The sequence below is a fragment of the Bubalus kerabau genome, chromosome 1 (genome assembly GCF_029407905.1).
Source record: "Bubalus kerabau isolate K-KA32 ecotype Philippines breed swamp buffalo chromosome 1, PCC_UOA_SB_1v2, whole genome shotgun sequence".
NCBI classification, from domain to species: domain Eukaryota; kingdom Metazoa; phylum Chordata; class Mammalia; order Artiodactyla; family Bovidae; genus Bubalus; species Bubalus kerabau.
The window spans coordinates 33,710,822-33,779,028 of record NC_073624.1 but is presented as its reverse complement, the minus strand read 5'-3'; the positions used below and the strand labels follow the sequence as shown (position 1 = coordinate 33,779,028).

Below are 68,207 nucleotides of genomic sequence, written 5' to 3'. Positions count from 1 at the left end.
GAGAAGTTACCATGGACACTACAGAAATTAAAAGGATCATAAGAGACAATGAGTGCATGCTCAGTTGCTAAGTTATGCCTGACTCTTTGCAACCCCATGGACTGTAGTCTGCCAAGCTCCTCTGTTCATGGGATTCTCCAGGCAAGAATACTGGAGTGTGTTGCCATTTCCTCCTCCAGGAGATCTTCCTGACCCAGGATTGAGCCCACATCCCCTGCATTGGCAGGCAGATTATCACTGAGGCCCCTGGGAAGCTCTCATAAGAGAATTACTACAAGCAAATATATACCAATAAAATGGACAACCTGGAAGAAATGGACAAATTCCTAGAAAAGAAAAAGCCTGAACCAGGAAAAAATAGAAAATATGAACAGATGAAATTGAAACTTTGATTTAAAAATCCCATGCAACAAAAGTCCAGAAAGAGTTGGTTTCACAGGTGAATTCTATCAAACATTTAGAGACGAGTTAATACCTATTCTTCTGAACCTATTCCAAAAAGTTTCAGAGGAAGGAATACTCATTCTATGAAGCTACCATCACCCTGATACAAAAACCAGTCAAAGATACCACAAAAAGAAGACAATTACAGTCCAGTATAAGTGATGAACATTAGCACCCTGAATCCCAAAATACATTAAAAAGATCATACACAATGATCAAGTAGGATTTATCCCAAGGATGCAAGGATTTTTTAATATCCACAAATCAATCAGTATGATAACCACATCAACAAACTGAAGGATTAAAAACCATATGATCGTTTCAATAAAGCAGAAGAAAGCTTTAACAAAATTCAACATTCATTTAGTATTAAAAAATAAACTCTCCAGAAAGTGAACATAAAATAAAACTACCTTAATCTTAATAAAGGCCATATATGACAAACCTAGAGCTAACATGACACTCAACAGTGAAAAGCTGAAAGCATCTCCTTTAAGATCAGGAACAAGGCAAAGATGTCACTCTCATGATTTTTATTCAACATAGTTTTGGAAGTCCTAGCCACAACAATCAGAGAATAAAAAGAAATAAAAGGAATCCAAGTTGGAAAAGAAAAAAAAACTATCACTGTTTGCAGATGACATGATACCATACATAGAAAATGGTAAAGATGTTACCAGAAACCTACTAGAGCTCATTAATGAATCTGATAAAGTTGCAGAATATGAAATTAACACATAGAAATTTCTTGCATTTCTATACACTAAAAATTAACCATCATAAAGAGAAATTAAGGAGATAATAATTTATATATGATATATATATATATTTTTAAAGCTAGAACTGTGATGACACCTAGTGGCCAAATGTTGACTAGTGCGTGAAAGTCGCTCGGTCGTGTCCAACTCTGTGACTCCGTGGACTATACAGTCCATGGAATTCTCCAGGCCAGCATACTGGAGTAGGCAGCTTTTCCCTTCTTCAGGGGATCCTCCCAACCCAGGAAGTGAATTGAGGTCTCCTGCATAACAGGCAGATTCTTTTTTTTTAACATAAATTTATTTATTTTAATTGGAGGCTAATTACAATATTGTCTTGGTTTTGCCATACATCGCCGCGAATCTGCCACAGGTGTACACATGTTCCGCATCCTGAACCCCCCCTCCCACCTCCCTCCCCATACAATCCCTCTGGGTCATCCCAGTGCACCAGCCCCGAGCATCCTGGATCATGCATCGAACCTGGACTGGTGATTCATTTCACATATTATAATATAAATGTTTCAATGCCATTCTCCCAAATCATCCCACCCTAGCCCTCTCCCACAGAGTCCAAAAGACTGTTCTATACATCTGTGTCTCTTTTGCTGTCTCGCATATAGAGTTATCATTACCATCTTTCTAAATTCCATAAATATGCATTAGTATACTGTGTTGGTGTTTTTCCTTCTGGCTTACTTCACTCTGTATAATAGGCTCCAGTTTCATCCATCTCATTAGAACTGATTCAAATGTATTTCTTTTTAATGGCTGAATAATACTCCATTGTGTATATGTACCACAGCTTTCTTATCCATTTGTCTGCTGATGGACATCTAGGTTGCTTCCATGTCCTGGCTATTATAAACAGTGCTGCAATGAAGATTGGAGTACACGTGTTTCTTTCAATTCTGATTTCCTTGGTGTGTATGCCCAGCAGTGAGATTGCTGGGTTGTATGGCAGTTCTATTTCTAGTTTTTTAAGGACTCTCCACACTGTTCTCCATAGTGGCTGAACTAGTTTGCATTCCCTCCAACAGTGTAAGAGGGTTCCCGTTTCTCCACACCCTCTCCAGCATTTATTGCTTGTAGACTTTTGGATAGCAGCCATTCTGACTGGCGTGAAATGGTACCTCATTGTGGTTTTGATTTGCATTTCTCTGATAATGAGTGATGTTGAGCATATTTTCATGTGTTTGTTAGCCATCTGTATGTCTTCTTTGGAGAAATGTCTGTTTAGTTCTTTGGCCCATTTTTTGATTGGGATGTTTATTTTTCTGGAATTGAGCTGCAGGAGTTGCTTGTATATTTTTGAGATTAGTTGTTTGTCTGTTGCTTCATTTGCTATTATTTTCTCCCATTCTGAAGGCTGTTTTTTCACCTTGCTTATAGTTTCCTTTGTTGTGCAGAAGCTTTTAATTTTAATTAGGTCCCATTTGTTTCTTTTTGCTTTTATTTCCAATATTCTGGGAGGTGGGTCATAGAGGATCCTGCTGTGATGTATGTCAGAGAGTGTTTTGCCTATGTTCTCCTCTAGGAGTTTTACAGTTTCTGGTCTTACATTTAGATCTTTAATCCATTTTGAGTTTATTTTTGTGTATGGTGTTAGAAAGTGTTATAGTTTCATTCGTTTACAACTGGTTGACCGGTTTTCCCAGCACCACTTGTTAAAGAGATTGTCTTTTCTCCATTGTATATTCTTGCCTCCTTTGTCAAGATCAGGTGTTCATAGGTGCGTGGATTTATCTCTGGGCTTTCTATTTTGTTCCATTGATCTATATTTCTGTCTTTGTGCCAGTACCATACTGTCTTGGTGACTGGCTTTGTAGTAGAGCCTGAAATCAGGCAGGTTGATTCCTCCAGTTCCATTCTTCTTTTTCAAGATTGCTTTGGCTTTTCGAGGTTTTTTGTATTTCCATACAAATTGTGAAATTATTTGCTCTAGCTCTGTGAAAAATACTGTTGGTAGTTTGATAGGGATTGCATTGAATCTATAGATTGCTTTGGGTAGTATACTCATTTTCACTATATTGATTCTTCCAATCCATGAACATGGTATATTTCTCCATCTATTAGTGTCCTCTTTGATTTCTTTCACCAGTGCTTTATAGTTTTCTATAAATAGGTCTTTTGTTTCTTTAGGTAGATATATTCCTAAGTATTTTATTCTTTCCGTTGCAATGGTGAATGGAATTGTTTCCTTAATTTCTCTATTTTCTCATTATTAGTGTATAGGAATGCAAGGGATTTCCGTGTGTTGATTTTATATCCTGAAACTGTACTATATTCATTGATTAGCTCTAGTAATTTTCTGATGGAGTCTTTAGGGTTTTCTATGTAGAGGATCATGTCATCTGCAAACAGTGAGAGTTTTACTTCTTCTTTTCCAATTTGGATTCCTTTTATTTCTTTTTCTGCTCTGATTGTTGTTGCCAAAACTTCCAAAACTATGTTGAATAGTAGTGGTAAGAGTGGGCACCCTTGTCTTGTTCCTGACTTTAGGGGAAATGCTTTCAGTTTTTCACCATTGAGGATAATGTTTGCTGTGGGTTTGTCATATATAGCTTTTATTATGTTGAGGTATGTTCCTTCTATTCCTGCTTTCTGGAGAGTTTTTATCATAAATTGATGTTGAATTTTGTCAAAGGCTTTCTGTGCATCTATTGAGATAATTATATGGCTTTTATTTTTCAATTTGTTAATGTGGTGTATTACACTGATTGATTTGCGGATATTGAAGAATCCTTGCATCCCCGGGATAAAGCCCACTTGGTCATGATGTATGATCTTTTTAATGTGCTGTTGGATTCTGATTGCTAGAATTTTGTTAAGGATTTTTGCATCTATGTTCATCAGTGATATTAGCCTGTAGTTTTCTTTTCTTTTCTTTTCTTTTTTTTTTTTTTTTTTTTTTTTTGTGGCATCTTTGTCAGGTTTTGGTAGTAGGGTGATGGTGGCCTCATAGAATGAGTTTGGAAGTTTACCTTCCTCTGAAATTTTCTGGAAGACTTTGAGTAGGATAGGTGTTAGCTCTTCTCTAAATTTTTGGTAGAATTCAGCTGTGAAGCCGTCTGGACCTGAACTTTGGTTTGCTGGAAGATTTCTGATTACAGTTTCAATTTCCATGCTTGTGACGGGTCTGTTAAGATTTTCTATTTCTTGCTGGTTCAGTTTTGGAAAGTTGTACTTTTCTAAGAATTTGTCCATTTCTTCCAAGTTGTCCATTTTATTGGCATATAATTGCTGATAGTAATCTCTTATGATCCTTTGTATTTCTGTGTTGTCTGTTGTGATCTCTCCATTTTCATTTCTAATTTTATTGATTTGATTTTTCTCCCTTTGTTTCTTGATCAGCCTGGCTAATGGTTTGTCAATTTTATTTATCCTTTCAAAGAACCAGCTTTTGGCTTTGTTGATTTTTGCTGTGGTCACTTTTGTTTCTTTTGCATTTATTTCTGCTCTAATTTTTAAGATTTCTTTCCTTCTACTAACCTGGGGTTCTTCATTTCTTCCTTTTCTAGTTGCTTTAAGTGTAGAGTTAGGTTATTTATTTGACTTTTTTCTTGTTTCTTGAGGTATGCCTGTATTGCTATGAATCTTCCCCTTACCACTGCTTTTACAGTGTCCCGCAGGTTTTGGGTTGTTGTGTTTTCATTTTCATTCGTTTCTATGCAAATTTTGATTTCTTTTTTGATTTCTTCTGTGATTTGTTGGTTATTCAGCAGTGTGTTGTTCAGCCTTCATATGTTGGAATTTTTAATAGTTCTTCTCCTGTAATTGACATCTAATCTTACTGCATTGTGGTCAGAAAAGATGCTTGGAATGATTTGTTTTTTTGAATTTACCAAGGCTAGATTTATGGCCCAGGATGTGATCTATCCTGGAGAAGGTTCCGTGTGCACTTGAGAAAAAAGTGAAATGCATTGTTTTGCGGTGAAATGTCCTATAGATATCAATTAGGTCTAACTGATCTATTGTATTATTTAAAGTTTGTGTTTCCTTGTTAATTTCCTGTTTAGTTGATCTATCTATAGGTGTGAGTGGGGTATTAAAGTCTCCCACTATTATTGTGTTATTGTTAATTTCCCCTTTCATACTTGTTAGTATTTGTCTTACATATTGTGGTGCTCCTATGTTGGGTGCATATATACTTATAATTGCTATATCTTCTTGGATTGATCCTTTGATCATTATGTAGTGTCCATCTTTGTCTCTTTTCACAGCCTTTGTTTTGAAGTTTATTTTATCTGATATGAGTATTGCTACTCCTGCTTTCTTTTGGTCTCTATTTACGTGGAATATCTTTTTCCAGCCCTTCACTTTCAGTCTGTATGTGTCCCTTGTTTCGAGGTGGGTCTCTTGTAGACAACATATATAAGGGTCTTGTTTTTGTATCCAATCAATCAGTCTTTATCTTTTGGTTGGGGCATTCAACCCATTTACATTTAAGGTAATTATTGATAAGTATGATCCTGTTGTAATTTACTTTATTGTTCTGGTTTTGAGTTTATACACCATTTCTGTGTTTCCTGTCTAGAGAAGATCCTTTAGCATTTGTTGGAGAGCTGGTTTGGTGGTGCTGAATTGTCTCAGCTTTTGCTTGTCTGTAAAGCTTTTGATTTCACCTTCATATTTGAATGAGATCCTTGCTGGGTACAGTAATCTGGGCTGTAGGTTATTTTCTTTCATCACTTTAAGTATGCCCTGCCATTCCCTCCTGGCCTGAAGAGTTTCTATTGAAAGATCAGCTGTTATCCTTATGGGAATCCCCTTGTGTGTTGTTTGTTGTTTTTCCCTTGCTGCTTTTAATATTTGTTCTTTGTGTTTGATCTTTGTTAATTTGATTACTATGTGTCTTGGGGTGTTTCGCCTTGGGTTTATCCTGTTTGGGACTCTTTGGGTTTCTTGGACTTGGGTGATTATTTCCTTCCCCATTTTAGGGAAGTTTTCAACTATTATCTCCTCAAGTATTCTCTCATGGTCTTTCTTTTTGTCTTCTTCTGGGACTCCAATGATTCGAATGTTGGGGCATTTAACATTGTCCCAGAGGTCCCAGAGGTCTCATTTCTTGTAATTCATTATTCTTTTTTCCTCTCTGTTTCATTTATTTATACCATTCTATCTTGTACCTCACTTATCCTATCTTCTGCCTCCATTATTCTACTGTTGGTTCCCTCCAGCGTGTTTTTGATCTCATTTATTGCATTATTCACTATATATTGACTCTTTTTTATTTCTTTTAGGTCCTTGTTAAACCTTTCTTGCATCTTCTCAATCCTTGTCTCCAGGCTGTTTATCTGTAACTCCATTTTGTTTTTAAGATTTTGGATCATTTTCACTATCATTATTCAGTATTCTTTATCAGGTAGATTCCCTATCTCTTCCTCTTTTTTTGGTTTGGTGGACATTTATCCTGTTCCTTTACCTTCTGGGTATTCCTCTGACTCTTCATCTTGTTTTTATCGCTGTGTTTGGGGTGGCCTTTCTGTATTCTGGCAGTTTGAGGAGTTCTCTTTATTGTGGAGTTTCCTTGCTGTGGGTGAGGTTGGATGGGTGGCTTGTCAAGGTTTCCTGGTTAGGGAAGCTTGTGTTGGTGTTCTGGTGTGTGGATCTGGATTTCTTCTCTCTGGAGTGCAATGAAGGGTCCAATAATGAGTTATGAGATGTCAGTGAGTTTGGAGTGACTTTGGGCAGCCTGTATATTGAAGCTCAGGGCTATGTTCCTGTATTGCTGGAGAATTTGCGTGGTATGTCTTGCTCTGGAACTTGTTGGCCATTGGGTGATGCTTGGTTTCAGTGTAGGTATGGAGGCGTTTGATGAGCTCCTATTGATTAATGTTCCCTGGAGTCAGGAGTTCTCTGGTGTTCTCAGGATTTGGACTTAAGCCTCCTGACTCTGGTTTTCAGTCTTATTTTTACAATAGTCTCAAGACTTCATCTATACAGCACCATTGATAAAACATCTAGGTTAAAGATGAAAAGTTTCTCCACAGTGAGGGACACCCAGAGAGGTTCACAGAGTTACATGGAGAAGAGAAGAGACAGGAGGGAGATAGAGGTGACCAGGATGAGACCAGGGGGAATCAAAAGAGGACAGAGCAAGCTAGCCAGTAATCACTTCCTTATGTGCTCTCCACAGTCTGGACCACTCAGAGATGTCCACGGAGTTATACAGAGAAGAGAAGAGGGTGGAAGGAGACAGATGTGGCCAGGAGGATAAAGGGGGGAATCAAAAGGAGAGCACAGATCCAGCCAGTACTCAGTTTCCTAAGTGTTCTCCACAGTCCAGAACACACAAAGAGATTCACAGAGTTGGGTAGAGAAGAGAAGGGGGAGGGAGGAGATAGAGGCGACCTGGTGGAGAAAAAGGAGAGTCCAAAGGGGGAGAGAGTAGTCAAGCCAATAATCTCGCTCCCAAGTAAAAATGGGTACTGAAGATGGGGTTCTTAAAGGTACAAAATTGATAACAAATACCAAAAGCAAAGATTAAAAATCTAGAGTAGAGGTTGGATTTTCAAAAATACAATATTAAAGAAAAAAAAAACAAAGTCACAAAAATTAGAAAATATATATATATATATGAAGTTTGCTTTAAAAAATAGGGTCTTATTTTTGGCAAAGTAATAGTAGGTTATAACAATGAAAATTAAAGGAGTAATAGAGAACTTAAAATTTTAAAAAATTTAATTTAAAAAGTGATAATAGTAAAAATATATCTAGGACTTTCTCTGGTGTTGTTGTGGACAGTGTGGAGTCAGTTCATTTTCAGATAGTTCCTTGATCCGGCTTATACTTCTCAAGATCTATAGGCCCCTTCCTATGTAGTCGGTGCTAACTACAGGGTTTTAATCTATTGCACCTGTCATTTCCAAGGCGGTTCCCTCTGTTTTAGCTTCTTCTGTTTGCTGGTCTCTTCAGTGTCTAATTTCTGCCCTGACACAAGGGGGCAGTGGTGGACACTTTTTTAGGCTCATTTGTTCAGTTGTGCTGTGGGGAGGGAGGAACGCTGCAAACAAATATCACTGGCGTGTGTGGGGAGTGCTCGCAATGTTTCAGCTGCACTGGGTTTGCCCCTGCTCACGGCGTGTGTGCCCTCCCTATCTACACTGCTTAGGCTCTAGGTTGCTCTGCCGGGAACTGTCTGAGGTCAGCCCTGGGTTGTGTGCACTTCCCAGGTCTAAGCCGCTCAGGTTCAGGTACTCGGGTAGTCCTCAGAGGCGCAGGCTCGGTTGGGCCTGCGTTTTGTGCCCTTCCCAGGTCCGAGCAGCTCAGGTGATCAGGTATTTGGCGAGCACGGTCACTGCAACTTATCGCCTCCCCCATCCCTACCGCTCAGTTTTCTGGATGTGTAACTGGTGAACCTTCTCAAGTGGATGTTGACCATCCAGAATCCCAAGAAGTCTTGGTTAGCAACGAAGCCTGCTTGCAGTTTGGTAGATAATGCCTCTCTGGGGCTGCGATTGCCCCTTCCAGCTGTGGCTGCCCTCACCTGCCTGTCTCCGGTGGGGGATGGGCTGGTCTGCAGCAGGCTAGCTCTGCTCAGTCCTTTGTTCTGTGAGCGGGCCCGGCGGTATCTTAGGTTAGGGCTGTTCGTGTAGCTCTAGTCAGTCCTTTGTTCTGTGAGCAGGCCTGGCGGTGTCTTAGATTAGGGCTTTTCTCAGGGTAGCTATCCCACAGTTTGGTTTGCTATCTCAAGTTAATTCCCTCAAATTGCCCTCGGGGTATTCAGGCCCGGTCCTTACTCTAAGCAATGCAGCCCGCACCTCCCTGCCCAGCCCCCACTTGCTAGTGGCGGATGCAGGCGTCTGTGCTGCTTCTCCGCTGGGAGTTACTGTTGGGCACGTAATCTGTGGGGTTTAATTATTTATTTATTTTTCCTCCTGGTTATGTTGCCCTCTGTGGTTCCAAGGTTCACCACAGACTCACCAGTAAGAGTGTTTCCTGGTGTTTGGAAACTTCTCTCTTTTTTAAGACTCCCTTCCCAGGACGGATCTCCGTCTCTACCTCTTTTGTCTCTCTTTTCATCTTTTATATTTTTTCCTACCTCTTTTCGAAGACAATGGGCTGCTTTTCTGGGTGCCTGATGTCCTCTGCCAGCATTCAGAAGTTGTTTTGTGGAATTTACTCAGGGTTCAAATGTTCTTTTGATGAATTTGTGGGGGAGAAAGTGGTCGCCTTGTTCTATTCCTCTGCCATCTTAGGACCGCCTACAGGCAGATTCTTTACCAACTGAGCTATCACTGAGATTTTAAAAATACATACATTTTCCTCAGCATCAGTTCAGTTCAGTCACTCAGTCGTGTCCGACTCTTTGAGACCCCACGCACTGCAGCACACCAGGCTTCCCTGCCCATCGCCAACTCCTGGAGGTTGCTCAAACTCATGTGCATCGAATCAGTGATGCCATCCAACCATCTCATCCTCTGTCATTCCCTTCTCCTCCTGCCTTCAATCATTCCCAGCATCAGGGTCTTTTCCAATGAATCAGTTCTTCACATCAGGTGGCCAAAGTATTGGAGTTTCAGTTTCAGTACCAGTCATTCCAATGAATATTCAGGACTGATTTCCTTTAGGATGGACTGGTTGGATCTCCTTTCAGTCCAAGGGACTCTCAAGAGTCTTCTCCAACACCACAGTTCAAAAGCATCAATTCTTCAGTGCTCAGCTTTCTTTATGGTCCAACTCTCACATCCATACATGACCACTGGAAAAACCATAGCCTTGACTAGATGGACCTTTGTTGGCAAAGTAATGTCTCTGCTTTTTAATATGCTCTCTGGGTTGGTCATAACCTTCATTCCAAGGAGCAAGCGTCTTTTAAATTCATGGCTGCAGTCACCATCTGCAGTGTTTTGGAGCCCAAGAAAATAAAGTCTGTCACTGTTTCCATTGTTTCTCCATCTATTTGCCATGAAGTGATAGAACTGGGTTCCACGATCTTAGTTTTTTGAATGTTGAGTTTCCTCAGCATACAAATACTTAATATTGAATCTACTTAGTGTTTATATTTTGGGAGCAATTTAGTAATACAGCATTAAATAATCCTGAATTAAGTATATCATCAATAATATCACTTGTATGTGGAATCAAAAAAAAATGGTAAAAATAAACTTATTTATGAAACAGAAATAGAGTCACAGATATAGAAAGCAATCTTATACTTACCAGGGACAAGGGGTGTGGGGAAGTATAAATTGGAAGATTGGAATTGACATATACACACTACTATATATAAAAGAGATCACTAATAAGAACCTACTGTATAGCACAAAGAACTCTACTCAATACTCTGTAATGACCTATATAGGAAAAGAATTTTAAAAAGAGTGGATATATGTTTATGTGTGTCTTTCCCAGTGGCTCAAAAGTAAAGAATCCGTCTGCAATGCAGTAGGTGCGGATTCGATCCCTGGGTCTGGAATATCCCCTGGAGGAGAAAATGGCAACCCCCTCCAGTGTTCTTGCCTGGAAAATCCCATGGACAGAGGAGCCTGGTGGACTACAGTCCACAGGGTTGCAAAGAGTCGAATACTACTGAGTGACTGAACACACACAAATACGTATATGTATAAATGATTCACTTTACTGTACACCAGAAACTAACACAACATTATCAATCAGCTATACTCCTATAGTTGCATATCAAGCACAGATGCTCACACATGGCCAAAAAGAAGACAACAGGAACTCATGACCTTGTTTGTTGGGCACAGATTCCTAACAGAGTTCAGAGAGTCCAAGAGATAGAAACAAACTAAGGGAGTGGTGGATGGAGACAGGAAGGAGAATCTAGGGAATATGTCTTGCATTTTAATTTCCAAGAACATTTAAGGCAATGCCAAAGAATGCTCAAACTACTGCACAATTGCACTCATCTCACATGCTAGTAAAGTAATGCTCAAAATTCTCCAAGCAGGGCTTCAGCAATATGTGAACCATGAACTTCCTGATGTTCAAGCTGGTTTTAGAAAAGGCAGAGGAACCAGAGATCAAATTGCCAACATCCGCTGAATCATGGAAAAAGCAAGAGAGTTCCAGAAAAACATCTATTTCTGCTTTATTGACTATGCCAAAGCCTTTGACTGTGTGGATCACAATCAACTGTGGAAAATTCTGAAAGACATGGGAATACCAGACCACCTGACCTGCCTCTTGAGAAATCTGTATGCAGGTCAGGAAGCAACAGTTAGAACTGGACATGGAACAACAGACTGGTTCCAAATAGGAAAAGGAGTATGTCAAGGCTGTATATTGTCACCCTGCTTATTTAACTTCTATGCAAAGTACATCATGAGAAACGCTGGACTGGAAGAAACACAAGCTGGAATCAAGATTGCTGGGAGAAATATCAATAACCTCAGATATGCAGATGACACCACCCTTATGGCAGAAAGTGAAGAGGAACTCAAAAGCCTCTTGATGAAAGTGAAAGAGGAGAGTGAAATGTTGGCTTAAAGCTCAACATTCAGAAAACTAAGATCATGGCATCCGGTCCCATCACTTCATGGGAAATAGATGGGGAAACAGTGGAAACAGTGTCACACTTTATTTTGGGGGGCTCCAAAATCACTGCAGATGGTAACTGCAGCCATGAAATTAAAAGACACTTACTCCTTGGAAGGAAAGTTATGACCAACCTAGATAGCATATTCAAAAGCAGAGACATTACTTTGCCAACAAAGGTCCGTCTAGTCAAGGCTATGGTTTTTCCAGTGGTCATGTATGGATGTGAGAGTTGGACTGTGAAGAAGGCTGAGCACCGAAGAATTGATGCTTTTGAACTGTGGTGTTGGAGAAGACTCTTGAGAGTCCCTTGGACTGCAAGGAGATCCAACCAGTCCACTCTGAAGGAGATCAGCCCTGGGATTTCTTTGGAAGGAATGATGCTAAAGCTGAAACTCCAGTACTTTGGCCACCTCATGCGAAGAGTTGACTCATTGGAAAAGACTCTGATGCTGGGAGGGACTAGGGGCAGGAGGAGAAGGGGATGACAGAGGATGAGATGGCTGGATGGCATCACCGACTCGATGGACGTGAGTCTCAGTGAATTCCGGGAGTTGATGATGGACAGGGAGGCCTGGCGTGCTGGGATTCATGGGGTCGCGAAGAGTCGGACACAACTGAGCAACTGAACTGAACTGAACTGATACTCCTATTCAGGCAAACAAGAGCAGCAGGTTACCAAAGATGACATTCCTAATGAAAATTTTTCCACTTGGAGAAAGCAATTTGGGTCGGTATGTAGAAAAGAAACAAAAGACCAGACACCGGAGAGTTGTATCAGGGATTATTAAGACTTCACATTGTTGTTGTTGCTGTTGTTGTTCAGTCACTCAGTCGTGTGTGACTCTTTGGGACTCCATGGACTGCAGGACACCAGGCCTCCCTGTGCCTCATTATGTCCTGGAGTTTGCCCAAGTTCTTGTCCATTGAATTCACATCTAGCCCTTTAAATAATTAGGAAATATTTAACAATTCAGGTAACAGAAATCCCTCTATCTAGTTCCCCTCCCAAATTGGTATAGGATTTATCCTTCCGTGTATTCATTCATTTGCTCATTCAGGAAGTATTTCCCAATGTCCCAGTTGAGGAGCAGGCTCTGAGAGGGAGAGGAGTGTCCAGGAGGCTTACAGCGAAGTGATCTTGAAAGGATTGGGCAGAGGGAGAAGATGGACTGCTATGCAGTCTCAACAAAGACTTCCGCTTTCCCCACAGGGAGCTCTGAAGCTAGCATGGCCCATTAGTGTTGTCTCTTGTTGGAGAAAGGGGGGCGGGGGTAAGAGTAAAGCTGGAGAACTTTTATCCTCTGTGTCCATCCAGTCATTGGATGTGGGCTACCCTTTAGAAGAGGTGACCTTGGGTGAGGCAACTCTTTTTTAGCTGAAGAAGCACTTAAGAGGGCTGACAGCTGAGGTTCACCTGCTGACAATAATCCCAGCAAGAAGTCCTTCATTCTCAAGATGATCTGCTTGTCCTATCTCAACATCCTCTAAATTACCATGCTGATACCATACAATCCCCACAGAACAGATTGACCTTCTGACCTTAAACAAAGCTGTTAGTTGCTCAGTCCTGTCTGACTCTTTGTGACCCCATGGACTGTAGCCCACCAGGCTCCTCTGTTCATGGAATTCTCCAGGCAAGAATACTAGAGTGGGTAGCCATTTCCTTCCCCAGGGAATCTTTCTGATCCAGGAATCAAACCCAAGTCTCCTGCATTGTAGGCAGATTCTTTACCATCTGAGCCACCAGGGAAGCCCTGAATAATAAATACTCAGGGCTATGAAGGAAGAATGAACTTTAAGAGAATAATGGGCACAGGTGGAGTGAGGAGAGGGAGGTTAATTTTGGCTCTCTGCTGATTTCTGCATCAGAGTAGAAGAGCAGGAAGGATATAGAGAACTATCACACTTGGACTGGGAAGTGTTCCTGTGGGCAGTTTTGAGTCACTGTAAGCCTTTTTATTTTTGGCTGTGCTGTGTCTTCGTTGTTGTGCAGGCTTTCTCTAGTTGCTGGAAGTGGGGATACTCTGTAGTTGTGGTGCGTGGGCTTCTCATAGTGGTGGCTTCACTTGTTGCAAAGCACAGGCTCTAGGATGCATGGGCTTAGTATCTGCAGCTCATGGGCTCAGCAGCTGTGGCAAATGGGCTTAGTTGCCCCTCAGCATGTGGAATCTTCCTTGACTAGAGATAAAACCTGTGTCCCCTGCATTGGGAGGTGGATTCTTTACCACTGGACCACCAGGGAAGTCCATGAAGTCACTGTAAGTTTTTACAAAAAGAACCGCAAGCGCTAAGTAGACAAAAAAGTACAATAGATTGACTTGGGGAAGAACTTTGGGCATTTCCAAATCAACACAAGCCTTGACTATTTTCTTTTAAAGGTCACCCCCAATTTGATCCTAGATTTCTGGTCTCGTTTCTCACCATTTCCTTCTAGATTCTCTAGGTCATGTACACAGTGGGCCTCTTCTATTCTTTAAACATGTTAATCCCATTTCCTTCATATTATCCTTTGACATTTAATAAATTTCCATCATCTTTAAGGCCCAGGACAAATTGCACCTTCACCTGAAAAGCTTTTCCTACTTCAAGATCTTTAAGGACTTCTCTCTACCCTTAGTCTTAAAATAAAAATACAAATTCCTTAATGTAACTTAAAAGACTATGTATGATTTAGTTCTCTTTATTTACCACTCCAGACTCATCTTTCATCTCATTCCCCTATATCTATCAATCAGCCTAGGTGGTGAACTGGTGTCTTATTTATCTTCTTATCTTCAGGGACTATAGCAATATCTTTCATAGGATAAATGCTCCATTGTCGAATTGAAGAAAAGTAGATAGTCCTAACGGATTAAGTTACTTTGCTGATAGTTTCTCTCCCTCAAAGAACCACAGAATCTAATGAAGAGTATTTCTTTTCCAAGTTCTTTTTTGTAAAAGAAACTTAAAAGACTTCTGCACTGCAATTCTATGTCCAGTCATCCAAGAGCCCTAAATACCTACCATATATTTGGCATATATTTCTCCCATGTGAAACATTTCTTTTCAGTTAAACATCAGTACATTTGCAATTTGAAAAAGCAAGAGAGTTCAAGAAAAACATCTATTTCTGCTTTATTGACTATGCCAAAGCCTTTGACTGTGTGGATCACAATCAACTGTGGAAAATTCTGAAAGAGATGGGAATACCAGACCACCTGACCTGCCTCTTGAGAAACCTGTATGCAGGTCAGGAAGCAACAGTTAGAACTGGACGTGGAACATCAGACTGGTTCCAAATAGGAAAAGGAGTACGTCAAGACTGTATATTGTCACCCTGCTTATTTAACTTATACACAGAGTACATCATGAGGAATGCATGGCTGGATTAAGCACAAGCTGGAATCAAGATCACCGGGAGAAATATCAATAACCTCAGATATGCAGACAACACCACCCTTATGCTTATGGCAGAAAGTGAAGAAGGACTAAAGAGCCTCTTGATGAAAGTGAAAGAATAGAGTGAAAAAGTTGGCTTAAAGCTCAACATTCAGAAAACTAAGATCATGGTATCCGGTCCCATCACTTCATGGGAAATAGATGGGGAAACAGTGGAAACAGTGGCTGACTTTATTTTCCTGGGCTCCAAAATCACTGCATATGGAGATTGCAGCCATGAAATTAAAAGATGCTTACTCCTTGGAAGGAAAATTATGACCAACCTAGACAGCTTATTAAAGAGCAGAGACAGTACTTTGCCAACAAAGGTCCGTCTAGTCAAGGCTATGGTTTTTCCAGTAGTCATGTATGGATGTGAAAGTTGGACAATAAAGAAAGCTGAGCACAGAAGAATTGATGCTTTTGAACTGTGGTGTTGGAGAAGACTCTTGAGAGTCCCTGGAACTGCAAGGAGATCCAACCAGTCCATCCTAAAGGAGATCAGTCCTAGGTGTTCATTGGAAGGACTGATGTTACAGCTGAAGCTCCAATACTTTGGCCACCTGATGCGAAGAGCTGACTCATTGGAAAAGACCCTCATGCTGGGAAAGATTGAGGACAGGAGGAGAAGGGGACAACAGAGGATGAGATGGTTGGATGGCATCACTGACTCAATGGACATGGGTTTGGGTGGACTCCGGGAGTTGGTGATGGACAGGGAGGCCTGGCGTGCTGCAGTTCATGGGATTGCAGAGTCAGACATGACGGCACTGAACTGAACATTTGCAATTATAGAATGAGAAGGGATCGTAGAGGTAGTCTATTATATAAGCCCCTCAATTCATAGTCAAACTAACTTGAGAGTGTCAAATGATTAAAAAAAATGCCACCTAGCTAATTAGTAACAAAGTTGAATCTAGAATCCAGAAGTCACAATTGCTAAATCATTTCATCACTCACCATCATCATCATTATCACCATCAATGTTTAGGGGCCCTACATGAACCAGGTACTTCTGTAAAGATGCTACTAATATACTATCTCACTTAATCTTCACAATGTTATGAGGTGATACTATTCTAATGAGGAAGGTAGGGCACATAGAAATTGACTAAATTGGACAAAATGATCATTTGGGTTTTTCCTAACTTTTTGACCGACCCAATAATTATAATAAAAGCCCTTAAACATATCTCTTTTTCCAGCTTCTTTAATTCCCCAAACCTGAACATATCAGCATAGATAGTGGGCTAAAAATAAAACTTCTTCCATTGGGAAACAGGCTCTCTCCTCCTGACTTCTAGATCTGGACTGGGTAGTCAGCAACTTGCCTCATTTTCTCCTGTAGAACTGGGACTAAAGTGATATTGGATGACTTCTAAGGAAGCCCTTGAGAGGTGCTGTGGCTTTCAATTTCACCTTGCTGCTCTGGGATTGCCATGTTAAGAAGCCTAGTTAATCTCTTTGAAGCTGCAAGATTACAGAAAGAGAAAGACCTAGGCAACAGCCAGCATGTGAGTAAAACTAGCTTGGATCATTCAGTCATTCTAGCCACCAGGTGGTTGCAACCACAAGAGTGAGCCCAAGAGAGACCAGAAGCACAACCGTGCTGTGCTCTGCGCTAGCTGCTGACCCAAAGAACTGTGAGAAATTAAATGGTGGCTGTTTTAAGCAAATACAGTTTGAAGTAGTTCATAATATAGCAATGGACAAGTGGTACAGTATATGATATTATCATTCGATTAGTGTTAGCATGGCGTTTCTTTTCCATCTCATTACTTTCAGTTTTTCTGAGTCATATTTTAAGTGGGGGCTTCCTTGTAGCTCAGTTGGTAAAGAATTTGCCCACGGTGCAGGAGTCCACCTACAATGCAGGAGACCCGGATACAATTCCTGGGTTGGGAAGATACCCTGGAGAAGGAAATGGCAACCCACTCCAGTATTCTTGCCTGGGAAATCCCATGGACAGAGGAGCTTGGAGGGCTATAGTCTATGGGGTCGCAAGTGTTGGACATGGCTTAGCCCCTAAAAACCACATATTTAAACTATGTTTGTGGTAGACAGCATAAAGTTAGGTCTAGTTTTCTTTAATCCAGTCTGAAAGTCTCTGTCTTTTAACTAGCATGTGTGCTCAGTCATGGCCGACTCTTTGCAACCACATGGACTGTAACCTGCCAGGCCCCTTTGTCCACAGGATTCCCAGGCAAGAATACTGGAGTGGGTTGCCATTTTCTCCTCCAGAACTACTTCGTAGACCACTCATATTTAAAGTGATTATTGATATAGTTGGATTAAAATATATCATCTTTGTAACTGTATTCTCTTCATTACATTTGTTCATTGTTATCCCACCCATCTTTTTCTGATTTTCATGAGTTTGAGAATTTTGATTGATTCTATTTTATTTCCCCTTGATCTCAGTATTTAAAAAGCACATTTTCAGTTGTTACCCTAGGAGTTATAATATATATTTTAAAATAATCTAAGTCCACCTTCAAATAATACTATACTGCTCCACTTTATGAGTATATTCTCAAGTCAGCCTTCCTATCCCTTGTGATAATGCTGTCAGTCATTTAATTTATTCATATGTCATAATCACCCCAGAAAGATTAACCAGACAGAAAATCAATAAGGAAAGAGCAGACCTGAATAACACTGTAGACTAAATGGACCTAACAAAATATAGAATATTCCACCCAAGACCACCAAAATACACATTCTTCTCAAGCACACATGGAACATTCTCTAGCAGAGATCATATGTTGGGTCACAAAGCAAGCCTTAACAAATTTAAGAATGTTGAAATCATGTCAATTTTTTCTGTCCACAGTGGTATAAAACTAGAAGTTAATAGCAGGAGGAAAATGGGAAAAGTCACACATATGTGGAAATTAACACACCCCTGGACATAAAAAATATGTCAAGACAAATGAAAATGGAAACACAACTTACTGAAACTTATGGAACATAGCAAAAGCAGCTCTAAGAGGTAATTTTATAGTGATAAACATATATATTAAGAGAAAGATCTCAAACAACCTAATGTCAAAGAATTAGAAAAAGATCAAACTAAGCCCTAAGTTAACAGAAAGAAGGAAATAATAAAGATTAAAACAGAAATAAATGAAACAGAGACTAGAAAGACAGCAGGAAAAATATCAGTGAAACTAAGAGTTGATTTTTAAAAAAATAAGCAAAACTGGAAAACTTTAGACTAACCAAGAAAAAAAGAGAGTACTCAAATAAAATTATAAATGAAAGAGGAGGCATTACAACTGACACCACAAAAATATAAAGGACTGTAAGAAGCTGCTAAGAAAAGTCAGAGTCCAATCGATAGAATAGCCTAGAAGTGGATAAATTCCTAGAAACATATATCTTACCAAGATTGGACTCTAAAGCAGCAGCTGGTAAAGAAAGTAGTTTAGCTGCTTCCAGGGAGAAACTGTGAGAAGGCTGCTTTGCCAGCTTCCTCTGCACTGAGTCCTGAGGGAATAGAGTTGGCAAGTGCTCACTTGCCCATTAGCAATTTCTTCCCTGTTTGCTACAGTCTTTGGGTCTGAGGTATGCAAGCCTGATTGGCTCTCTGAGTTGGGTGTTTTGGGGGCTCATTTCTTGGGCGGGACTCTTAAAAGAGGGGGTGCTAAATGTGAAGTCCAAACCTTTCACTCTTCAGGAAGAAGCTGGTATTTGGGAGTTTCCTCTTGGTTGTTCGGTACTGTGATGGAGGTGGAGTTTATAGGGAGAGTGTGTCTCGGTCTTTGTGTCTCAGCCTTTCCTACCAGTTTCAGCATGTGTATTTTCCCACTTGTCTGATGTTTAGGAATCACTCAGCTAGTTTCTGAATTTCTTTTAAAGAAAATTGCTGTACATCTGTTGTGTCTGTGTGGAGTTCAGCAGTATCTTGTGTTACCATATTGGTTGATTCCATATCTTATGTGATGAGCTTCCCTGGTGGCTCAGTGATAAAGAATCCACCTGCAATGCAGGAGACACTGGAGATGCAGGTTTGATTACTGTGTTGGGAAGATCCCCTGGAGGAGGAAGTGACAACCCACTCTACTATTCTTGCTTGGAAAACCCCATAGACAGAAGAACCTGCTGAAGGACAGTCCATGGGGTTGCAAAAAGTTGGACAGGACTGAGCATGCACATGCATATCTATGTAATCCACTTTATAAATGTTAACTTGACAAATTCATAACTCATGTCCACAACCTGCCAATGATGAATGAAGAAAATGTTGAATATATATGTGTGTGTGTTTGTGTCACTAAGTTGTGTCTGATTCTTTTTCTACCCTATGGGCTGTCCATGGGATTTTCCAGGCAAGAATACTGGAGTGGGTTGTAATTCCTTCTTCAAGGGATCTTCCTGACCCAGGAATCAAACCCATAGCTCCTACTGTGTCTCTTACAATGCAGGCAGGTTCTTTACCGCTGAGCCACTGGGGAAGTCCTACATAGATATATACAGTGGAATATTATTCAGCCATAAGTGGGAAGAAATCCTGTCATTTGCAACCACATGAATGAAACTTAAGGGCATTATGCTAAGTGAAATACACTCAAGAGAAAAAGACAAATATCACATGATTTCACTTACATGTGGAATCTTAAATAAAATAAAACTAACCAAAAAAGATTAATAGAGAGTGTATTGATGGTTGCCAGGGGCTAGGGAGTAAAGCAAATAGATGATGTTGGTCAAAGGGTCCAAACTTTCAGTTATAAGATATGTAAATTTCTGGGAACTAATATATAACATGCTGACTGTAGTTAGCAATACTGTATTGTATTGAAATTGTATTGTACTGAAACTTGAAAGTTACTAAAAGAGTAAGTCTTAAATGTTCTTACCACACACACATTCATACCCACACACACTCCCCCACACACACACACATACACACATGGGATGCTAACGTATGAGGTAATGGATGTGCTGACTAACATTATTGTGGTAATCATACAATATATACGTATTTCAAGTCATCATGTTGAATACCTTAAACATACACAATGTTATATGTCAAGTATAGCTCAGGTCAAAGCTATGGTTTTTCTGGTAGTTGTGTTCAGATGTGAGAGCTGGAGCATAACGAAGGCTGAGCACTGAAAAATTGATGCTTTTGAACTGTGGTGTTGGAGAAGACTCTTGAGAATCCCTTGGACAGCAAGGAGAGCAAACCAGTCCATCCTAAAGGAGATCAGTCCTGAATATTCATTGGAAGGACTGATGCTGTAACTGAAGCTCCAATAATTTGGTCACCTGATATGAAGCGCCGACTCATTGGAAAATACCCTGATGCTGGGAAAGATTGAGGCAGGAGGAGAAGGGGATAACAGAGGATGAGATGGTTGGATGGCATCATTGACTCAATGGACATGAGTTTGAGCAAGCTCTGGGAGATGGTGGACAGGGAAGCCTAGCGTGCTGCAGTCCATGGGATCGCAAAGAGTGGGACACAACTGAGTGACTGAACATCAAGGAAATCTCAATAAAGCTGGAAAATCATAAAACATAATAAAATAAACATGTAATTCAGGTGTATAGAGAAAAATAAAATTGGCTAACAGAGAGTTCACCCATTTTTTCCTGAGCTGTTTCAAGCATACTCACCCACTCTCAAAGACATTCTTCATTTCTGTTACTATGTCTGATTTCTAGCATTTCTTTCTGATTCCCTCATCGTTTCCATTTTTCTACTGATATTACCTAGTCGTTTATGTTGTGTACTTTGCCCATTGCAGCCTTTCATATTAATCATAGCTATTTAAATTGCCTGTCTGATAATACTAACAACATCTGTGTCATATCTGAGTCTGTATCTGATGATTGCTTTGTCTCTTCAGATCCTGCTTTTTCTCATCTTTTGGTATGCCTTGTAAAGCTAGATATGTTATTGAGTAATAGGTGCTGATACATACAGGTTTTCAGTGCGAAGATTCACGTTAATCTTGCTAGGAGTTGGGCTGTTTCTTGTAGCAAGAAGTACCAGAGACCTCAAATTTATCCAATGTCCTTGTTTTTAGTTTGGGGACTTCCTTTTGTATTGGTCCTCAGAGAACATGTGTGTCTTGTACCTTTTAAAGGTGTAATCCACCGTTATTATGCTTGCAATATGTTGGTGTGTGGCATAGGGTATGAAAGACAGAGAACATTGTAAAATCTTCAAAGTCTTGATCTTTTAGTTGGCTCTTTGGAATATTGGCTCTCTCTCTTGGCTTTCACAAGTGTTTGTCTCTCCTACGAGGTATATAGCTTTCTTCCTCCTGCTTTTACTTTCTTTCTGCCTGCAGCATTCACTATGTTTCCTTGATGTTATCTCCCCTGTTGACTAAGGGAGAGTTTACCCACCTCAAGTGAGACAGAAAAGTTGGAGTGGAGCAAAGTTCCCTTCTCCCTTCACAGTGGCTATCAGGGCCACATGGGGATTCTTCCTGAATCCTCAGACCCGGTCTGTGATTTCCACAGGGAAAGTGTGCCCTACACACTTCCACCCATCATGACTACACTCTCCATGACTACTACCTCACACTGGTTCACACAACCTCCAACAGCTTTCAAAATTAGTAGTTAATTGTTCATTTATGGCATCCAGCAGCTTTTGCTCCAGGCAAACCGCTATCAGGTGTATATCTCTTCCGATTCTGGATGTTTGTCCTATCTCAGTTCTCTTGAGAGGCCTAAGAAAAGGCATTGATTTGGTTTGGCCAGTTTGTCTTATAAGGAAAGTGAAAGTGTTAGTGGCTCAGTCGTGTCTGACTGGGACCCCATGGGCTATAGCCCGCCAGGCTTCTCTGTCCATGGAATTCTCCAGGCAAGAATAGCCATTTCCTTCTCCAGGGGATCTTCCTGACCCAAGGATGGAACCCAGGTCACTCGCATTGGAGGCAGATTCTTTACCGTCTGAGCCACCAGGGAAGTCCATCTTATAAGGAAGGGGTTGGCAACTTCTAAGTCTTTTAACATGTCAGTGCTGAAATATATTTTCTTGACTAAGATTCCCTACAACCGGGCACATGGAAAGTAGGAGTCACGATGAGGACTGAAGGTCTCCTGGTATTTGGCTTTGGGTAATGGAAATGACGGAGAAGGCAATGGCACCCCACTCCAGTACTCTTGCCTGGAAAATCCCATGGACGGAGGAGCCTGGTGGGCTGCAGTCCATGGGTCGCCAGGAGTCGGACACGACTGAGCGACTTCACTTTCACTTTTCACTTTCATGCATTGGAGAAGGAAATGGCAACCCACTCCAGTGTTCTTGCCTGGAGAATCCCAGGGACAGGGTAGTCTGGTGGGCTGCTGTCAATGGGGTCGCACAGAGTCGGACACGACTGAAGCGACTTAGCAGCAATGGAAATGAAGCGAGGACTCCAGTATAATCTATACTCACACATGGTATTTATGGGAGATATTTTGGCAGGAGTTTTTGTAGGAACGAGTAACTCATTTGGTGAATAGAAAGTAGGGTTTGGGAATAGGCTAATAGAGGCATTGTTGGAGAATTACATAGAATAGCTTGATTGGGGTGGAGGGAATAGGAACCAAAGCTGGAAATATTACGTGTCCAGAGTACATTTGGACCAGGACATGTGTGATCACATTCTGTGGTATCCATTTTGTAAAAGGTAACGGCAAATATATAATCAATCTAGCAATAGTATTAGCTAAACTGAAAGGACACTGGGCTATAAGGTCAAGCTCAAGATTTAGTGTCTGACTAGAAATGGAGAAACTGAGGAAGGCTGTGATGTCCCTGATAAAATGAGGCCTTTGGGAGATGAGGTACAGGTGTCTGGCCTGTAATATGAAGAATTTGAAATGCAACCAGAACTCACAATGGACATTAGACTTTAGAGTCATTAGATTTCGGAGTCATCTGCAAGGAGTCTATAGCTGAAATTTTGAATAGAGGTGTGGTCTTTGGGAAGAACAAGAATAGGGGTAAGAACCTTTGGGAATGTGCAAATTTAAGGGGACTGGAGAAAAGAAGTTGCTGTGGGAAAGCAAGAAAGATGGGAGTAAAGCCAGGACAAAATGTAATGGAAATTAACATAGAAGAGGATCCTTTTTTCTTCTAACTTATGTCTGGCCTATAGGGGCAGTCTTTAAACTGAAGATTCACTCAGCCCTGACAGAAAAAACAACTTCCTATATAGCACAGTATGAGTGGCCTGCTTCTTGCTAGAGTTTTACATGAACTCTTTTTATAGTGGAAATAGATGAAAATGTTCCACAGGAAATGGTTAGTGTTTATTAGGTAAGGGTCCACATTTATGAGCTAATGCCCCATTCTTGGAATCTAACCAGGAAGGAGAGTGATTTGTGGTGGCTGTAAAATTGTAATAACAGCCAAATATAGTATACAAAATCACCATGACCTCAGAGGTAATGGCAAATGATTTACTACAAATCAATATATAACCTTCACAATATGCAAATTTATGCAGACATCTCTGTATGTGTATGCTATATGTATCCATATATGAAGTACAACAGGATGCTCTACAGCTGCTATTTGGTGGCTTGTTTCTTAGGCCAATTGCACTGTCAGTGTTTAAAGGAAATGGGGCAATGTTGGGTAAATCTCTTCTAAAACAACAAGGCAGTTTTCATCAAGTTTGTGAAATGTAATTTTATTAATAGAAGGGCATGTCTTACCAGACAAACTATCCCCAAATAAATAAAGTTTCAGCATCATTAAAAGCACACAAATGCACAACTTTACAGAGTACAATACAAAGTCAATTTTGATGATGTTCTTACTTGCATTGACTAAAAATCTGAGAAAGACTGTAATCAACCTCTAAATAATGATTCTGCATAAAGAGGAAAAGTAGAGCACAGTTATTTCATAGAAGGTTTCAGAGTGAGAGTTTGAGTGCTTTAAAAGATATCAGATAGATCACAAATTAAATCACACTGTTAACATTACAGCATGGAATTGTAGTTCATCAAAAATAAAAGTTAAAATGGCTGACGAAGGCTGCATATGTTCTTTTCCAACATAACACTACTTTCTATTTTTGGCATGAATTGATAACCTTTTCCATGAGTAGGAAAATGTGCTCTGCAAACTCTCGGAGGGCACCTCGGCCTCCACTACTTTTGCAAATATATCCAACAGCCTTCTGGGCAGCGGCACAGGCGTCAGCAGGCACGCCGCTGAGGCCCACTTTCTTCAAGCACTCCTCATCAGACACTTCATTTCCTATCAAGTTGAAGAAACACTGGTTGAATATTTAAAGAGATAAGGAATATTCTTTCTAAATAATGCAAAGAGCAGTCAATAAACAGTTCTGGCAACTTCAGACACTGCATATAAGAATGCTACAGATTGGATGGAACAAAATGAGTTCAAGTATTTCTATGAAGAGTAAATACTTAAGGTCTAGTGTTTTTTCTTAAGCAATTCAACATAAATGCTTATCAATTAGAGGAGAATGGAGTATCCTCTCTGTGTGCCATGCCTATTACAGGCACTAGAAATTCTACATATAAATTATAATTATTTAAACTTTTTTATGAAGGAAAATTTCCAATAAGCAAGAACCCCAAATTTATGTGGAATAATTATTAATGTTTTGCCTTATGTATCAATATTTTTATCCATTCCCTGCCAAGTTTTTTGAAGGAAAGGGAGAAGGAATTCCCAAACATACTTAAGCCATAAACACTTCACCATTTCCCTATAATAAATACATTTTTAAGAAAGTGACACAATGTCATCCAACTAACAAAATCAACAGTAATTCCTTACTATCATCTAATAACCTAGTACATGTTCAAATATCCTCAGCTGTCTCAAAACTGTCTTTTTATAGTTGATTTATTTGAATCAGAAATCAAAAAAGGTCCACATATTGCATTTTGTTGATTTACATCTTAAGTCTCCCTTTAACAGTTCTGATTTGTACGCTGCTTGATAAATAATTATCATCACACTGACCTAACTATATCCCTCTCCCTGCCTTGTTTTTACTCTTTCTACCTCCCTCTCTTTTCTTTCCTTTGATTGGATAAATTTCAGAAACTCTCAGGACTTAACATTCACCATTCTGAATACAACTACTACTATAATATAAACCAAATACTACAAATAAAATGTTGGTTAAGAGTTTATTTTAAATTTGTTCTACCTGTACCTCCTGAAATTTTTAATTATTAAATGTATGGAAATTTGAATTGTTTTCAGTGAAAGATAATAAATATTAAAGTATCTCTTTGCATAATTATGGCTTTCCATTATTATGGCTGAAAAGAAGGATACCAACCAAGATATGCCACTTCTTTCCAGCACAGGCCCATTTCTTTTCTCCATTCATCTACAACTGCAAGTTTATCTGGCACATTGACTTCCATTTTGCAATCCAGTTTTAAGGACGAGAGGGTCTGCTTTGAACAGGCCCTTTCTGAGATTAACCTCACCTAAAAAATAAAAGGGCAAAGTGAGAAAACAGACATCACTCACAATAAAATAATACCTTTTAAATAATACAAATCACGAGTAGTCCTTTGAAGGACTAATTAAGAAAAATCAACTAACTTATTTTAAAATGATGAAGCTTTAGCAGATTTTATTTCTAAGTAGTCCAATAAAGGTGTTTTCCACAGTGAAAAGTAATCTATTTACAGGTAAAAAAATAAAACATATATTGTCTGTTAGCAATCTAAGATTCCCCTATAATTCATTTTATTCAGAGGAAAGTCTGTAACTTGTCTTTCGACCTGCTCAGGAACACATATTTAAGATCTCTAATGAACTATAATAAATCATCTTAAACTTCATTTTTGAAAATACAAATAAGTATTGTTACTTTGAATTAAAATATTCAATCATAAGAATCAGTTCAGTTCAGTTCACTCAGTCGTGTCTGACTCTTTACGACCCCATGGACTGCAGCACCCCAGGCCTCCCTGTCCATCACCAAATCCCTGAATTTACTCAAGCTCATGTACATTGAGTTGGTGATGCCATCCAACCATCTCATCCTCTGTCATCCCCTTCTCCTCCGGCCTTCAATCCCTCCCAGCATCAGGGTGTTTTCCAATGAGTCGGCTCTTCGCATCAGGTGGCCAAAGTATTGAAGTTTCAGCTTCAGCATCAGTCCTTCCAATGAATATTCAGGACTGATTTCCTTTAGGATAGACTGGTTGGATCTCCTTGCAGTCCAAGGGATCACAAGAATAAGCTACATTTTTTTTAAAAAAAAATCCATCTGACAGTTTCTTTCTTCTAAATGCTGACACCTATTTTCTATTAAATCTTTCTGGTGAAATCTTTCTGGTTGCAAGATCCTATGGGAAATATTAGGTAGCAACTATTTAAAATAATATATTCACATTCATTAAATAAACAAAGAAATCTATTTGTTGATAGTTTCCTAATTCTACTCACCTAAAAGTAAAAACAGAATAATTTTCTAGGCATGTCAAAGCTAAATTTGAGATGCTTTAACTGATAATACTAAAAATGTAAATCTCTTATTTCAGTCACATGTACCTTGACCCTATATCACAATCTTGAAAAACATTGCTATGTTCAGGGGGCACATACCTCAATACCACTTTTCTTTAATAAACTTATCCCAATAGCATCTTTTACATCATAAGATATTATTTCTTTTTGGTCTCCTGATACATAAATGTGGCCATTGGTGAGACATCCATCAATATTGCAAACAAAAAGTTTTATCTCCTTCAGTTTCTCTTTGCCAAAATAACCGTATCTAAAAGAAACCAAAACAGACCTTTGAATCCAAGTGTGAAACTAATCACTCCCTCTCATCTGGCTAACACCAATAAACTTGATAGTTCATTCCCATCCAATTATTCAAACATTACCTTTTCAAGTTACTTCACACACTTCAGCTTATACTGCAAGAACTTTAAGTGTGGTCCAACCAAACTATGTGGTTCTGAAGTTACTGAATAAGCCATCTATAGGCATATTTTATGTATATGTCTTTCTCACGTAAGCAAGATATTACAAAAGATTCTAAGATGTTTGGAAGATCAGAAATCTGTGTCTAAAAGTGAATTTAAATGGATCTACTAAAAATAATTTGTTATGATCTAGTGCAAAGGCTATGAAATCTTGTTTTCACCTTAATACTCTTTGTTCTGCAATAGGCCAATCAATGTCCACATCGATGTCCACACTGTGCTCGGCTCTCATCTCGTAGTACGCCATCTTCCCACCCTAAACATATTACGAGTGCCATGAGGACTGTTGTCAACACGCATTCACGCTTATCAACAAATTTATTAAAATACAGAACAATGAATTCACTGCTACAGTACTAAGAAAAATGAACAACCCAGCAATATCAGACATACAACAAGTAATTTCTTTTGGAGGGGAGAGCTTCATATATTCCAACCATGTAAAACAAGTAAATTTAACCCTTTTCAAATTCTACCTACATAGTGCAAGTTCCCATTTTTCAGAATTCTATTTTAACATTGAACAAGGGTAGAAATAATACATATCCTCCAGGATTCTGACCACAAGGAATTTTCTGAGAATCCCTAGTTGTATTCCCTTTGTTCTGGTAGTCTCTCCCATCAACATCCAAAAGCAGTAGTATAAGTATTTTTGGAACTTCTGTTCCTATTTGCAATAGGGGTCAGAGTGGGAAGGAAAAGGAACTGTAATATCTATTGCACAGAACTGATCCCTGAGGTACAGACAGGAGTCAACAACAACTGAATGGATCACGTGTGGGCAAAAGTAAGAACAATGAGCGTCATGATCCTGGGGTATGCACAGGGCAAGAGGGTTGCGGCGCTTCTTATGATTGTAATCATTGCAAGGTCAAGATCAATTACTAGAAATTTACATTTTTCACAGTTGTCAGTCTCTTTACAAATCTTGTTACAATGAGGAACTTCTATTTTTCCCCACACTTAGGAAAGGGTCAAATTACAGTCCCTCTTAGCAAAGAGCATAGGGAGAGTTGTACCTATAGATGTCAAATCTAATTTTCCTGAATGCTCAAACTTAACTGAACAGTTAGCCTATGGTATACCTACTGACCAGAAGACTGGAAAATTTCTTCCCCTTAGAGTATGAGTCACATTCGAATTTTTACTATAAACAGTAGAGTTTTGGGGTTTTAAAATGCTATTTTTTGAGTAACATAAGGATCTGAATTAAAATCCTAACAATGCCATTTACAACTTGTTTTTGCTTTGAGCCAATGACTTCATTTTTCAGAGCTGCTATTTCCTCCTCTGAAACAAAACTAGGAACATGCACTTTATTTCATTATGAGATAACCTATGTAGTATTTCATATAATCAACAGTAGGTGTTGAATCAACAATACCATAACTAAAATGAATCAATAGTATATAACCATGTAAGCTCTAAAGCTGAGAGAGGCATCCAACCCACTTATTTTAAAGTGAGAGCACTTATTGTAAAAGGAGAGCACCAAGATTCAGAACAGATAAAATGATATATTCAAGGTTAAATGGTTACAGATAGAGATATTACTATAATCTGGTTTTCCTGATGCCTGGGTTGGTGCTCTTTTACCTCTACTATACTGCTGCTTTTTTTTTTGTCTCTTTTAAAAGCAGTAAAGATCATTCAACTGTACAACCACAACTTGACAATAATACAACCATGGATTAAAAACAGAGTTTGGAATGAAATAATATGAATACCACAACATATGTAGAATACTCAATAGTTGATTTCTTATCTGAATGTTAGAATTGTAGCAGAATCCCTTGCATATTTACTGAATGTATCCCAGATCAGTTTGGGGTTTAAGTGTGCCAAATAAACATCTCGGATGATAAATCTTGTCAGGTACTCCTTTTCCTCTAGGGGTTGATACTTTCCTTTATGAACTGTGCCATACTTTTTTCTTAGAACTCAAAGCACATACACAAAAGGGTTTAAAAGATTTTTTGCAAAACAAGAGCACAAACCTGTAAGTAACCCATCTCTATCAAATGTCTTTTAGCAAAATAAAATGAGCCATTTTCATATAATTCTCCATCCCAGTCTTGTCGGCGAGGTCGTTTAGCTGGATTCAAATTCAGAGGCTCAGTCATTTCACGAACTAAAGGCAAAAGGCTACAATAAATCCCAGGTGCTCTGAACACTGAAATAGTTCATTCAGTAATTTTTTTAAAAAGCAAACAAAAATAAACTCAGAACGTAGAATATTTCTGTTTCTAAATAAACAATTTAGAAGATTTTTTTAAAGGAACAAAACCTCTGATAACAACTCTCAGATGATGTATCTGATAATAATTCTGATGATTTATCTTTGCTCTTCAATAATAATAATAATAAGAGGAAAATAAAGTATCTTATGGAGAAATCCTGAATAAGGTTTTAAGGGATTCATACATATATAACGCTTTGGGAGGACATAAAAGCAACCTTAGTTGCCAAAGAACTGAACTTGTCATAAAATACTATATTCAATATATGAGCCCTTAAAATCTATTGCACACTATGTGCTTCTATAGAAATACAATGTGTGTGTTATTTATCTAATGTGGTTGAGAAACTACATTTATGGAATTACTGAAAAATGACTATTTCCTCATTAAATTATTGAACCTTACATATTGATGGGAAATGCTTATATAATGTATGATACATTCTTACCAGTAATTTAAAAAATACTAATATAAAATATATATAACAATAAATTATGTTTATTATCATTAGTAATAATGAAGGCCAAACAACACCAACATTAATTACACCATGATATAATAAATGAAGCCTTTCTATTAAAGGTCCTATAGTGTTTTTCTCCACTGAATCTTCACATGGGATTCAAAGGCTGTTCCTGAATTCCCCGGAACACACGCTCCCATAGTATCCTTATACTTTTCTCTTTAGGCCCGAACTGTCCTAGTAAATTTGTATCTCGTACACAGTTTATAGTTATTATGTATTTAATAACATTTCATTACTGATACTTAAAATGCTGACATCATTAGACCATACACTCTGTAAGCAATAAGTCCCAGCAGTCAGATCCAAGCATGCACAGAGGAGACACCTGACAAATACATTAATATTTGCTTAATTCTAAAGTGAAAAACTTGTGACATCTGACTATGTCAGAGAGTATATATTACAGTACTGTTCTTAATGGTTGTAAAGTATTTGATTTTATAGATAATCAAGTTTTGCAGGGTATTTAAGTGGATTTTTTCTCTCCATTATTGGCATATTTCTCTATAATTTCTTTCCTAGAAATGCAACCTGGGTGGGGGGGTGGGGGCGACAGGGTCAAACCTATGTACATTTTATTAATAGCATAGTATAGTACATATTGGAATTCCCTTGCCTTTTCACTAAACTTCGCAAATTTGTATTTGTCGATATGTATAGATATTTTCTAACCCTTTTTAACTTTAATAATATAAAACTTTATCATATAAAGCTCAACATTCAGTTTAACATTGGGTTTCCTTAACTTATTCAAAAGTGTGCTTTTCAAGCTTTAATTCTTCTTATATTTTATTTTTGATATTTAGTGGTGGTGGTTTAGTCGCTAAGCTGTGTATGACTCTTGCGACCCCACGGACTGCAGCCTGCCAGGCTCCTCTGTCCATGGTATTCTCCAAGCAAGAATACTGGAGTGGGTTGCCATTTCCTTCTCTAGGGGATCTTCCTGACCCAGGAATTGAACCTGGGTCTCCTGCATTGCTGGCAGATTCTTCACCAACTGAGCTACAAGGGAAGCCCCTTGATATTTAGTGAATAAGTTCAAAATATTATATATATAAAACAATGAATTTTCTACAGAGAAGATACTCAATAATTGTTTATTGAATGACATCAATAAACTAGTCATTGATATATTTTGTTAGTTTTGATGACATTCACATTTAGAGACTGAAAATCATTTTCTGCCTATAACTTTATCTTCTTATCTTAATCGCTCTTTTGTGGACCATCTCCATTTTTACTGCATCTTCCTTACTATCTCCTTTAAATCAAACATAGGTTAGAGACAATTGGCCCAGTTTTCCTACACTCAACAAATGTCAGGACTGAACAGAAATCATACTGCCTTTCTTCATGTATGTTTCATTTACCTATTTGTTGGTAATTCTATTCTTTTGTGACATATTTTGCTAGTTTGTCTGGAGAGAAATAAGGCTCTAACTAAATGTTACGGTACTCTTTTGCTATAAGAAGTTGTGAACTTTGCGAAGCAATTCTAGATTCATTCTTGAGGTTCTCCAGAACTTTTTGGTGGAAGACTTCTATTCCCACCATTCTATATGATTCATAGGTAGAACAACATGAAAGTATCTGCTCTAGAAAAATGGCATATTTGCTCAAAATACAAATAGAGGATTAAAATAATCCTTTGTAAAAAGAAAGATAGAGAATTAATTTGGTTTCCATTGTTTTGTCTCAACAATCCCAAGATTTAGAACTGATTATGTTATTATCTACTACAGTGATAAAAGTCCCACGTTCTGTTTTACTGCTTCCTTTTTAACTCTCCCACTCCTAAAGACTTTTTACATAAGAAAAATTAATTCTCCATAAGATGAGCTAAAATAAAAATCAATACAACAGATTACCTCCTTTCTGAATTTCACCCCATCGAAACTGATGCCGTCTCACAACAGAGAAAACAGAATCGTATCCTTCTTCTCGAATCATTTCTGCAACTTTTTGAAGATCAGTAGGATGTAAACACGGAGAAGTAGCTTGAATATTTCCTACAATGTCAACCTCTTAAAAAGACAAGACAAATGAAAAGATCATCAAGATGAAGTTCTTTGCAAGCAAATAATACTAAGATCTAAATTCAAATGTTAAACAAGTCTTGTGAAATGAGTAACAAGTTGGAAATTACATAAAATTTTGAATAAACTATTAGTCAAATTCATACCATTGTGATAATTAAGAAATTCTATGATGGCGTCTAGTGAGGTAGAACTGTCTTTTGAAGCTTCAGAACTTCTTCGATGAACTTGGGCACCAAACTGTTTGGCCACATTCTCAATTTCATCATGGTCTGTTGAAACCCATATACTGTAGAGATATTAAAAAAAAAAAAAATTAAAGATAAAAAGGAGCTCTGCAACCCCCAAACTACAGCTTACGTGTTAGAATAGTTTTTGTACCATCAAAACAATGTTACAGATTCAAAGCAATATAAAATTTAAAGAAAAATAAAGAATTTTCTATGTAAACCACATTTTTAAATGCTTGAATTATAAATGTGGTCCCAGATGTAATATTTATATTATATACAACATTTATATACATATTGTTTACACAGCCCTAGATATCATTTATAAAATTAGAAAAAATTGGTATTTTTAAGGCTAATGGTTTATTAAAAATACTAGGAACACTGGAAGTTCAAATCTAAAGGAAATAAAGAAGATACTATTTCTTTTTTCCCATCAAAATCCAAAACATTGTATAGTTAATATGTCTGCTGAGGAAAAAAAATGGGTGTGGCATAGCCAAATCACAAGGCTGAGTTTCAAGCTTAGTAAAGACTTATATGCCCAAAACAGTCAGACAAGCCAAATCTTTTTTGGCTGGGACAGGGGCAACTAACAATGGGTACATAAATATATGAACACAGAATCAACTGGGTGAAGCCACCAATAACAATCAAAGTCGTGGAAAACATGACTTGACTGGCTCAGGAGAGCTTAGTGTAACAGCTCTATTAACCACACCTTACATAGCTGACCTTTTGCACTTTATAAGATGATGACTCACAGTAAAATATAAAAGATTATTTGGGGGATACATACTAGTCTCTACTGAAGTTTTTTAACCTTTATAAATTTCCATTGCTAGAAACAGAATGTTTTACTCTAGCCACAATACTTTTAGACTGACATTCCACAAAGACATCTGAATGACTTCTTCGGTATATGCACATGCAGTTGATCCTTAACCAACACAGGTTTGAACTCGTGAATTTTTTTCAATAAATGTATGGGAAAAATTTAAGGAGATTTGCTAACAGTGTGAACAAAATTGCAAACTGTGCAGCCTACTACTATCAGAAAAAATAAGTTAGGTATGCCATGAATACATAAAACGTATGTAGATAATCGGTTTCCCTGGTGGCTCAGATAGTAAAGAATGTGCCCACAATGCAGGAGACCTGGGTTTGATCCCTGGGTCAGGAAGATCCCCTGAAGTAGGAAATGGCAACCCACTCTAGTATGCTTAACTGGAGAATTCTGTGGACAGAGAAGCCTGGCAGGCTACAGTCCATGGGGTCGCAAAGAGTAGACACAACTGAGTCTTTCACTTTACTTTCATGTAGATAATACATGACAATACAACACTTTCACTTTACTTTCATGTAGATAATAGTCTACCCTCACATAGGTATAAGATGACTGATACTTAATATAAAGTTAATAATGATGCACTTTTGGCTTTTAAAAAATGGAACAATGTTTCTGACACTGCATTATGAATATGACTGTAATACTGTATACCATAAAATTTTTATAATGATTCATTCATTAGTGTGTGTGGGCTAGGCTACCATGAAGCAATCACAGTGATTAAACTAGACCACCATTATTGTTGTTTACTTGCTAAGTCCTGTCCAACTCTTTGTGACCCCATGGACTGTCACCTGCCAGACAATTCTGTCCACAGGATTTCCCAGGCAAGAATATTGGAGCGGGTTGCCATTTCCTTCTCCAAGGATCTTTCTGACCCAGGGACTGAACCCTAGTCTCCAGCATTAGCAGCTGGGTTCTTTACCACTGAGCCATCAGTGAAGCCCTAGACCACCACAAAGCAATCAGATAGCTCTTTCTTTATTATCAATGCCTGAATCATTATACCTGTAGATAAATATGAATTTCTTTTTCACAATATCTTTTCATTTTTGATGTTCAATGTTAGTAATATATATAACATCTATAGTGTTTTGTATAAGACAATATTGATGTAGGTACTGACAGATGATTCATCTTGTAAACAAAGTAAAATTATGATATCTATATAGCTAAGTACAGTAAATGTATTTTGTCTTCCTTATGATTTCCTTGATAACATTTTTTCTCTAGCTTACTGTACTGTAACATATTATATAATAAATATATAAAATGTGTTAATAAATAATGAAAATAAATAAAACTAAATATGGCATAATGTGTCTCAGATATAGAGAACTAGTGGTTACCAGTGGGGAGAGAGAAAGGGGGGGGTCCACTATAGGGGTGAGTGAGTGAGTGAGTGAGTGAACTCAGTCGTGTCCGACTCTTTGCGACCCCATGGACTATAGCCTAACCAGGTTCCTCTGTCCATGGGATTTTCCAGGTAAGAATACTGGACTGGGTTGCCATTTCCTTCTCCAGGAGATCTTCCCAACCCAGGGATTGAACCCAGGTCTCCCGCATTGCAGGCAGACGCTTTACCGTCTAAGCCACCAGGGAATATAGGGGTAGAGGGAAAAAAATGAGATTACATGAAATCATGTGTGTAAAACTTTTGAAAAATGTAAAGCACTACAGAATTTAAAGAATTTTTCCTTAAATTAAAAAAAAAAATTTTTTAAAGTAGGATGCTCAGTTGTGTCTGACTCTTTAAAACCCCGTGAACTGTAGCCTGCCAGGCTCCTCTATCCGTGGAATTCTCCAGGCAAGAATACTGGAGTGGGTAGCCATTCCCTTCTCCAGGAGATATTCCCTTCTCCGGGGGATCTTCCCAACCCTGGGATCAAACCCAGGTCTCCTCCACTGCTGGCAGATTCTTTATCATCTGAGTCATCAGGAAAGCCCTAAATTAAAAAAAAAAAAAAGTGTTTATGATATTAGGAAGGCTTTGGTCAACCGTAGGCTACTAGTAGTTAAGTTCTGGGAGATCAAAAGCTGATCTGGGGCTTCTGACTGCCCTGGCTGAGGAGGGGAGTTGGCACCCCAATTCTCATATTTTTTAAGGGTCAACTGTATTTCTTTCACCCCTTTCATTCAACATCTACTGAATGAAAGAGAAACTTCATGTTTCAAACATCTACACTCAATTGTCAAGAGTGAAAAGAAAGAAACTAAAGAAAAATTTCTAACAGCTCCAGATTTAAGAAATTCCCTTTACTATTGGCAGAAGGAAGATTTAAATCTAGAGATAAAGACAATAAACCCCCACCCTGCCCCCTAATTTTTTTCAGAGGAAGCCTAATAAACAAGATGAGCTACTGGCTAGAAGTCAAGTGTGTCATATCTACTCGTGTCATTCTGCAAAAGGCAGAACACAGAAGCCCTCATTTCCCTCCACTGCAAAATATGAAAGTTTTGGGATAAGTTTTTTACTGGAAAATGTCACAAAGGTATACAACAAACTGAAGTACCAATGAAAACTCAGTAAATTTTTTAAAGAGAGGATAAAAGGAGGGTGGTGATGGTAATAAAGTAAAAAGTAAACGGTAAAAGAGAGCAGTCTTTTGACATCTAGTTAAATCACTAACTGAAATAGATTACTGAAGCCGTTTACTTTAATATCCTGATCTTTACTGTAATAAACATTCAACACCTCAGGATTCAGTGATCTTTTGGAAATGCTTAAACAGTAAATAAAAACAGAGGTTTGCCTATGTTTCTTTTTTCATTATTCATTCATTCCTTCTTTCATGATATGGAAATGACTCTTGACTGCGTAGTCTGTTTCAGGCCCTTCTCTGGACACCAGGGATACAAAATCCATTGACAAGAGAAATTCTCAACCTATTAGTAGAAATAGAGAATGGCCCGGAAGCAATAACTGACCTTTCTATAATGCTTTACTTTTTACAAAGTATTTTTATAATGCCTGCTACATAACAGGTGCTCAATATATACTTGCTGAATGAATGAAACAGTAAATGGTTAAGAGCATGGACTCTGAAGGAAGGGCTTCAAGTCTTGGCTCTACCACAAGCTAGTTATATGACCCAAGGCCAAATCTCCCTAAGCCTAAATTTTCACTAAAACAGAGGTGACAATGACAGCAATTACCAAATACGGATGTTATAACAAATCAATATAAACCACAATATAGAATAAATGTTTAGTAAGTAATAGCTATTGAAAATAATAGGAATGGTGATAAAGGAACAGTTGACAGTCTCATTTAATCCTTACACTAGCTCTGTTTGAAGGAAAACTGAAGTTTTGCTTTCAGACCTTCAAAGGTCCAAACGTTTAATTTATATGTATTATGTAAGGCAATGGCACTATGAATATGAAAATAGCATCCTACATGTACACTTAAAATACAATGGTCATTATTTATTACATCATCATAAGGAAGTCAATCATTTCCACTCTAAGGGGCACCATTACATTAGCAAGTGCAAGAGAAAAGGATGAGCAAATGAACAAACAGGCTTTTTTAATAAAATTTAAAATCAAGTATAAAGTAAACATCAAAGTGGAATGCCAATGGCTTTAGCCTCAAATGAAGTCATACTCCATCTAACAGGATGAACAGGAGTATCAACCATGATCCCTGTAACAGACACTTCAATTCATAAACTGCCATTTCTGGGACAACACAGCCCAGGCCTTTCATTAATCATAAACCCACACCCTAAAAGTGAAACCAACATTTATATTTACTTTTCACAAGTATATTAGGCAACATGTAAAAAAATCGATGTACTCTAAGATTTACTTACACAGCATTCAACTACTGTTGAAAACCAAGCTCTTACAAACTCAACTCTCACAATGACTTTTTACTAAATGAAAATAATATCTCAGCATTTTTTCTTAACTGTTAACTATGTAAGTTAATGGGCAAAGTTAGCAACCTTGAAAGTATTGTTAGCTTTGATTCTAAGCAGGCTAGAAACTCAATTAAGTCAAAATGATTTTGGACAAAGTAATCTCCAGGCCTGAAAAACAAATCGGGGGAGCTACAGTTTTCTCCAATTCCTTCACAGGGTAGACAGATTTTTTTTTTGAAGAAAGTAGGTGAGAAGCAGGAAGTCTGCTCCATCCACACTGACTGCAGCTTCAGAATAAGTCAATTAAATTCAAACCTACCTCTTTGGGGTGGTAGATTAGACCTCAAAGGGAAGCGAATGAATAGATAATTACAAGCTTCCTAACTTAACTGTTGAAGGAGGGTGTATAGGGGCTATCTGCCAGAAAGAAGGTAAATCCTCCTGGCAGCATTGAGCACTCCTTTTATGGGGCTGGAATCATCCTAAGAACTAGGCCTTTAAGCCATTAGAAACCATGATGGAGTTTGGTTGACCACAGAGGCTTGGACAGAGTTGTTATGTGTAGAAAGTTTTGCAGTTTTCAGCAAAACCACCCCCATACCATAAAAGGGAGAGCCTTTTTGGCTCTTTCCTTTCTAGAGGAACCAAGAAATAGAGGATTATGGTGATCAAATGCACCATCGCCTTACTTTCTTTTTCTTAAAAATATGAATTACTACCTGATACAGTACACTATATATTAATCTTCTCCCTATGGTTAAGGACACATAACAGTGCCTGTCACATAGTAGGTAGTCAATAAATATTTGCAGAATGAATGAATCATTTTTGCTCTTAAATTTGTATCTCAAACACGCCCTACCTTTTTTTAGGTTAAGCCAGTTTGAAAGGGTCTCCTGACATATGCAATAGGAGTTGTAAAGGAGTTCTGTTTTCAATCTATTAAGAATGTGATTTTGATCTCTGGTTTATATCAGAGAAATAGGGTTTTACTACCTCACTACTAACTTGGATGCACCTTCTCTCTGTCCTTTTTTGTTTTCCAGTGTGTACCTTTTGTGAGGAGGTAAAAATGTCCCAAAGTCTGTGAGTCTCACAGGGAAAGAACCATGTCACATTCATCTTGTAATACCCTTGGATGTGTATGGCAGAATCAGACTCAGTGTTTACCGAATTGAACTAAATCCCCAACTCTTTCCCTATCTCTCCTCTGCACACTTCCTGTTACATTACTGTTATTAATATCTTCTGTGTGCAGGCACCTATTCACCCAGCACCACCCAAGACTTCCTTTGGATAAAAACATCAAGAAAATTAGTAAATTTATACTATTTTGGTATCTCCTTTGTAAACATGTTCGGTTAAATGAAAATCATTTATCCATATATTAATGTATGTAATTAATATGCTCCAGAGACAGCCATCTCTTTAAAAACCAAAACTCGACAATCAAAAGGTGAAGATAATTTACTTTTCACGGGGAACAAATTCAAGCACAATTAGGCTGAAATAACCATGTGTAAATTCATTCTTGGCACAGAGTGCCTCCTCCCTTTTATGAATGACATAACTCCTGACTAACATGGCATATGGCCATGTCTCTTAAATGATGCACAATTAAAACCGTCCTTAGGGCAAACGAGGTTCCAAAGGTATGATCAAATCATTTAGAAAGCATTTCATCGAACAGCCCCGCGGTACGCTGTTCCACTATCTCGCACCCAGGTACAAATGTGGGCAGCTTTCTAGATTGTGCTGACTCACAACAGGCTTAGAGTATTTTCCAAAGGTCAGGAAAGGATCTCCAAGCTGGGCTGGAAATGAGAAAAGCCTTGACACCCCACTCTATTTATGAACCTGACGCCTCCTTAATCGATCAGCACCAGGTGGGTAGCAGACGCTGAGCAACAGGGGAAAGCTAGTCGCCTCCGTCTAAAGGAGTTAATTATCGCAGATGTTTCACAAGGGTGGCCTCCTTGCCTTTACCCTGTGAGGTCAACCTGGGCAGCGCAGACTTGTGAAAAGAGGAAATCTCCCCTTTTACGGGTGTCATTCTCAAGGGCTGGGGCAGGAACAGTCCCAAGTTCATGGCTATTAGCAGTTACGGAACAAGGAAGAAACTGGAGCCCTGCCTCCCCCGCGGGCAGCCGGGGCCCAGGCACCCCGGATCTTGTGCACCCCTTCCGGGGGCCGCTACCACGGGGCCCTGGCCCCTCCGGCGGCCCGGCTCCCCCTCTCGACCCCCGCCCAGGCCGCGCCGCCCACTCTCGCACATGCGCACCTCTGGAAGACCCCCGAGTCCAGGGCCGCACGCAGGACCCAGCCAATGAGCGGGACCCCCGCCAGGTGCTTAATGTTCTTCAGGGGGATGCCCTTGCTGCCGCCCCGGGCCAGGATGAGGGCCGCCATATGCGGGGGCTTCTCCACCCCTCGGCCCTGGCCGCCTCGGGAGTTGCGCTGTAGCTTCGGCGGCCGGCCCCGAGAGGGTCGCCCCCGCGGGTTGGAGACGGAGGTGGCGGCCCCCTTCTCCACCGAGTCCATCTTCCTCCCACGCCTTCTCCCCAGCTTCTCCACATCCGGGAGCTCTTGTCTCGCCACCTCAGCTCGGCGCCGCCCGATCTCCCCGCCCGACTGCCCGCGGGGGTGGCTGTTCTCGGCCCCGCCCACCTCCGATTCCGCACCCTCGCGGGGCACGCCGGGAGTTGTAGTCCGTGGGTCGCTCGCAGGGCCAGTAGGCTCCGCCTGCGGGACCCCCAAGCCAAAGTCCGGCACGGAGAGCCCGGTCCTGACTGGAAGGAAGTGCGGCTTCTGCGGAGCTTGATGTTGTATGGAGATTAATAAAATAGGCAACACGGGCAACAAATAGTTCTTCTGCTGAAGAATTTCCCCATTAGAAATTGTAGTGGGTTTCCCACATCACACCCTGATGCACCCTAACTCGAAACAATTTTCATTTAAAAATTTAAGTGTCCGTTTTTCGGCTGTGCTACCTACTCCTTGTTTATAAGAGATGACCTCATTCGAATGTCCTCCAGGCCCTTTAAATTCAACATTTTAAAAACAGCTCTCCCTATGGGCTCAAACTGCTTCCATCTTTGCATTTTCTTTTTCTTTCTTTTTTTCCAATTGGGATATAATTGACATGTAACGTGTTCGTTTCAGGTGTCCAATGTAGTGATTCTGTGTTTGTGTATAGTGAGATATGATCACTACAATGTGAAAATGTCTGTCTGCATATTCTATCATCACCATCCACCTAGGTGGAAAAACTTGGAAGTCAACTTTGCTTAGTCCCTTCTAAGCCCAACAGACATCTGTGTGGTTTTGTTTGTTTGTTTGTTTTTGGACTACTGAAATCTTTTCCTTTCGGGTATTGTTAGCTGTCTTACCTGGTGGGCATTTAACACAAATCTTCAGCAGTGTTGCAGTGAATGTATGACCCAGGCTGATCAAAGTACCTCATCTTCCTGAGAACAGTTGTGGCCCGGAGACAGGAAAATGATCAAGCAGATCCCCCTCAAGTCCTTTCCAGAGACTCTGGGAAAGAAAGGATCTTTTTCTTGCTGAATATTTGGGTGCTAAGGACCCTCTAAACCTGAATCCTCAGGGAAGGATGAGGGAAGGGGGATGAGGAGAGTTTCTGATCTGAAATTGGGAGGCTTTTGTTCACATGGAACAAAGCAAGGTCAAGCCACACAGGGAGAAGGGAAAAGCTCTTGAGCCAGCCAAAAGATTCAAAGGTGCATACAGACACACACACACATACACACATACTCATGTACACACACACATATATCTTTTTTGTGTGATTTTTTTAGAAAGAAATCTCCAACTAACATACATTTTGCATTTTACCACTTTTGCAAGCCTGTATCTGGAAGTAGAGAGTCTGCTTGTCTGTCCTAGGTGGAGGCTAGTCCAACCCAGAATGAACGAAAGGTGGTGGTATTGCCTTTCCTTCTCCAGGAGTGACAGAAGGTCTGTGTGCTTCCCAGGTCTTGGCCCTTTCTGAAGGAGACAGAGGACACCTATAGTGTTTTGAGTCCCAGACAGTCACTGGAAACTTCACATCTCATCTTTTTCCCTGTGAAGTAGCCCAGCCCTTCTAGGGTCTGGTTCTGGGAGAAGGTGCTGGATATGGGGAAGGATGACTATAAACAGATATCTATGCAGGGCCTGGAGAAGGGGCCAGGCCCCAGGAACCTTCCTAGCACTACAGGCCACATGGTCATTTTGCCCTCAATGCACTGTCTCTTTGAATGGGACCTTCCCGGTTATTATGCTGAGAAACGGCAACACTGATTTTTTTGGCAACCATGTGAGGTTACCACGTGAGGTTACTACTGCTTCTGACACACAAAACCTCTTTTTCCTTCTCCACTCCAATAATTACCTTAGTTCCCACTGATAAGAAAGTTGCCATGCTCCATGGTCATTTCCTAGAGGCCTGTAAACCCTAGTGGACCATGGACATCTGAGTAGTTTAACTCCTCTGGCACACTGGTGTCCTCCACACAGTGGCACCATTGTTTCTCATCAAAGGAGATTACTGCAATTTGCGTTAAAGCTATGAGACTGTGGACTCCTCCAGGAAAGGGACAGTTCCTTCTTTGTAATTGCATCTGGAACAGCGTGTGGTTTGCAGTATCTGCTTGGTATAGGCAGTGAACTCCATCTCATGTTACTTTTCCAGTCTTTGCCCACACATACTTTTGTATCCCTTTGCAGTCTTACAATAATAAAGCACCTTGTATTCTTTGCATTTTTACAGGGAGGTTTTGGTTAGACCTGACAGCTAGTTGATTCCCAATCTTGAGAAAGAAAGAGAGAAGTTCAGGAGGGGGTAGTCAAAGTGGAAGGTGATTATCTAGTTCACTAGATGACAGTTTGATAATTTTTTTTTCAATAAAATTAAGACCATATCATTTAATATATTTTTCTTGTGTATGGTCTATGGGCATAAAGTTTTGGGATCCCCTGGAGAAGGAAATGGCAACTCACTCCAGTATTCTTGCCTGGAAAATTCCATGGTCGGAGGAGCCTGGTGGGCTACAGTTCGTGGTGTCACAGAGTCAGTTAAGACTGAGCACACACGCAAACAAGATTGATAAATTCTAGCAATCTGCTGTACAACTTTGTATAACCTGTAGTCAACAATCATGTATTGCACACTTAAAATTTAAGATGGCAGATGTATTCATAACACAATAAATGGAATTTTGAAAAAAGAGAAGGATAATGATTGTGCCAAGAAGAGGAAATGTTAGCTTGTCTTTGGGTTACTCTGAAGGAGTTAAAAATAAACTGCTCTCAAATCGAATATTCAGACTCGTCCTTTCTTTAAAGATGACTGTGAAGTATATTGCTGCCAAAGAATAATTCATTTGTATTTATAGTGAAAGAACATATCTTTGTAGTGCCTCTTGTTTTGTGATTCTGTATGTGAACAAACTCAACACACAGAGAAGTCATTTAATTCATTGATTTGCTGGCATTTATTGCATTCCAGAAGCCAGGCCTTGTGTGACACTTCAGGAATGCCAAAGCAAGATGGCCAAGACACAGAACTTAGTGTTTTGATGGGGAAATAGGCAGACCTCAGTAGAGTGCAGTTTGTGCTTTGATAGAAATGCATGTGCTGGGGTAGGCAAAGAACAAGGGAGAAGTATTTAAACTAGAGTGAGTTTTTGTTGGCTAAGATGACTCGTGCAATACTGTTTAAGTGTAAGAATCTCTTCTAGGCTGAAGGAATAGTATTGGAGAAGTCACAGAAGAGCAAAACAGCTTCCCAATGAGAAACTGGGAAACTAGAAGTAGTTCACTATAATTTGAGCATATGACACGGGTGGGTTTGTGATAAAAGATGATAAGCTGCTGCTGCTGCTAAGTCACTTCAGTCATGTCTGACTCTGTGTGACCCCATAGACGGTAGCCCACCAGGCTCCCCCGTCCCTGGGATTCTCCAGGCAAGAACACTGCAGTGGGTTGCCATTTCCTGAGGGGATCATATGGGCCAGATAACAGCACAAAAGGCTGTTAGGGTCCAGACCTTGTGGACATTATGAACATAAGACTCACTCCATTCTTTCAACAAATCATTACTGCATAACTACTGTGTGCCAGGCACTTCGCCAGGCCCTGGAAATAGATGGAAGGTGCTGGAAAGTGCTCAATTTCTTGTATTGAGTGTATCCTAGAAGTATAGTGAATAGGATTTGTGTATCCTAGAAGTATAGTGTATCCTAGAAGTATAGTGAATAGGATTTGCTGACAGGTCAAATGAGGGGCGTGAGAGAAGAAGGAAGACAAAAGTGGTGGCAGGGTCTTTGGCCTCTGAGCATTAGCATTCTTTAATGTTGGTGAATCTCACCATCAAGTGGGTAGGAATGAAGTCACACCAAAGTCTGAATCTAGGGATCAGTCAGTCTCTGGTGATGTAAGAGTCCCAGCTCTGCAGAAAGTGCCCTACCCTTAGTATTTCTGGGAGTCCTCAAGAGCGTCTTACATGTGCCCATGAAAATGAAAGTCCTGGCTGCGACTTATAGTGACTGCAGTTGCTAGAGACCCACAGACTTACTTCTCTCTCTGGAGCTACAGCTAAGACTTTCTTACTGGTTTTTTAACACATGGATTTTTTTTTTTTTTTGGAGTTGTACTATATGTCTCTGTGTATGTGTATGCTGTTGTTTAGTTGCTCAGTCCAGCTCTTTGTAACCCTATGTACTGAAGCCCTCTGGGCTCCTCTGTCCATGGGATTGTGCAGACAAGAATACTGGAGTGGGTTGCCATTTCCTTCTCCAGGGCATCTTCCCGACCCAGGGATTGAACCTGCATCTTCTACATTGGCAGGCAGATTCCTTACTGCTGGGCTACCAGGGAAGCTGGGACATAAATATAACAATATAAAATTGTATTGTATATAAAATTTTATATTCTTTTGTTGTTTGTATCATTACAGTATAAAGTCTTTAAACTTTCTGTTAGAAGTTATTTAAAATTACTTTCAATGAACAGACCATACTTTATTTAGCAATTCCTTATTGCTGGACATTTTTATGTAAGGTAATAATCCCTAATAAATTTGTGTATAAATTTGTAATGATGTAGGCAATAGTTTCTGGAATAGATTTCTATAAAAGAAATTACCCAATTAAAATGTATCTTCGTTTGAATCCAAATTAAGATTCAGTGCTTTATCTGGGTAGGTTGGCCACATTACTATTCATGTATAAGTTATCTCTTGCCACACAATAAATTACCTTAAAACTTAGCAGCTTAAATGAACAGACATTTCTATTTCACAGTTTCTGAGGCTCAGTTCAGTTCAGTTCAGTCACTCATTCGTGTCCTACTCTTTGCGACCCCATGAATCACAGCATGCCAGGCCTCCCTGTCCATCACCAACTCCCGGAGTTCACCCAGACTCACGTCCATCAAGTCAGTGATGCCATCCAGCCATCTCATCCTCTGTCGTCCCCTTCTCCTCCTGCCCCCAATCCCTCCCAGCATCAGAGTCTTTTCCAATGAGTCAACTCTTCGCATGAGGTGGCCAAAGTACTGGAGTTTCAGCTTCAGCATCATTCCTTCCAAAGAAATCCTAGGGCTGATCTCCTTCAGAATGGACTGGTTGGATCTCCTTGCAGTCCAAGGGACTCTCAAGAGTCTTCTCCAACACCACAGTTCAAAAGCATCAATTCTTCGGCGCTCAGCCTTCCTCACAGTCCAACTCTCACATCCATACATGACCACAGGAAAAACCATAGCCTTGACTAGACGGACCTTTGTTGGCAAAGTAATGTCTCTGCTTTTGAATATGCTATCTAGGTTGGTCATAACTTTCCTTCCAAGGAGTAAGCGTCTTTTCATTTCATGGCTGCAGTCACCATCTGCAGTGATTTTGGAGCCCAAAAAAATAAAGTCTGCCACTGTTTCCCCATCTATTTCCCATGAAGTGATGGGACCGGATACCATGATCTTCGTTTTCTGAATGTTGAGCTTTAAGCCAACTTTTTCACTCTCCTCTTTCACTTTCATCAAGAGGCTTTTTAGTTCCTCTTCACTTTCTGCCATAAGGGTGGTGTCATCTGCATATCTGCTGCTGCTGCTGCTGCTGCTGCTAAGTCGCTTCAGTCGTGTCCAACTCTGTGCAACCCCATAGACGGCAGCCCACCAGGCTCCCCCATCCCTGGGATTCTCCAGGCAAGAATACTGGAGTGGGTTGCCATTGCCTTCTCCAATGTGTGAAAGTGAAAGTCGCTCAGTCGTGTCCGACTCTTCCCGACTACCAGGCTCCTCTGCCCATGGGATTTTCCAGGCAAGAGTACTGGAGTGGGTTGCCATTGCCTTCTCTGCTGCATATCTGAGGTTATTGATATTTCTCCCAGCAATCTTGATTCCAGCTTGTGTTTCTTCCAGTCCAGCGTTTCTCATGATGTACTCTGCATATAAGTTAAATAAGCAGGGTGACACTATATAGCCTTGATATACTCCTTTTCCTATCTGGAACCAGTCTGTTGTTCCACGCCAAAGCCTTTGACTGTGTGGATCATAATAAACTGTGGAAAATTCTGAAAGAGATGGGAATACCAGACCACCTGACCTGCCTCTTGAGAAATCTGTATGCAGGTCAGGAAGTAAAAGTTAGAACTGGACATGGAACAACAGACTGAGGCTCAGAGAGAGATTTAAATGTCTAGTTCTAGCTACAGGTTTCTCATGAGGTTTCAATCAAGTTCTCAACTGGGACCACGATTATCTCAGGGCCTGACCGAGCTAGAGAATCTGCTTGTAATGTGGCTCATCCACCTGGCTGTTGGCAAACCTCTGTTCCTTGCTGGCTGGCTGTGTGTCCAAAGGCCTTGCTCAGCTCCTAGCCACATGGGCCCCTCCACAGGGCAGCTCACAGTATAGCAGCTGCATTCCCAGAGCAAGTGATTCAAGAGAGAGTGAAAACCAGTACAATCAAGGGCATCCCAGATGACACTAGGGGTAAGGAGCCCACCTGCCATTGCGGGAGACTTAAGGGAGACATAAGAGAGGCTGGTTCGATTCCTGGGTTGGGACCCTATGGATTGTGTCCCAGCAAACTCCTCTGTCCATGGGATTCTCCAGTAAGAATATTGGAGTCAGTTGCCATGCCCTCCTCTGGGGATCTTCCCACCCAGGGATCGAACCCACATTTCTTATGTCTCCTGCATTGGCAGGCAGGTTCTTTACCATTAGTGCCACCTAAGAAGCCCGAATACTCTGTCCATGGGATTCTCCAGGCAAGAATGCTGGGGTGGGTTGCCATTTCCTTCTCCCGGGGATCTTCCCAACCCAGGGATCGAACCCAGGTCTCCTGCATTGCAGGCAGCTTCTTTACCAACTGAGATATGAGGGAAGCCCAAAGACTAGATTGATAGCCCCAGATAGACAATAGATCTGGTAGAATTTTTTTTACAGCCCATGAGAGAGTCCTACATGGTCACCAAATCATAGGTTTTCCTGGAAGATGTGACGACAATACCTGTGGGGGAGAAATTTCAACTTGGCCAGACTCTTTGCTGGGATGTAACCCAAGATGCTGAAGGACTGATGTTGAAGCTGAAGCTCCAATACTTTGGCCACCTGATGCGAAGAGCTGACTCATTGGAAAATCTCCTGATGCTGGGAAAGATTGAGGGCAGGAGGAGAAGGGGGCGACAGAGGATGAAATTGTTGGATGGCAAAACTGACTCTAGGACATGAGTTTGAGCACGCTCCAGGAGATGGAAGCCTGGCGGGCTGCACTCCATGAGGTCACAAAGAGTCAGACATGACTGAGCAACTGAACAACAACAACCCAAGATACACCTCTGTCAAACAGAAGTAGTAAGTAATAAACAGAGTGAAAAATCCTGACCAAGGGGACTTCCACTGATACAAAATTGTTCATGGTTTGGTGTTTGCTGCTACTGCTAAGTCGCTTCAGTCGTGTCCAACTCTGTGCGACCCCATAGACGGCAGCCCACTAGGCTCCTCTGTCCCTGGGATTCTCCAGGCAAGAATACTGGAGTGGGTTGCCATTTCCTTCTCCAATGCATGAAAGTGAAAAGTGAAAGTGAAGTTGCTCAGTCGTGCCTGACTCTTTGCGACCCCATGGACTGGAGCCTACCAGGCTCCTCCGTTCATGGGATTTTCCAGGCAAGAGTACTGGAGTGGGGTGCCATTGCCTTCTCCGGTTTGGTGTTTGAGACCTTATATTTCTTTAAATTTGAACTGGCATATAACACCTGGAATGAACAGATGAATTTTTCAATCTATAAAAAGACAAATGTTTTTTAAAAACATGGATATATTAATGCTAAGGAAATGATCTCAAATAGTAGGTTGGAAAGAAGCTGTAGAAAACAAACTTGAAAACTTTCATGAAACAAGTAAAAGAAGCATTCATCTGTAAAGAAATGTTACTGTGGAAGCTCAGATTATTTAGTGGACTTGAAGGACTTCCTAGATCCTTATCTGTTAAGAATTTTAGGAGAAGGAAAAGGAGGTGCCTTAGAACTCCTGATCTCAGAACCAGTCAGGCCTCCAGCTATTAGAGACTGTGAACTCTATGGGAGGAAGAAGTCGATAAGAGTGAGGCCAGAGGGTGGGAGAGCTGCCTGTGGTATTCAAAACATCTGATAAGAACTGTCTGCTAAGCAATGTATCAGCTTTTTACAGGCAAACAAAACCATGGTTCTGTGACTTGTTTGGAGGGAAGCAGGTAAATTGTAACTGCCAAGGGAGCCATCCACTGTTACTGAGGATGCCAAGGCAGGGGCACGAGAAGGGTCGGAAAGATACCAAGATTTTATGTTCCACGAAGCTATGGACCCAACCCCTCAAAGACTAGATTCAAGGCAAGAACAACAACAGCAACCAGAGAAGATCCTGAACGGAGAATGTTTCTGGAACAATACTGTGCAATGTGGTGAATGAAAAATTCCCACCACTTTTTTTATGTTAATAGAGAATGACTGTTTTTTAGAAGGACAGTGGTAAAGAACCAGCCTGCCAGTGCAAGAGACATAAGAGACGTGGGTTCAATCCCTGGGTTGGGAAGATGCCCTTAAGGAGGGCATGACAACTCACTCCAGTATTCCTGCATGGAGAATTCCATGGACAGAGGAGCCTGGTGGGTATAGTCCATGGAGTCACAAAGAATCAGACATAGCTGATGCGACTTAGCACAGCACAGAAGGATGTATTCATAATTGTAGTTATTAATAAGTATAGTTATTTTTGGAGAACTTGGTGCCAGGCAGACTGCTGAGTATTTACATGTGTTATCTCATTTCAGGTTCTTGACAACCCTTCAGTTCAGTTCAGTCACTAAGTCGTGTCTGACTCTTTGAGACCCCATGCACTGCAGCACGCCAGGCTTCCCTGTGCATCACCAACTCCCAAAGCTTACTCAAACTCATACAATCCAACCATCTCATCTTCTGTTGTCCCCTTGACCTACTCCCATAATTTACATTTTAAGATAACAGAATTAGCCAGAAGGTTTAATCCAGAGACTGTCCTCAGGCAGGATGCATTATTGTTATATAATCCTTGTAAAGATCAAGTCCACTCCCATAATTTACATTTTAAGATAACAGAATTAGCCAGAAGGTTTAATCCAGAGACTATCCTTAATCCAGAGACTGTCCTCAGGCAGGATACATTATTGTTATATAATCCTAAGGAATGTAGAGAAGGAAAAAAAGTTTGTTCTTTCTTCCTCCTTGAGAATTTCAGACCCCTCTCTCCTTGGGCACCCCTAGACTCCTTATCAACTTGCCTAGGAAATGACTCTCTCATTCCCCCCTTTTCTTCTAGGAGAATTATGTTGCCTAGGGAAAAGGGACGTCGTTCTCGTTCCATAACTGCTTCCAAGCTGACAAGGGGCGTTGTCCCTGAATTGGTGAGGCAACATATTCTCCTAATCCTCATATTGAGGATATCTGATCCAGGGGCCCCAAATAGTAGTTGGAGGAAGCTGCAGCAGTAGCAGGAGTTTGAGCAACCATTTGTAACTTAAAAGCTTTCATGTGGCTAGAAACAAATCCAGTTATACAGTTACAGATGCAGGGAGCAAACAGCAAGAACAAAACAATCAGAATCAAAATTAAGTCACATTATGTCCATAGTTAAAGTGCAAAGTGTTGCACCAGTCCATTTTAGGGTTGGTAAATGTCATCAGATGAAGAAGAGGCATCGCATGTGATTGTTGTCGAAGGTATTCACAGACTTGGAGGGAAGTCTTTTCCTTGAAGTGGAGATGTCCACCACGGGAAGCCTTCCACCGATGAAGAGGGGAGTGCTCCACAGACCCAGCAGTTAGACCAACTGTGGAATGCAGCATAAGAGTGAGCCCAGGACAGGAATGCATTGTTTTGAGGATACTTAGAATCAGTGTATATATTTACCCGCTGCCCTTTGCTTAACTCTAGAGCTCGGGTCAGGGCCACAAGCTCCGCTAACTGAGCACTGGTTCCCTGGGGGGGAGATTTTGCTTCCAAAACCTGTTCAGCAGTCACCACAGCGTAACCTGCTTTACACTTTCCATGCCGAACAAAAAAACTGCCATCTGTAAATATTTCCATGTCAGGATTGTCTAATGGGGTATCCATTAGATCCTCTCGAGCTGCATAGTTTAAAGTTAGGAATTGGGAACAATCGTGATCAGGTGTTTCATTTTCCTTCTCAGGAAGGAAAGTGGCAGGATTTAAGTTTCCACAAACTTTAAGCTTAGTTACTGGTCCTTCTAACAACAATGACTGATGTCTAAGAAGCCTACTGTCTATCATCCAAATATTAACCTTAGAATTTAAGATTCCACTCACATCATGAGAAGTCAGTACAGTAAGTTTTCATCCATTAATTATTTTTAAAGCTTCAGGTGCTAATAAAGCTGCTGCCCCAATTACTCTAAGGCAGTGGGGCCACCCACGTGAAATTACATCTAATTCTCTGCTTAGATAAGCAATAGGTTGCTGGTGAGGCCCTCAGAGTTGTGTCAAAACTCCCAATGCCACACCTTTTCTTTCAGTGACAAATTAAATTCTGACCCTGTGGGCAAGCTCAGAGCTGGAGCTTGCAGGAGAGCAGTCTGAAGAACCTTAAAAGCCTTTTGAGTTTCTGGAGACCAAACCAGTTTGTCGGTTTGGGCCTGCTGAGTTTCAGCTATAAGTTTATATAAAGTCTGGGCAAGTTCCCCATAACCCGGACCAAATGCGACAGTAACCTGTGATTCCCAAAAATCCTCTCAATTGTCTTAAAGTCATAGGTAGGGGATGATTTAGTATAGGTTTAATTCTCTCGGGGCCTATGGCCCTAATTCCTTCTGATATGATTAGGCCCAGATATCTAACCGATTGTTGACACATCTGAGCCTTTTCTCTTGATGCCTTGTAACCACAGCCTGCCAGAAAGTTTAAGAAATCTTCTGAGGCTTGCGAACAAGCTTCCTCTGTCTCAGCACAGAGCAAAATATCATCTACATATTGTAACACCACCGCTTCAGAGCTATTAAAGTTTTGTAGATCCCGTGACAAACTTTGTCTGAATAAGTGAGGACTGTCACGAAATCCCTGGGGCAAAACTCCAGGTTAACTGAGAAGCTGGCTGCGTAGAGTCTTCAAAGGCAAATAGAAATTGACTTTCTTCCACCAAAGGCACTGAATAGAAGGCATCTTTTAAATCAATTACTGAGAAATATTTGGCTCGTTCAGGAATTTCAGACAATAGAGTATAAGGATTAGGCACCACGGGGTGTAAAGGAACTACAGCCTCATTTATTATTCGTAAATCTTGAACTAGTCTCCATTTACCATTTGATTTCTTTATACCCAAAATAGGAGTATTGCAAGGACTGTTACAGGGAATTAATAGTCCCTGCTCTTTTAAATTTTCACTGATGGGTTTTAACCCTTTCTTAACCTCAGGTTTCAGTGGATACTGCTTCTTATGTGGGAATATGTGCGGGTCTTTGAGCTTAACAACTACAGGAATAGCATTTTGTGATCGACCCACAGATTTTCCATCAGCCCATACTCTAGGATCTACATTTTGTTCAACTAAAGGGAGAGAAAGGGAGGGCCCCATATTCAAGAAAACAGAGGCATGGACCTTGCTCAGTATATCCCTTCCCAAAAGGGGTGAGGGAGATTCTGGCACGATCAGAAACTCTTGTGAAAACAGCACAGAATCCCAGTTGCAAGATAAAGAATAACTGAAATAATACTTTTTGGCTCATCCAGACAGTCCCATTACGGAAGCGGATCATGAAGAAAGTGGGCCAGGGGCTTCAGTAAGCACAGAGTAAGTTGCCCCAGTATCTAAAAAGAAATCGAAGGATTGGCCCCCCACAATTATTAATACCCGGGGTTTCTCAGGTGTAATTAGGAAGGGAGCTTGTGTGAGGACCCCCGGGCACCTTCAGTCCTGATTGTCTTGAGAGTCCGACCCTGGAGATCTACGCCTCTGGGGGCAGTCTCTCTTCCAGTGTGGTCCTTTGCAGACTGGACATGGAGCCGGGGGTGGCTTAGATGCCTGAGGGCAATCCCTCTTGAGGTGCCCCTCCTTTTCACAGTAATAGCAAGCCCATCCCTTTTCACCTGGGCCCCTCTGGGCATTTTTCTCAGGCTGTTTAAGAACGTTTTTCATAGCCATGGTGAAGGCTTCCGCGTTTTCCTTTGTCTTTTTTTGCCTTTCTTTCTTTTCCTCATATTCCCTACCATAATAGACTGTCTGAGCCAGTTGTTACAGAGTATCTAAAGACTGATTTGGTCCATACGCCCATTTTAATAGCTTACGGTGGATATCTGGAGCCGACTGAGTGAGAAATCTATCCTTTAAGATCACTTTTCCCTCTTCACTTTCAGGATCAATCTCAGTGAATCTGCGAAGGGCTTCTCTCAATCTATCTAGGAATTTACCAGGAGTTTCCTTCTCCTCCTGTTCTATGTCTGCAAATTTGCCATAGTTTAAAGGCTTAGAACACACCTGCCTAAGTCCTTCAAGAATACATCTAACAAAATGACTCTGATCCCATCTTCCTTGAGCTGTGTTGTAGTCCCAGTCTGGTTCTGTAGTTGGGACTGCCTGATTCCCAGTGGGGAGGGCCGCTATCACGTTCTCCATCTTCCCTACTGATTCATTACCAAGCCATTCATCTCCATAAGCAACCGCTTTTCCCAAAACTCGAGTCTTTGACTTGGGAGTCAGCGTTTGTCCCAAGATATACATTACATCCTTCCAAGTGAGGTCATAAAGCAGAGTAACACCTTTAAAAGCTCTAATATATTTTTCTGGGTCCTCTAAATTGTCTCCCAGATCCTCCTTGATTCTTTGTATTTCTTGATAAGAAAAAGGCTTAGTAACTCTCACAGACTGATTATTTCTCCCGGTGGGTGTTTCATAAAGAGGCAACAGCTTGTGTGGCTGTTCCTCAGTCTCTCTGGCTGCTCTGTGCATATGATCCCCGGGATAGATTGGAGAAACCTGTTTTTCCTCTTCTCTTTGTCTCCTGTCCTCCATCTCATCTCTTACTTCGATGGTCTGAGTTTCTACTGAAACCAGAGTAGTCTGAGGTCGTATTGAGACAGGAGTTGTTTGGACCTCCACGTGGGCAGTTTGAATCTCAGTTTGGATTTCCACTGAGACCAAGGCAACCCTTCTGAGGGGGGGTTCTCTGGCTTTCAGTTTGCTCAGCTTGGAACCCCAGGTACGGGGGCAAAGTAGGAGGACAGGAGGGAGCTGAAGGTTTCACGCCCAAATCTATACCCTTAGGACATAAGTCTGGCATATTTCGCAGAGAGAAAAAGGCAACACATATGCTACTTCTACCCATTTCCCTTGTTCTTTACAGAACCGGTCTAATTGTAGAACAGGAAAGTTATGACCAACCTAGATAGCATATTCAAAAGCAGAGACATTACTTTGCCAACAAAGGTCCATCTAGTCAAGGCTATGGTTTTTCCTGTGGTCATGTATGGATGTGAGAGTTGGACTGTGAGGAAGGCTGAACGCCGAAGAAGTGATGTTTTTGAACTGTGGTGTTGGAGAAGACTCTTGAGAGTCCCTTGGACTGCAAGGAGATCCAACCAGTCCATTCTGAAGGAGATCAGCCCTGGGATTTCTTTGGAAGGAATGATGCTGAAGCTGAAACTCCAGTACTTTGGCCACCTCATGCGAAAAGTTGACTCATTGGAAAAGCCTCTGATGCTGGGAGGGATTGGGGGCAGGAGGAGAAGGGGACGACAGAGGATGAGATGGCTGGATGGCATCACTGACTTGATGGACGTGAGTCTGGGTGAACTCCGGGAGTTGGTGATGGACAGGGAGGCCTGGCATGCTGTGATTCATGGGGTCGCAAAGAGTCGGACACGACTGAGCGACTGAACTGAACTGAACTGATTATACTTAAGAGACTCTCCAACTGGCCACCGTTCGCCGTCCTCCAATGGATACCATGGCCATGCAGTATCACATAGGAAGACCAGATGCGTCTTCTTTAAGCCCTGGGGATCAAATTTATCCCAGTTTTTCAGGATACAGTTCAAAGGAGCGAGGCTGGAATTGTTAGCTCCCATCTGTAAGAGAGAAAAAAGCGACCAGTGCCATTTTTCTACCAGAGGCATCCCTCCCTGCTCTAGATGGGGGTGTAGACAGACTTTACACCAAAAGTTTTTCCTTCCTGGTCGGACTTAGTCTGTCCCTTACTGACACAGGCGCCGTCCACGTCCTTCCCGGTTCTACCACCGAGATGGGGTGGGAATGTACCAGGGGTAGACCTGATAGCATCCCTACTTGATGTCCAGCTCTTCACCTTTAACCTTGCTTGCCTCTGAAGCCACCCAGGGTGCAATCAGAGTAACCTTCTGGAATGCCTCCCAAGCTAAGACTGCTGGGGAGAATATTTGTCACCTGTGCATGACCCTGAGTATTTCCCGTCCACAATAAGACCGACACAAACATAAACTGAGATGTTCTTTCCAAGCATCACCACACCAGTATAAGAGCCTCCTCTGGTCCACTAAGAACCAGTGTTACCAAAGGAAAAAACCCATTGCAGTCCCAATCTGAGTAACCTTTAACCTCAGAGATGTTCTCGGAGCTAGAGCTCCATCTAGCTTCCTAACTTCTGATTCCTAACGAGGCTAGGCGCTTTCTTGATTACCAATCCAAGTTTGGGACCTAAGCCACAGTACACAGTAACAGTATAGATCACAAGTCCCTTGAAAGTCTATGATCTGATAGATTAGGTTAGTACTTCTAATTCCCAAGGAGTTAAGAAATGGTCAAAGAGACCGAAAAGTTTGACTGAGAAAGGAGATTTCGGTCCACACACTTTGCCCATTTCTGGTCGGTTCCTGAAGGAAACATTGGGTGCCTCTTGGCATTGGTAGGTTGGTATAAACCCCCGACAGGTTTCTGCCATAAGCCGTATGAGATCACTGTGGAACCGCAGAGCAGGGCTCCTTACTTGCTTCACGCAGGGCATGTCATTCATTCACACAAGCACACCGTAGAGTTAGTAAAGCACAGCAGAAAACGTGTTCGCTATGAGAACAAAGAACTAGAGCTCTAAGTATCCTTACCTTGTCCTGAAGGATGCCAGATGAACCCCCAAGATGAAAGGTTGTTGTTGAATCACATGAAGACACCAGGATTCTTGGCCCCTGGAGGAGAAGAATTCAATCCGGGGCCAGAGACAAGGCTTGATCGCTCAGAGCTTTTGTGTAATAAAGTTTTATTAAAGTATAAAGGAGATAGAGAAAGCTTTTGACATAGGCATCAGAAGCGGGCAGAAAGAGTACCCCCTTGCTAGTGTTAGCAATGAAGTTATATACTCTCCAATGAATCCAAAGAATGTCTGGAGGTTGTAAAGACCTCACCAGACCTACTCCCATAATTTACATTTTAAGATAACAGAATTAGCCAGAAGGTTTAATCCAGAGACTGTCCTCGGGCAGGATACATTATTGTTACATAATACTTGTAAAGACTAGGTCTACTCCCATAATTTACATTTTAAGATAACAGAATTAGCCAGAAGGTTTAACCCAGAGACTGTCCTTAATCCAGAGACTGTCCTCAGGCAGGATAAATTATTGTTATATAATCCTAAGGAATGTAGAGAAGGAAAAAAAGCTTGAGCTTTCTTCCTCCTTGAGAATTTCAGACCCCTCTCTCCTTGGGCACCCCTAGACTCCTTATCAACTTGCCTAGGAAATGACTCTCTCAGTCAGCAAAGTAATGTCTCTGCTTTTTAATATGCTGTCTAAGTTGGTCATAGCTTTCCTTCCAAGGAGCAAGTGTCTTTTAATTTCTGCGGTCACCATCTGCAGTGATTTTGGAGCCCAAGAAAATAAAGTCTGTCACTGTTTCCATTGTTTCCCCATCTATTATTCATGACGTGGTGGGACCGAATGCTATGATCTTAGTTTTCTGAATGTTGAGCTTTAAGCCAGCTTTTTCACTCTCTTCTTTCACTTTCATCAAGAGGCTCTTCAGTTCCTCTTCACTTTCTTCCATAAGGGTGGTGTCATCTGCATATCTGAGGTTATTGATATTTCTCCTAGCAATCTTGATTCCAGCTTGTGCTCCATCCAGCCCGGCATTTCACATGATGTACTCTGCATATAAGTTAAATAAGTGGGGTGACTATAATAGAGCCTTGATGTACTACTTTCTCAATTTGGAATCAGTCTGTTGTTCCATGTCTGGTTCTAACTGTTGCTTCTTGACCTGCATGCAGATTTCTCAGGAGGCAGGTAATGTGGTCTGGTATGGTCATGACAACCCTAACCCTTTTATTTTTTTGACCTGGACCTTCAACTCTTAAAATAATCTCCAATGGTAGATAAGAAAACTGAGCCCTGTTTGGCTTTTTAAGGAACTTTAAGTGCTCTTCAAAACCCCAGGACTAGCAAGTGCTTAGGATGAGATTTGAATGCAGAATCTTTTTTTTTCTTCTTTGCTTTTTACTTTTTAAATTATGAAAGTATGATAACACATTTACAAAAAACTTGGAAAATACAGAACAAAGTTACATATAGTTTCACTGTGTATTACAATTATTTTTTTAAGTAGATAAATGAAGATTTTTAATTGGAGTTTCAATGTCAAACTCTCAATAATTAATAGACGGAATAGATGGGATAATAGAAGGATATAGTAGACCTGAAACGCACTATGAACCATTTCAACATAATTAAAATTTATATAATTTTCACAAACCAGCAGGATACAAATTCTATTCAAGTTCCTATAGACTATAAACCAGGAGACACTGGAGCATATCCAAGGATGTAAAGCAAGGATCAAAAATTTCATGGTCTAAAGGTTGAATGTATAATCTTAAACTCTAGAATCTGGGTTCTGAACCCTTATGTGATGAGAACCCATCTTGAATGATTTAGTAGTTAAAGTTTGACTTGATGGGGAGAGGGAAGCACAGAGAGGGCATCCAGTTCCAGAATAAATAGGATCTGGTGACAGATGTTTTTGCAGTGTGCCTAATCTTTTATACAAATGGAGTTCTTGGCTACAGTTGTGGAAAACCTATGGAAACCATGAGGTCTTAGGAGTGAGTGGTGCTGGTATCATTAGGCGCCCTCATAAACTACTTCCTGAAAGGGAGCTGGTTAAAAAGTCCACAGTTCCCTTGGTACAGGGGCCCTACAGCTGGAAAAGGGTGGGAAGAAGATATCTTAAAAGGAGCCACATAGTAAGTAGAAACACAGGGTGGTCCCTTGATCAGAGGATAAAAAAGGGGAATCATCTGATCAGATCTTTGTCCCTGGATGTTGCCTTGAGCAGAAGACAGCTCCTAGTCCCAGCTTACACAGGACCAAAGAAATACGGCCCAACTTGGAGGTCCAGCCCCATTCCTGAAGGAGCCTGTGGTGGGAAAAAAAGAGGCTGTAGAAGGAGATGAGTCATCTACAGAGGACGTCACAAAGTTGCCCAGTGTCCTGATCACATGCACTGCTCCTGCCCAATGTGGGCATGGGTCTGGCCAGCACAGCTCTTTTTAAGCATTTGGGAGTCTGTGACACTGGAGGAAACCAGAAGTATCAGAGTACCCTAGTTAACATTCTGCCCATTTCTCCAACTGCCACAAAGTGATACAAAGATTTTTGCACTGGGTTGAAAGAAGACACAGTGTCTCCTATGCATGCCTTGTGCTCAATAGTCTCTGTGTTCAGATTTTCCCTTTATCACTTTTTAGTTGATTAACCTTGACAAATAGCTTAGCCTCTGTGAGTCTGAATTTTCTCGTCTATCTCATAATGGCCACATCACCAGATCGTTTTGAAGATTAAGGAATAATGCATAAAAAGCATTTAGCACAATGAATAACACATCATATAAGGGACCAATGAGTGGAATTAATGAAATAGTTAGGTATTAGAGAAAAAAATGTTAGTTTATGAGTTGGTACAATATTTTGTATTTCATCAGAGGACAACTGAACTTTTTATTTTTTAATGCCTTGAGAAGCTCTTTGGGTTTAAAAGGTGGAAAAGTGAAGCACCTGGTGTGGATGTGCTGGAATTAGAGCAATTTTAAGATGTTTGCTATGCTACACTGTGGGCTTCCCTGGTGGCTTACACGGCAAAGAATCTGCCTGCAATGTGGGCAACACAGCTTCTATCCCTGGGTTGAAAAGATCCTATGGAGAAGAGAATGGCAACCCACTCCAGTATTCTTGCCTGGAAAATTCCATGGACTGAAGAGCCTGTGGTCCATGGTGTCACAGAGTCGGACGTGACTGAGTGACTGAATACACACACAACTGAGTCACCATGCTATACACCTAAAACTAATGCAACACTGCAAATCAACTATACTTTAGAAAAAAAAAATGAAGTAGAGATGAGTAGGAGAAGTGGAAGAATCCCAGAAGTCTGCAGAGAAAAACAGAGGGATAATGGTTATCCAGCTATACATCCTATGGGAGTATGAGAAGATTTTATTGAAATCTTGAAGTACAAGGACTTTGAAGATCTATAAACAAGTGTTTCTTCATTCGATCTTACCAAAAGGCCAAGAAGCAACAAGTGATACTTATATTACAATTATTATTAGTTTGATTCCAAACTTAGTCATCTTGGTGAATGGTTGGCAAAAATAATGATGAGTCATGAAGGGCTCAGTTATCTTTGTTCTCATTAAGGCACATGTGTTTAGTGAAGGAAGATAAAGGAGGCTGAATAGCAGCTTCCCAAAGATGTCCAAATCCTATCCCCCAGGACCTGTGAATGAGATACACGGTAAAAGGGAACTTGCATGTGAAATTAAGTTAAGGATTTTGAGATGAGGAGGCTATCCCAGATTAATCTCCAACAACTTAAGATAGTTCTTACAAGAAGAAGACAGGCATGTCAAAGTCAGAGTGAGAAGATGTGAGAACAGAAGCAGAAGTCAGAGAGGAGAGAAGATCCTACACTGGTGTCTTTGAGGACAGAGGAAGGGACCATGAGCCAGGGAAAGCAAGCAGGCTCTAAAACCTGGAAGAGGCAAGAGTTCTCCCATAGAACCTTCAGAAGGACTGAAGACTTGTAGATGCCTTGACCTTAGCCCAGTGAAACTGATTTTGGACTTTTGACCTCTGGAACTGGAAGCCAATACATTTTAGTTGTTTGAAGGCACAAAATTTAAAGTAATTTGTTACAGTGTGTGTGTTGGTCGCTCAGTTGTGTCCAACTCTTTGTGACCCCATGGACTGTAGCCCATTAGGCTCCTCTGTCCATGGGATTCTTCAGGCAAGAATACTGGAGTGGGTTGGCATTCCCTTCTCCAGGGGATCTTCCCAACCCAGGGATCAAATCCAGGTCTCCTGTGTTACAGGCAGATTCTTTACCATCTGAGCCACCAGGGAAGCCAAATTTGTTTCAGTACCCATAGGAGACTAATACAGAGTATTTGGGCAACAGTGGAAAAGCAAAGGACAGTGTGGTGTCTGTCCTGTGCCAAGTCCTCTGGGTCGGCCTCTGGGAAAGAGTTGTAGGTAGAAGATGAAGGAGCTGTCCTCATGAAGAGAGTTTGAGGGATGAGGGCAAAAGCAGTCATGCTTAGGGCTCTGGCTGAGAGAGTATGATACAGAGCAGGGCAAGTGAGGGCTAGCACTGCTCTTAGGCTAAGAGGGTGCTACCGGCAGATAGAGAGAAGCCTCCGAGTCCATGATCGCGGGGCTGGGAGTAAGGGCTGGAGGAGACCGTGCCAGGAGGACCAGTAGTGTCACTGATAGGGTACAACTTGTTTGAAGAAATTTTAGACATCCCTGAAGACTCCTAGAAAGACCTGATGGACACTGATGGAAGGATGAGCTCTTTTTTTTTTTTTCTAAATAGTTTCACTTTTATTGATTTTTTTTCTTTTTTTGTGTGTGTGTCATATACTGTTTTATTTTTTAATTTTTTAAAATTTTATTTTATTTTTAAACTTTACAATATTGTATTGGTTCTGCCATATATAGAAATGAATCTGCCACAGGCATACATGTGTTCCCCATCCTGATTCCTCCTCCCTCCTCCCTCCCCATACCATCCCTCTGGGTCGTTCCAGTGCACCAGCCCCAAGCATCCAGTATCGTGCATCGAATCTGGACTGGCGACTCGTTTCATATATGATATTATATCATCATTCTCCCAAATCATCCCACCCTCTCCCTCTCCCACAGAGTCCAAAAGACTGTTCTATACATCAGTGTCTCTTTTGCTGTCTCGTATACAGGGTTATCGTTACCATCTTTCTAAATTTCATAGGAAGGATGAGATCTTAAAGGTGCAGGGAAAGCCAGACAGTTTGAATTATTATCATTTCTGTTACTTCATCTATATGGCCTGGAGAAACTTGGACAACATCAGTTTTAGGACTCCTGATACATATAGTCCAACTAATTTCCAAGATTTATCTGTAGGGTTTCCAGGATAAATGCAAGATTCTTGTAGCAGGCGTTTTACAGGTGGAATGCATTCAGAAACCACAAAAATTAAAGTTCTTTACCACTAGGTGGCCCCATCCCCATGGGCTGGAGAATTTGTTTGCTGCTAGGGCTAAGTCGCTTCAGTCATGTCCGACTCTGTGTGACCCTATGGACAGCAGCCCACCGGGCTCCTCCATCCACAGGATTCTCTAGGCAAGAATACTGGAGTGGGTTGCCATTTCCTTCTCCAAGTCCCAGTCTATGAGACAAAACCAAACAGGAACAGTTCACAGAATACCCAACCTGCTGCACTCTTCAAAAACATCAAAGTCACGGGAGACAAGAAAAGTCTGAAAAGCCTCCACAGACCAGAGGTTGCAGAGGAGACATGAAAACTAAGTGTAACTCAGCATCCTGGGGGGGTCCTGAAACAAAGGAAGGAGTTAGGGAACAACAGGTAAAATCAGAAGATAGGGTGAGCTAAGGGGTAGGTCACAGAAACAGACTGACATTGCCTCCCAAGTTGTGACAAACACCAGTATAACACAAGATGCCCACAGGGAGAGGGGAGGCTGTGTGAGGGGCTCCTCAGGAACTCTCTGTATTGTCTTTGCAGCTTTGTGGTCAATCTACAGTTACTCCAAAATAAAAAGTTTATTTAAAGAAAAATACTCCACCTAGTCCACCAGTTATAATCTAGAGGAGAAGATTGGGGGATGACTATGCCCCCTCACTGCCAGCAGCCTGTCCAGTGGCCTCCCCTAATCCCACCTGCTAGTACTCAACACTGAGGAGTGGAAGTCAGTCCTTACTTAAAAGACCTTTAGAAGCACTACTGCTGGGCCCTGGAGATAAAACATATCCACCTTAATAATAACAATGAATCCCTTATGCAACACCTTGCTCTGTGCCAGGTACTAGTCCAAGGGCACCTGACCTGGATTAATTCATTTAATCCTCAAAATAATACTAAGAAATAGGTACTGTCGATGGCCAACGTATGTGGCCATCGACATGTTTTTATTAACTCAACTCCATATTTGATTCTGGAACTATTCATGGAAAGCAAGACACATGGAAGGGAAATTGCCAGTAAGCTAGTTAAGCGGGGTGTAGTCAGGGGTTGAATCCAACAACTTGGCTCCAGAGTCCATGCTCTTAAACATTACTCTGGAGAATTTGTTTAGTGACCTCTAAAAACACAAGAGCTTGAAACACATCAAAATGATTTGCCTTTTCCATCAAAACATGTTTAATATCATATAAGAAACGAATTGCCAGTCCAGGTTCGATACAGGATACAGGATGCTTGGGGCTGGTGCACTGGGATGACCCAGAGGGATGGTACGGGGAGGGAGGTGGGAGGGGGGTTCAGGATGGGGAGCACGTGTACACCCGTGGCGGATTCATGTTTATGTATGGCAAAACCAATACAATATTGTAAAGTAATTAGCCTCCAATTAAAATAAATAAATTTAAATTTAAAAAAATGATTTGAGTTTTCAGTAACCTGGGCCAGGAAGATCCTCTGGAGAAGGAAATGGAAACTTACTCCAATATTCTTGCCTGGAGAATCCCTTGGACAGAGGAGCCTGGCAGGCTACAGTCCATGGGGTCGCAAAGAGTTGGACACGACTTAAAAGACAGAGCACAAGCACAAACCTGGTTACTATAGACTCTGGCTACTTTTTCTTTTTGTTTACAGAGTTATATAAATACAGGAGCTCCTTTTCTCACTTTCCTTTTTACTTACAAATGTCACCTGTACCACGAATTCGACTTTCTTGTCTATGAGATCAAATAGCTCTGTGTTACCCAGTAGGCTTGGGATGTGGACAAGAAAAGGGGAATGACACTGAAATTCATTTTTTGAAGATTTAACTTTCTCTTTTAGATGGGAGAACAGAATATACAAGGACTTAACTCAGTTTTTCACTATATGTGTTGTTGGCGGTACCATATTCATGAGCCATTCATCTCTGCACCCAACAAATATTTGCTGAGGGTGTGTTCTGAGCAGAATCAATTTCCTAATCATTGCAGTGGGTTATATAACTTTTAAAAGCCCACAGAGCTCCAACAGAAGAAAACCTTAACATTTTATGGAGGAGAATGGAGAGGTAAATTATTAAATATGACATATGGGGAATAAAGTGTAGAATAGAAAGTGTCATCTATCTTCATGTATTTAGTCATCGTGTTCATGCATTTATTTTCACATGCAATGCCTTGCCGCTTCCTTTCTTTGCATTTATAATATTATCATACTAAGAAAATGTGTTTTAGGTCTAACAATGGAAAAAATGAAATATTGAAGCAGTCATTTTAAATTCAACCTTTGCATCTTCAAACATAGAGAGGAATGACAAGTATCTATATAAGATTGGTCTGAAATACATTTGAAAGTCCAGGAAATGGGGGAAATGGGGAAACTTACAATGTCCTCCTAAAGCCCAGATAAAAATATGTGCAAATAAATATTTGTAGCAGGATACTATTTTTAATAGTATCCCTGGTGGCTCAGAGGTTAAAGCATCTGCCTGCAATGTGGGAGAACTGGGTTGATCCCTGGGTTGGGAAGATCCCCTGGAGAAGGAAATGGCAACTCACTCCAGTATTCTTGCCTGGAAAATCCCATAGACAGAGGAGCCTGGTGGGCTATACTCCACGGGGTAGCAAAGAGTCAGATAGGACTGAGCGACTTCACTTCACTATTTTTAATATATTTTTAGTACTTGAAAAATACTGATGTGTGATGTTGGGAAAGATTGAAGGCATGAGGAGAAGGGGATGAGAGAGGATGAGATGGTTTGATAGCATCACTGACTCAATGGACATGAGTTTGGGTAAACCCCGGGAGTTGGTGATAGACAAGAAGGCCTGGTGTGCTGTGATTCATGGGGTCACAAAGAGTCAGACATGACTGAGCGACCGAACTGAACTGAACTGGACTGAACTGTTCTCTGTATAAGTTGATTGTCGTTACAATCTTTGGGCAGAAGGTGTTTTGTTTCCTAAATTTATGCGCTGATATTTGAGATTACAATCTTCTCTTCATTATTTTCTATTACTGTCCATCTATGAGAGGCCGTCTTCTACTTTGTCTCCTTTTATTCCTGATCTCCATTTACTCTCTCCTTTACCATTACACTTATTCTAATGTGTTTCATCTGTGTCCTCAGCTACCCATGCATGTGTGAATGTAGCTTTGCTTTGTGTATATAGTTTAAATGTCCTATGTGAAAGAATTTCTTATTTATTCACCTACACAATTTTGTTCAGAATGGCTCTACCAATAGAGAGAGGGAAGAAAAATCACCAGATAAGTTTGAAGACTCTAAAAGCAGAAAGATTGGATGGGGAATCGGGGAGATGCTGTGTATATGTACAAATTTGCAACTAGAAAATGAATAGGTTCTAGAGATCTAATGCACTGCCCACTGATTGTATTCAAAAATACTAGATCTTAAATATCCTCATCATAAAAAAGAAATGATTGATACTTCCTGATGGTCCAGTGGTTAAGAATCTGCCTTCCAGTGTAGGGGACTCAAGTTCAATCCCTGGTCAAGGAACTGAGATCCCATATGCTGCCAGGCAACTAAGCCCATGTGCTACAACTGGAAAGTCAATGCACTGGAATGAAGATCCCACGTGTCACAACTAAGATGTGATGCAACCAAATTAATTAATTAAAAATTAATATGTTAAAAAAGGAAGTGTTACTATTTTACTTAAAAAACGAAATGATAATCATGTGACATGATAGAGGTGCTGACTACACTATGATGATACACAAAAATGTATCAAGTCAACAAGCATATGCCTTAAGCTTACACAATGTTTTCTGTCCATTATATCGCAATTAAAAATAAATAAATAAAATAAAACAGAAAGGATCAGTGCCGTCTTCCTTTACCAGAGACTGGTAAAAAGTAAGACCCTCAGCTGGGCCCTGCCATTGCATGGTGTAGGAGGGGCAGACAACCTCTACAGGAGGTACATGTAGACAGAGCACCCTGAGACACCAACATAGTTTCACTCCTAGCGTAACACGGGGTACAGCCATTGATTTTCAGTGTACTGGTCAGTAACCCGGAGAGGAAGGGCTTTGATCTCACCAAGTCTTTTGTGTCTCCAGAGAAGAAGAACAGAAGTAGCAAAGAGAGATTATGTGTATCAGATCTAGCCAGGCTTCTAGCCCATTGCTCATATAGTCATGACAAAGAGAGTACAGTGGTGACCTGCATAGACCCACCACCTGATTAAAATGCAGATCTTGGCAGCAGCTGCTAAAATAGACTGACAATAATGACCAAGACCAAATGTTTCACCCTTATTTTTTGACATTACATAAACACCCTAGAATGTTGACATTTACTGCAGGAATGGAGGAGGCCATTCAATGGACTGAGGTTTTCTGTTTTAGATTTTGTAACTGCAGGAGATGGTCTGTGAGCAGGGGTGAAATCATGTGTGATAGAACAAGTAGAAGAAAATTTCCTTGAATTGCATCTGAGCCAACCTTTTAAAGAATAGCACAGGATTATAGCACCTGAAAGAAGAATTATATTTAAACTTAAGAGTAAAGTCATAATCTTAATCCTCAAGCAACTTTTTGAACTTATTAGCCGTAATAGTTTTTTTAATGGATTCTTTTGGATTTTCTTAATACATGATTTTGTCATCTGCTAATAGTTTTACTATTTTTTTCCAATATGGTGACTTTTCTTTCCTTTACCTGACTAACTGCCCTGGCCAGAACCTTCAGATTGTATAGAAGTGGTGAGAGTGAACATTCTTGTGTCATCTTAGTAGGAAAGATATTACTGTTTCACAATTAAGTATGGTGTTACCTGTGTCTTTTTCATAGATGTCCATTTGAGTCCTTCCTTCCTTCAGGTTAAGGAAGTCTACTCCTATTCCTAATATCTTGTGTGTTTTTATCATGAAAAGGTTCTGGATTTTCCTCAAATATCATTTCTGCATCAATTAATACAGTGTATCACGTCGATTGATTTTAGGAGGGAATGTTGAACCACCTTGCATTTTTAAGATAGCTCTCACTAGTCCTGGTATATAATCCTTTTTATATTGCTAGACTTGAGATCTTACTTGTGGTAGGCTATATATAATGGCTTTCCAAAAGATACATGGTGTGCTGCAGTCCATGGGGTCACAAAGAGTCAGACACAACTGAGTGACTGAACTGAACTGAACTGAATTGAAAAGATACACATATCATAATTCCTGGGTGGAATCTGTGACTGTTACCTACATGGCAAAAATTTTGAAAATGTGATTAAATTAAGAGGAGATTATCCTGGACTATCTAGACAGGCCCTATAGGCAATCACAGGTGTCCTTTAAGGTGGTTGCTGTCGTTTAGTTGATAAGCCATGTCCAGCTCTTTAAACTCCATGGACTGTAGCCCACCAGGCTCCTCTCTCCATGGGATTTCCCAGGCAAGAATACTGGAGTGGGGTGCCATTTCCTCCTCCAGGGCATCTTCCTGACTGAGGGATCAAACCTGTGTCTCCTGCTTGGTAGGCAGATTCTTTACCCCGAGCCACCTTCGGAAGTCCCTTTAAAAAGGTGGCAGAAGGAAATTAAAGATAGAATAAGAGAAGGCAATGTGACCATGGAGAAAGAAGTTGGAGTGACAAAGGCCACATTCCTTGGCTTTCAGCACTCCAAAAGAATAAATTTCTGTTGTTTTAAAGCAGCAAATCTGGGTAATTTGTTACAGTAGTAAGAGAAAACCAACATACCAGTATTTTGTTGAAGACTGTTGCGTGACTATTCATGAGGAATACTGATCTCTAGTTTCCTTGTGATATCTTTGTCTGGCTTTGGTATCAGAGTGAAACTGGCTGCATAGAATAAGTTGGGAAATGGTCCCTCCTTTGTTACTTTTTTGAAGCATTTTTGGGGGAACTAGTTTTAATTCTGTTTTTATGTATATCTGCATTCCTAAAGCTTATTTGAAATCCAGAAACTTTATCTGTCTGTTTCATGATGTTGACTGCTCTGGATCAAATTTTCGTGAAAAGATTTGTGTCTATTATTTTGGGACAGTTTTCTTGAATAATATATCTTCAAATACATGTTATGTTCTTGAAGTTTTATTTTAGATGGGAACTTCAACGATATATGTGTTGCCTGACTATTGTCCTTTTTCTTCATTTTTCTCTCATCATTTTAACTCTTCATTTTATTTCATTTTGTGGGCTCACCTTAATTTTTATCTTCTGGGCTTCCCAGGTCGCTCAGTGGTAGAAGAATCTGCCTGCCACTGCAGGAGGCATCAGTTCATTGTCTGTATCATTGGGAAGATCCCATGGAGAAGGAAATGGCAATTCACTCCATCATTCTTGCCTGGAGAATCCCATGGACTGAGAAGACTGGTGGGCTACCATCCATGGGGTAGCAAAGAGTCAGACGACTGAGCAACTGAGCACATATGCATGCTCCTTACATATTTTCAGCAGTACCTATTTTCCCTTGTGCTTCTTCCAACTCACTTTTTTTTTTTTTTTTTTGTCCACACTGTGAGGCGTATGGGATCTTAGTTCCCCAACCAGAGATCGAATCTGCACCCCCTGCAGTGGAAGTGTGGAGTCTTAACCACTGCACCTCCAGGGAAGGTCCACTTCCAACTCACTTTTGTTCTGTGAATGATTTAATATTTTCTCTTATTTTTCCCTGCTTATATTTTATTTCTAGTTCCTCACAAAATCTTTGTTAAACTGCTTGATCTCTGCTCCTTATTAATTCATAGAGGCAACCACTAACTTAGACTTTTCTTATTTATATTATCTGGTGATAATTTAAATTTCTTCCTTGCTGATGTAATTTTAGTGAGTGTCCCTAACTTGTCAGTTGATTTTTTTCCCTGTTTTTTTTCTTCTTCTCCTTCCCCTCCTTCTCCTTCTAATATCTTTAAGTGGATCCTGAACAGATTTCCTTTTTAAAATTTATCAAGCATGTCATTTATGAAACAGGTCGTTTCATCTAGCTATTTGCAGGAATTTGGGAGAGCACAGAAGAACCTACACTTTGTGGAAGGACCTACACTTTGTGGAAGAGCCTAGGCTTTGCGGAAGGACCTAGGCTTTGTGGCAGAATAGCCGGATAGACAACCACAAAGTTTAACTGTTTAGCAAGGGAAAATCTCTCTTCCACTATTATGGAGACAAACTGCTTCATTGAGAACCAAACTAAGTTCCTACAGTTGATGCATTGCTCCCCCAGGTGGCACTAGTGGTAAAGAGCCTGCCTGCCAGTGCAGGAGATGTAAGAGGCACCGGTTCGATCCCTGGATTGGGAAGATACCTTGGAGGGGGAAACGGCAACCCACTCCAGTATTCTTGCCTGGGAAATCCTGTAGACAGAAGAGCTTGGCAATCTACAATCCATGGGGTCGCAAAGAGTTGGGCACAGCTGAGCACACACACAACCTTCCTCCTACTGCTGTAGACGGGGATATAAGGTTTTGTACTTAGTGGGTACACTTCTGCTTCCGCATATGTACTTTTACTCTGGATCTTCCAAGTTATACAGTTGCAGCAGCCCCCCCAACCTGCACTTTTTTGTGGGCATTTTTCTGCTTGACTCTTATTGCTTTTGAAAGCCCTTTCACCTATTTTCTGGTTTGGAGTTTCAACTCTCTTCTAATTTTGCCAAAAGCAACTTCAGTGTTTATATTTCTCTTTTTCCTTACTGCTTTTGGATGATTTCCATAAAGAGAAGGCAGAAATGCCAGCTCTGGAAACAAGAGAGGTCTATCTTAAATTTGAACACTTTTTTATCCCTTTTTTTTTTTTTTTTTTACTCTTGTCTTCTCTTTACATTCTTCTTTTTTTAACTTCTTATTTCATATTGAAGTGTAGCCAATTAACAATGTTGTGATAGTTTCAGGTGGACAGTAAAGGGACTCAGCCCTACATATACACATATCCATTCTCCCCCAAATTCTCCTCTCATCCAGGCTATCGCATAACATTAAACAGAGTTTCCTGTGCTACACAGTAGTCCTTGTTGGATATCCATTTAAAATAAAGCAGTGTGTATGTCGATCTCAAACTCCCTAAATATCCTTTGCTCCCATCTTTCCCCTGTGATAATTGTAGATTTGTTCTCTAAGTCCGTGGGTCTGTTTTGCAAACAAGTTCATTTATTTCACTTCTTTATAGGTTTCACATATAAGGGATTTCATACGATATTTCTCTTTCTCTGTCTGGCCTACTTCACCCTGTATGACAATCTCTAGGTCCATTCACGTTGCTACAAATGGCACTATTTCATTCTTTTTAATGGCTGAGTAATATTATCTTGTATATATGTTACATTCTTCTTTTGTAGTTTATCATTTGTCAGTTCCATCTGAATGAATTACAATTAAATTTTCATCTCTACCCTGATTTCTGTCCTTCTGATTATCTTC

At 40.5% G+C, this 68,207-nt stretch overlaps 2 protein-coding genes across 2 annotated transcripts; both read right to left on the bottom strand.

Moving 5' to 3' along the window:
- Positions 1-23,743: 23,743 nt before the first annotated feature.
- Positions 23,744-39,473, bottom strand: CMAS (cytidine monophosphate N-acetylneuraminic acid synthetase). The gene is made up of 8 exons (XM_055571757.1): positions 39,113-39,473; positions 32,029-32,171; positions 31,715-31,870; positions 29,078-29,211; positions 27,242-27,336; positions 26,692-26,863; positions 25,409-25,562; positions 23,744-24,345 (listed from the first exon to the last, which is right to left on the bottom strand). Exons 1-8 carry the CDS (start codon positions 39,370-39,372, stop codon positions 24,155-24,157), a joined length of 1,305 nt encoding a protein of 434 aa, XP_055427732.1. The 5' UTR covers positions 39,373-39,473; the 3' UTR covers positions 23,744-24,154.
- A 9,377-nt stretch (positions 39,474-48,850) lies between these two features.
- LOC129646064 (uncharacterized) lies at positions 48,851-55,453 on the bottom strand. The gene is made up of 3 exons (XM_055571745.1): positions 54,426-55,453; positions 51,639-53,417; positions 48,851-49,170 (listed from the first exon to the last, which is right to left on the bottom strand). Exons 2-3 carry the CDS (start codon positions 52,360-52,362, stop codon positions 48,950-48,952), a joined length of 945 nt encoding a protein of 314 aa, XP_055427720.1. The 5' UTR covers positions 52,363-53,417; positions 54,426-55,453; the 3' UTR covers positions 48,851-48,949.
- Between the last annotated feature and the right edge of the window lie 12,754 nt (positions 55,454-68,207).

What these genes read in the sequence shown, in the direction of transcription:
- CMAS (XM_055571757.1), bottom strand. Translation starts at nt 39,372, where the DNA reads ATGGACTCGGTGGAGAAGGGGGCCGCCACCTCCGTCTCCAACCCGCGG. An exon ending in ATTTCTTAATTATCACAATG is followed by an intron (nt 31,871 to 32,028) that starts GTATGAATTTGA and finishes TGTCTTTTTAAG; the next exon opens with AGGTTGACATTGTAGGAAAT. An exon ending in TAAAGAAAAGTGGTATTGAG is followed by an intron (nt 25,563 to 26,691) that starts GTATGTGCCCCC and finishes TTTATTTTTTAG; the next exon opens with GTGAGGTTAATCTCAGAAAG.
- LOC129646064 (XM_055571745.1), bottom strand. Translation starts at nt 52,362, where the DNA reads ATGGAGGACAGGAGACAAAGAGAAGAGGAAAAACAGGTTTCTCCAATC. An exon ending in GTCGGCTCCAGATATCCACC is followed by an intron (nt 49,171 to 51,638) that starts GTAAGCTATTAA and finishes TGCATTCCACAG; the next exon opens with TTGGTCTAACTGCTGGGTCT.